This window comes from Macaca thibetana, chromosome 9, assembly GCF_024542745.1.
Source record: "Macaca thibetana thibetana isolate TM-01 chromosome 9, ASM2454274v1, whole genome shotgun sequence".
NCBI classification, from domain to species: Eukaryota; Metazoa; Chordata; class Mammalia; order Primates; family Cercopithecidae; genus Macaca; species Macaca thibetana.
The window spans coordinates 104808692-104880780 of NC_065586.1; the positions used below are offsets into that span (position 1 = coordinate 104808692).

A 72089-nucleotide genomic window follows, 5' to 3' on the forward strand; every position below is an offset into this window, starting at 1 on the left:
TATACATGTGCCATGGTGGTTTGCTGCACCCATCAACCCATCATCTACATTAGGTATTTCTCCTAATGCTATTCCTCTCCTTGTCCCTCACTGCCCGACAGGCTCTGGTGTGTGATGTTTCCCCCATGTGTCCATGTATTCTTATTGTTCAACTCCCACTTATGAGTGAGAACATGCAGTATTTGGTTTTCTGTTCCTGTGTTAGTTGGCTGAGAATGATGGTTTCCAGCTTCATCCATGTCTCTGCAAAGGACATGAACTCATCCTTTTTATGGCTGCATAGTATTCTTGGTGTATATGTGTCACATTTTCTTTATCCAGTCTGTCATTGATGAGCATTTGGGTTGGTTCCAAGTCTTTGCTATTGTGAATAGTGCTGCAATAAACATACATGTGCATGTGCCTTTATTCTAGAATGATATGCAATTCTTTGGGTATATACCCAGTAATGGGATTGCTGGGTCAAATGGTATTTCTGGTTCTAGGTCCTTGAGGAATAGTCACACTGTCTTCCACAATGGTTGAACTAATTTACACTCCCACCAACAGTGTAAAAGCATTCCTACTTCTCCACATCCTCTCCAGCATCTGATGTTTCCTGACTTTTTAATGATCACCATTCTAACTGGCGTGAGATGGTATCTCATTGTGGTTTTGATTTGCACTTCTATGATGACCAGTGATGATGAGTTTTCCATATGTTTGTTGGCTGAATAAATGTCTTCTTTTGAGAAGTGTCTGTCCATATCCTTCACCCACATGGTGATGGGGTTGTTTGTTTGTTTGCTTTGTAAATTTATTTAAGTTCCTTGTAGATTCTTAGATTCTCGATATTAGCCCTTTGTCAGGTGGATAGATTACAAAAATTTTCTCCCATTCTGTAGGTTGCCTGTTCACTCTGATGATAGTTTCTTTTGCTGTGCAGAAGCTCTTTATTTTAATTACATCCAATTTGTCAATTTTGGCTTTTGTTGCCATTCCTTTTGGTGTTTTAGTCATCAAGCCTTTGCTCATGCCTATGTGCTGAATGGTATTGCCTAGGTTTTCCTGTAGGTTGTTTATTGTTTTAGGTCTTATGTTTAAGTCTTTCATCCATCTTGAGTTAATTTTATATAAGGTATAAGGAACCAGTCCAGCTTCTGCTTTCTGCACATGGCTAACCAGTTTTCCCAACACCATTTATTAAATAGGGAATCCTTTCCCCATTGCTTGTTTTTGTCAGGTTTGTCAAAGATCAGATGGGTGTAGATGTGTGGTGATATTTCTGAGGCCTCTGTTCTGTTCCATTGGTCTACATATCTGTTTTAGTACCAGTACTATGCTGTTTTGACTATTGTAGCCTTATAGTATAGTTTGAAGTCAGGTGGCATGATGTCTCCAGCTTTGTTCTTTTTGCTTAGGATTGTCTTGGCTATGTGGGCTCTTTTTTGATTCCATATGAATTTTGAAGTAGTTTTTTCTAACTCTGTGAAGAAAGTCAATGGTAGCTTGATGGGGATAGCACTGAATGTATAAATTACTTTGGGCAGTATGGCCATTTTCACAATATTGATTCTTCCTATCCCTGAACATGGAATTGTTTTTCCATTTGTTTGTGCACTCTCCTATTTCCTTGAGCAGAGGTTTGTAGTTCTCCTTGAAGAGGTCCTTCACATCCCTTTTAGGTTGTATTCTTAGGCATTTTATCCTCTTTGTAGCAAATGTGGATGGGAGTTCACTCATTATTAGGCTCTCTGTCTATTTTTGGTATATAGGAATGCTTGTGATTTTTTCACATTGATTTTGTATCCTGAGACTTTGCTGAAGTTGCTTATCAGCTTAAGGAGATTTTGAGACCTCATTCTGTCAATATCTGAACCCTGGAGAGAATTTTTTCCTTCATATTCTTATTGAAGGGTGCAGCATCTATTTTAAAAGTACGAAGTTTACAGTACAGTATGAGGTTAGAAAACTCCCCTTTTCTTCTCAACTGCTTAAAATTATTTACTTTGTTTGCCAGAATATCCACGTTCTATCCTTATCACCTTCCCCCAGAATCTCTAAGTTTCCCTGACCTCCAATGGCTTCCTCTCAGGATTAAGTTTCACAGTCCCACATTCTAATGCCTTAAGTTAATGAATTGAATATTTGAACTTCCACTTTTTCTCAACAACTCAGACTTTCCTGTTCCTCCTAAACAAACCTGATAACCCGCAGTTTGAAAACTGACCTTTGCTAAATTCAAGTTTTTTAATCTCCAACTTCTCTACTTTACAGAGGGCACTACTCTTCTTTCATATCACAGATAAAACCCCCCGCTCAGTAGAATAAATAACTCACCCTTCCCAACAGAAGAGACCTGGTAAAAACTTTAAGCAATAACAATGGATGTCTGACAGATGCTTGTTTAGTTTCTGCAAATGAGAGGCTGTTTCCCTGGAAGACAGTTCAGTTGCCATAAATGGAATTTTAAACATAGCTAATTTTAAAAGATTTTAAAATATTATGTCATCTTTAATAGGAGACATACCACACTTGCAAGCTGAAAGTCATTTTACCCATGCTTCAGATACACACAATCCAAGTGAAAGGCAACAGGCATTGACCTGGTCCCTGTTCATGTGACTCTTTATGTGAAGGGTGTATGACAGCAAGACAGAGCTGGACAGGAAGGTTTCATACGTGGAAAGTAAGATGACCTCTCAGGTATTCTTTCAGTCTCTGAATCTAGGGGATGTGCATTTCTTACTCACAATTGTAGTGCAGATCAATCTCATAGCCCATTCAAATCTCTGACTGAGCAAACAAGTTTTATGATCTTCTTGAAATGTCTTTCCAGAGGTCATAAAACACCACCAAGCAACACCAAGTAGCACCAAATCAGGCTTATTTATGTACCTCAGCTAACATTCTGGTTGCAATACTACTCTTTGTTTCCTGTTACCAAGACATTGCCCCATACTTAATTTCTGTAACAGAATTCTTGCATGACAACATAGCCTCCCAGAGAGAACATAGTTCTCATATGTGTTCTCATCTGTCTCTCAGGAACTGAAGTCCCATCCCTGAAGTCCATTCTCTGTCAGTGGTTTCTATCATCCCTCCCCACATTCAGCTGACTGATGAACTGCCCAGGACAGTATTCAATAGCAGAATCTTTGAAGTCAGACCTGCATTCAAATCTTGTCTCTCCAACTTGTTGCTGTGCAATCTCAGATAATTTTTTTTACCTCTACTAGCCTCATTTGTAAAATAAGAAAACTTGTTTAATTTTGCAAGGATTAAAGTTAATCATATTGTAAAATGTCAGGATACTGATATATTTGTTCATTCTCTGTTTTTTTTCAAAATATTTGTGGAGCACCTATTATGTTTCAGGAATGGTTCTAGATACTAAAGGACATAGTACAAGCTCAATAAACAGATCATCAGCATTATACTCATTGTCCTCATTACCATCACATCACCACAAACACCATCAACATTTTTGTTCATTTTTTTAAAATTAATTATTCCATTCAACATTATTTAAAAGCTTTAGGCCAGCATTCACACTTAAGGAAGAGGAAGTCACTGTCTCTACATTTCAGGAACTTATAACTTTGAGGAAGAGACAAGCTGCTGTGAGAAACATAGAAATGAACCATCCTCTGGAATCCCCTCAAAGAGTAGCAAACAGCATAATTGCAAGGTCAGCAAGCAGCCTCCAGCCTTTCAGCTCCTTCAGAGCCCTCTCTAGCTGCTAAGAGTTACTTGACACTTCCCTGATAAGGAAAGTGTCCGATGACCAGGCAAGGTGGGATATAAATGCCAAGCCATTTGACCCAACATGGGATAACTCTTCTCAGCAATATTTGCTCAAAAAAATCCTTGCCAAATGGAAAGAGATGTAAGAACCTGACTCGTAGCTTAATTTTTTCCTGTTATCAATTTGGCTGTCTCTCTTTTCATAGTTATCATTCTTTAAAAATACCTGGCACCCCAAAGTCCATCTCAGCATGTGCCTCTGAAGAACATGTGTTCTGAAGAACACAACCTCAATACTAATTCAACTTGTTGCCAGAGAAAACAGGCAAAAACAATAGGATTTCACTGTAGATTAATCCCTACTCTGGCAATCAAAGGCACCACTGGGAGTAGATGAAGCACAGACAGCTCATGCAACAAAGTGGAAGATAAATTGTTACAATTTTTATGAATGGTGACTTGATGTATTGAACTGGTATACTGAAGAAAGAGGTCACACTGGTGTACTCAGTGTCTCAGATATTTGAGATGTATGGAGGAAATGGTAGATATAATGAATTTGGATGACTCTTGCTAAGCAATATTAATGGTCTACAGAAAGATAATGAATAACCAAGTAACTAACAGCCAGAGGACTTCTTTGGTTGGATTTAAAGAAGCTCTCATCTCCTGTATTGCATGGGCAAAGAAAGAAAAGACCAAGATCAGGCCGTAATTTCATGGCTGAACTTAAATGACACTAAAATTCAACCAGAACAAGTTGGTATACTGCATTCAGGGGTTTGGTTGGAAACACTTGGGACCCAGATACATACGATGGGAATACGTGGGTAGGTGACCTTAAAGAGTTGGATTTTGCAGATTCTTCTGAATACTTCTGAACATGCAGAAATGGTGCACTTTTCTTTTCAAAAAGCTAGCATTCCTACTTTTCTGGAAGACAATGCAGAGGCCTCCCACAAGACATCTTGTGTCCCATCAGGACCCACTGCCACCTCTAGTACTATAATTAGAGTAATAAAATCAAGATGTTGACCAGCATTAAGATGAATTTAAGAAATCAGGATCAAGTCTCATTTTATCCTAACTACTGCTCCAGGGCTCTGAAACCACAGGGCCAGTGTCTTTTTTTTTTTTTCTTTTCAATTTTTAATTTTAGAGACAGAGTCTTGGTCACTCTGTCACCCAGTCTAGAGTACAGTGGTGCCATCATGGCTCACTGTAGCCTCAATCTCCTGGGCTCAAGTCATCATCCTGCCTCACCCTCCTGAGTAGCTGGGACCACAGGTGCATGCCACCATGCTCGGCTATTTTTTTATTTTTATTTTTTTTGTAGAGATGAAGTCTAACTATGTTGCACAGGCTGGCTCTGGGATTGCAGGTGTGAACCATTGCACTCAGACCAGTGTCTTCTTATACAGTTAGTCCTAGCCAGGGGAGTTTGGTGGGGGCAGGGGGGTGTTGCATGTGTAACTGGATTGCTCTAAATAATCCAACAGCAAAAGAAAGGTAGGCATGACGGACCAAAGTCACAGCATACTCCAGCAGGGGACACACTGAACTGAATAAAAGAGCTAAGTGTGCCCTGGCATGTTCTTATACCAGAGGAGTACACTGTGTATTATGAGGGGGCTTGATCAAGGAGGCTGAAACATAAATTTAAATAAGGAAGCATATATTAAATTGGGAACACCTCTCCTAGATTTAAGATTTAACATCCTGGAAAGGCCCCCAGTAAGTAATACATACTCACTAACAGAATGGCTTTAAGAAGCATAGAAAATACAACAGCCCAGGCAGAGTAAAGTTGAAATGTTACACTTTTTGTGTCAGTTAGAGAAGGAAGGAAATCAAAGGCTTGGGAAAGTGGGTAGGGTGAAATGGATAAACTATTTCTAATAGCTTAGGTTCTAGGGTAAAGGCCAGACTATATACTATTTACCAAGACCATAAGAAATGGAGTGAGAGGGACCCTGGCATACTTGAAGAGTTTAGTGGAGGTTCCCCTCTGTATGCCAGGAAAGACAATGATGTAGGTTGCTGCAAAACTCATCTCTGTGATAGCAACAGGGATGATAAGATGCCAGTATAGTAAAATGAAGGTGATGCCACTTAACCATGAAAACCCAGAGAGTCACAACTATCATATGGACCACCAAATTTGGGTTGGAAGCCAATGGAATCTAACCTAGAGAAAGTTATGGAGATGCTTAATAAAACATGACATTCCTTGGGCAAAATAGTTTGGCAGTTGACAAGAGTACTCTTCAGTTTTACCAGCAGCAGAAGACACGAATAGACAAGGAAGAGGCCGAGAGTGGTTACCCCAGTGAACGATCTTAACTTTTTTTTTAGGTTTCAAACCCAAAACATCATCGACTAAGAGATGGCTGAATTTTCAGAAGGAAAAATCTTTCAATAGTCTGTGAAGTGTACAGATTAATGACTTCTCCAGACCTTCCACAAAGGCATTTACTCTTGGGCATTTACTCTGGTGACCATATACAGGCACATGGGAATACCTAGATATTTCAGGACCATTGGATATAGGGTTAACATTATTACCCAGATAACTAAAGCATTATTACCCCCTTGACACCTACACTCCATCTAATAAATGAAGTACGGGGCAAGGTCTGGCTTAGTCTACTGATTCCAGGGACTCACCCAGTTATCATTTCCCTGATATCATACATACACAAACCTGTCTCCAGTCTAGAATGTACGGCAACTTACCAACCCTAGCTCTGAAAAGCACCTTTCAAATCTGTGAGATAAAGTCAACTTTATGCCCAGGAAAGCAATAAAAGAATAGTCTGGATCTAAAAAGGCAAAACATGAATTAGAGTCTCAGATATCTACTTTGTTGAGAAGCAGGCTGAAAACATGAGAATAAAGCAGAAACAAGATAAATATTGAGATGTGAAGGTATTTCATAATAGTCTATAAATTTATACATTTTTGTTGTTTGTACATTTTTGATGAATTTGCAGTTTTAGAGCTTTTAAATTTGAGATAGAATTTTTTATCTTTTAGCCATAGTAATGTCTTATATATTATTACAGTGATTTTACACTTTCATTAATCCATGCATCATAAAGAATTTTATACCTATTCAAATCATTTTGCTTATTCCATAAAGCAAAACTGCTCTTTACTGCTGATTCCAAAGATAGACTTACGGTCAGTATGTACAGGAGCTATTGAAGTTAAAAAGCAGGATTTATACATGGAGCTGCTGTGGTTATCATCTCCTCTTTGGTATAATTACAATTACTGATATGGGTAGCGGAATGCTTCTGGATGTCTTAGTAGCCCTTGACTTTGCACAAGGATAGAAAAACCTGATATTGGGAGCCAACCATGTCCCCATTAGGTCACACTGGTTTTCTCATCAAGCCACGGGGAACCTGTGAAGTTGATCACTTCACCTCTTATCCCTTGACTTTTAGGCACAATTATTCCCTAAGCAGCCAAACGATGTTTGAAATCAGCAGATCAAGGTACAGAGGAGGAATTTTAGGTCCTTTTAGGTATGGTCCAGTATGATCTTTCTGTCCCCTATAAAGAACACTTGAATGTATGGACAGAATGCTCCAGAGAAACAGAAGAGACAATTAAAACACTATATTAGTAAGTATGCAAATTCCTAAGATAAATGAGCTTCCATGAAACTTTCACATCTGATGTTATTTTCTGAGTATAGTAGTATAAGAAATAAATGATCCTGTTAAGTTAGAAGACTGGCCAGAATTTAAAGCAATAAGACCCAGAAGACCAAAACATATTGCATAATGAGAAGTGTGAACATGTAGTTCCATCCTCAAATAAAGCTTTTGGGACTGTAGAATTTCAGTTGTTCTATGAAATGGTGTGAGTCCTAACACCAAGGACCCACAGTCAAAGACGTGAGAGGAGAAAGCAAAAGGAAGTTAGATTATTTATAACATGGATAGGAAACATAGGGCACAAATGCCACTGCTATTATCTCTTACAAATGGCAGAAATCATAAATTTATCATAAAACTCTTTCTGAATACTAAGAAAGCTATATTTTTTAATTATACTTTAAGTTCTGGGATATATGTGCAGAACGTACAGATTTGTTACATAGGTATATATGTGTCATGGTGGTTTGCTGCACCTGTCAACTCATCATCTAGGTTTTAAGCCCCACATGCATTAGGTATTTGTCCTAATGCTCTCCCTCCCCTTGCCCTCCATCCTACGACAGGCCCCGGTGTGTGATATACCCCTCCCTGTGTTCACGTGTTCTCATTGTTCAACTCCCACTTATGAGTGACAACATGAGGTGTTTGGTTTTCTGTTCCTGTGTTAGTTTGCTGAAAATGATGGTTTCCAACTTCATCTATGTCCCTGCAATAGATGTTAACTCATTCTTGTTTATGGTTGCATGGTATTTCATGGTGTATATGTGCCATATTTTCTTTATCCAGTCTATCATTGATGGGCATTTGGGTTGCTTCCAAGTCTTTGCTATTGTAAATACTGCTGCAATAAACATACATGTGCCTGTGTCTTTACAGAATGATTTATAATTCTTTGGGTATATATCCATTGATGAAGAAAATTTTCTGTGAAACTGCTCTCAAACTTCCACAATCTTATTTGTCATCTCTGATGACCTATGGACATAATCAGTGTTATGTCAAGTTCCTTAAATGTAATATACTCCAATCTTTTGGGACACTATGAATAGGCAGAAAAGGGTCACTGGATAAAAGACATAGAATATTTCTGTCTCTCCATTGTTAGAGTACTTCTTGTCTAACCCCTCATTCATAACTTTGTTTTGTCAGGTACTACATTGAGTGTTTATCTTTTCCTGTAGTGATATTATCTTAGCTGAAAATGCATTTTATAATTTATAAAAACTCTTTCACATTAATTATTACTTCTAATGTTTATGACAATGCTATGATATAAATAATGCAGGTATTTTTTCCCCACTCTAAGAAGTAAAATGTCTGGCTGAAATATGTTAAGAGTGGTTTCACATTCTTATTTTTACTAACTAAACCAACCAAGATGAAAAGTTAAAACTTCAATAATAATAGTTGGTTTTTATTGAGTTTATATATAGGAAACTCTGCCTCCGATTAATAGTTTTAAAAGTTAGCTAATACTAGAACTTTGTAAACCATGAGAACAAATGATCTCTAAAGTTTCTTCCAAAAACAGTACCTATAGATCTTGTGGCTAAGTCTAAAAAGGGTCTTTCTAACTTTCCTAAGGGTTTAAATCTGCCTTTTAAGAGCTGCCTGGTCTAATCTTTCAGTTCTGCCTTCAGCATTACAATATACCAAAACTCTAATAGTAGAGTAACCAGAAAATTACACCATAACATAACATGGAAGAGGAGATTAGTTCTTGATCCTCCAAGCATTTGTTTTGGCACTTAAACAAAATTATTTGATGTTTTTAAAGTGGTCTTAAGTAGAATGGCTACAAATGCTATTAAGCATCAGAAAATTACCAGGCTTTACTAAATCTGCAGGAACGATGTTCAACCTTAACATCTTCTCATGAATTTTGTGTCATAAAAATGTGTCATTGGTGGTTACAATGATAGTAAATAATTTTAGAAAGAAACTGGTCAAACGTAATGCATTTTTTCTCTGCCCTATGCACCATAGTTTCTTCTAGAAACAATGAACACAAAATTCTTGACTGAATAAAATATGTAAATATTTTTTCTTTCTTCTTACCTATACACTTATTTATGCATTCATGTATTTATTTTCGTGATAGGGTCTTGCTGTGTCACCCAGTCTGATACAGGGGCATGATCATAGTTTACTACTACATTCTTGAACTCCTGAGCTCAAGCAATCCTCCTGCCTAAGTCAGCTTTCTCAGTAGCTGGGACCGTAGGCACAAGCTACCAAACTTGGCTAAGTTTTACATTGTTTTTGTTGTTGTTGTTGCTGCTGCTTGTTTGGTTTTTTTTTCATAGAGACTGTCTCACTATTCTGCCCAGGCTATTCTAAAACTTATGGTCTTGAGCAATTCTGCCTTGACCTTGCAAAGTTTTGGAATGACAGGTGTGAGCTGCCACCACACCAGATCAAATATCTTCTTTGAAGGAAGAAAAATATTCTAGAAGGCAAAAAAATAAATTATTAAATCTAATAGAAGAATGACCAAGGGGCAATGTACAACAAAGTCTTTCTGTGGTTAAGTGTTCAGGTCTTCCTGCAATGGACACAGAATTATTATAATATAGATGCATGTTGTGAAACACTTCATGTCTCTCGTGTGTGTGTGTGTATATGTGTGTGTGTGTGTGTACATATATATATATATCGTGGTTAAGTCTAAAAAGGGTCTTTCTAACTTTCCTAAGGGTGTAAATCTGCTTTTTAAGAGCTGCCTGGTTTAATCTTTCAGTTCTGCCTTCAGCATTACAATATACCTAAACTCCAACAGTAGAGTAACCAGAAAATTACACCATAATATAACATGGAAGAGGATATATATATATATATATATATATCAAGTCACTTCCTCCACAAGTGAAGCATTTTTAGAAATCACAGTATTTTAGCTTATTTATTGATTTAACTTGTGAAATGATCTCATCACTTCCAAAGTGCAAAATAAAAATGGTGTTACTATGGCACTGTAAAAAGAGTCCTGGGCTGAGTGGGGAGACTATGGGAATGAGGTAGGAATCCTTAAGAGGTGGAGATAAATAAAACAAGTAAAACAGAGAAAACAAAACTTCAATGAACTTCAGGCAAAAAAGATTGTTTGAATACTCTTTTTTGTGTTTCCTCAGGCATTTCTGGGCTGTGTTATTCTCTAATGTCACAGAACACTTAAACATGGTTCTTTCACCTGCTATTGAAGGTCCAATGTCAATTTGATGAGAAGTCTAGAGCTGAATTATAGGACTCTTTCAAAACAATTTTTCTTTTTCATGAGTGAAGGCATAGAAGGCACATTTAACAGTATGCAGATAACTTCCAGCAGAGGAAGAACAAATTTTAACACTCAGATCATACTTAGGGCATCCAGCTAAAAGGGAGCATGAATACCAATACTTAAAAAAAACAAGTTGAATAAATTTATTATTGCTACATTGAAAGACTTAAGATTTAAATTTAAAAAAAAAAACCCAAATTCATAAGTGTAAGATAGTGAACTTACAAATTTAAAATTTAAAAGCAATTCACTTTGTAGAAAACCCTGAAGGGATCATTAATCTCTGACTGATTATGAAATTGTAGTCCAACCAGAAGAATAATAAGAAAAAAATAGTTTTATATGATTTTGACATCTTTATCCTCATTATTCTCAGTTACATCATTCTTCTGTATCAAGTATGGCGCTATACTCTTAATATAAAATATGTCATTTAGCCCACACAACTAATTTTATGATGTTAATATTACTATCCTCATTTTGTAGTCAGGATTCAAATGTAGGTCAGCTGATGCTAAAGTCCCTGCTATTAATTCTGTATTACACTGTTGCCCCACAATGTCTATCAAAGGACCATGCTCTGGGAATTTCAAATAACCTCATAGCAAAAAAAATATATATGACGACCAGCATAGTACAACAAAAGTAATAAAGCAGGTTAAAAATTGGTGCATGCACAAAAAGTTTAATATTTTTTAAACTGAATTCTTTTGAAAGGTGAATGATGCATCTAGAGAAGTTTACGTGTGAAGACTATAATAAGTAGTCATTATATAGACATAGAGCCGTCTGTGGCTTGATATGCTCTGGGAATCTGAAAAGGGATGATAGTTCTTGGCGGTAGAAAGGCAAATTTTGTCTGAGTATAAAGAAGAAGGAATAACTTCAGAAACTGTAAAATATAATTTGTAGCTTTGCAAAAGCGTAAACTCTCTATAACTGGCAGTGCTTGAGAAAACTCATGAAAATGCCAGTTAAGATTCTCAGAGGAAATGACAAAACAACCAACTTCGATATAATCTATTCATCTAGTCCTCTTTCAACCCATCACATCAAGGCTCTAGATAATGATGAACTGCTTTATCAGTGTACAAAAAGTCAGAAAACAATCATTTGAGGCTGTATCAATTATTGCTGAATGACTTGATCACTATCAGCTTCTTTTTCTGTAACTATATTTATACATTTTTATTTAGCTAATCTTTAAATAAATGTTTCCAATATAGTAGTTAATACAGTAGGTTAGCTTTAATGATTTAGCCATGCCTTTCCTCACATAACAGATTATTACTTTAATAATGTAAATGGGCATTTTTAATAATCTCTCATTTATATTTTATTTTTGTGGAATTTTATTGAAAATTTCTAGAATGAAATTTGCACAAGTGACTTTATTACAAAATACCAATTTTAGCCATTAGAGGCTGAATCCACATCCAGTTTCCCCAAATTTACCACTAACACTAGATAATTTATTTAATTCCCCTAAAGAAACCTAATAGGAGTATGTCCACATCAGTTTAGTTCTTCTCCCCTTCACTGTCCAAGTTAGCATTGTTTCCTGAATCCTCAGTCATGGTTTACATCACCAGATACCTAGTTTCCATCATCAGAATTCTTGGATTTGCCCTGAAACTCATCTTCTCTTTTACTATCCTCCCCCAACACAACTAATCAATAATCAATATTAAATATCAAATAATCAGTCATTAAATCCTGTTGGTTGTACCACAGCACTGTCTCCTGAATTTAGACACGCCTCGCTTAGGCACTGTAATTTCCCTAAATCAGGTCCTCGTGGTCTCTTTCACTCTTACAGTAGTTTGCCCTCTCCTTCCTACTTCCTCCTTTAGTCCATCAAATCAGTTTAGAAAATGTTGTCTCGGGCGGCTGCGGCAGCAAGGGCGGTGGTGGCGGCGGCGACAGCTGCAGTGACATGTCCAGCATGAATCCCGAATATGATTATTTATTCAAGTTACTTCTGATTGGCGACTCTGGGGTTGGAAAGTCTTGCCTTCTTCTTAGGTTTGCAGATGATACATATACAGAAAGCTACATCAGCACAATTGGTGTGGATTTCAAAATAAGAACTATAGAGTTAGACGGGAAAACAATCAAGCTTCAAATATGGGACACAGCAGGCCAGGAAAGATTTTGAACAATCACCTCCAGTTATTACAGAGGAGCCCATGGCATCATAGTTGTGTATGATGTGACAGATCAGGAGTCCTTCAATAGTGTTAAACAGTGGCTGCAGGAAATAGATCGTTATGCCAGTGAAAATGTCAACAAATTGTTGGTAGGGAACAAATGTGATCTGACCACAAAGAAAGTAGTAGACTACACAACAGCAAAGGAATTTGCTGATTCCCTTGGAATTCCGTTTTTGGAAACCAGTGCTAAGAATGCAATGAATGTAGAACAGTCTTTCATGACGATGGCAGCTGAGATTAAAAAGCGAATGGGTCCCGGAGCAACAGCTGGTGGTGCTGAGAAGTCCAATGTTAAAATTCAGAGCACTCCAGTCAAGCAGTCAGGTGGAGGTTGCTGCTAAAATCTGCCTCCGTCCTTTTCTCACAGCAATGAATTTGCAATCTGAACCCAAGTGAAAAAACAAAATTGCCTGAATTGTACTGTATGTAGCTGCACTACAACAGATTCTTACCGTCTCCACAAAGGTCAGAGATTGTAAATGGTCAATACTGACTTTTTTTTTTATTCCCTTGACTCAAGACAGCTAACTTCATTTTCAGAACTGTTTTAAACCTTTGTGTGCTGGTTTATAAAATAATGTGTGTAATCCTTGTTGCTTTCCTGATACCAGACTGTTTCCCGTGGTTGGTTAGAATATATTTTGTTTTGATGTTTATATTGGCATATTTAGATGTCAGGTTTAGTCTTCTGAAGATGAAGTTCAGCCATTTTGTATCAAACAGCACAAGCAGTGTCTGTCACTTTCCATGCATAAAGTTTAGTGAGATGTTATATGTAAGATCTGATTTGCTAGTTCTTCCTTGTAGAGTTATAAATGGAAAGATTACACTATCTGATTAATAGTTTCTTCATACTCTGCATATAATTTGTGGCTGCAGAATATTGTAATTTGTTGCACACTATGTAACAAAACAACTGAAGATATGTTTAATAAATATTGTACTTATTGGAAGTAATATCAAACAGTATGGTGATAAGTATTGTTTTAATTCTTATGGTTAAAGGGAAATAGAGCCTTGCATTATATTCAACACAGCCATTTGTGTGTGCACAATGCAAACTAAGGTATTCTAGACCTATCTTAGAGCAGCATCCAGTATTTGCTTTCTAGATAATATGCCCAATAACATGACCTAGAGAGGCTTCTGTGCTGTGTAGGGATTTAACCAACTTCAGTGGTTCAGGGAGCTCAAACTATATGGAAAACAAGTTAGAATATATGCTATCTAGCCCATTATCTGTGATCCTTCTCTAAAACCATTTGAAATGGCTTCATTAATCAACATTTCACAAATGCATCTGTGGTAGAGGTAGAAAGCAGCACCTTTCCTAATTGGCAAATGATCAGACTAATGTGTGCTAATGTTTTTCTTCCATGCTTTCAGTCAGATTCAACTATTTTATCCTCCACAGTTGCTTAACTTGGTGTTGGAGGAGGGTTTAAGCATTAAAATAGGAAGCAGGAAATTTGATTTCTCTAATTTTAGAAATTATATCCCTAAAAATTAAAACATGAATACTGGGTGGTAATGATAATTGAGGGAAATGTATTTATTTTGGTGACATTTTGCATGTGTGAAGATTTTCTGAAATAGGACCTTCAAGATCCTAGGGGTCTTTTTTTGTTTTTTAATTGTGAGGAATAAAAAATCTGCCCACACTGGCATTTTAAGGTGACTGAGGTCAAAGGTTGTTTCCTTAGGTTGAAATAGCAGCCAAAACATTCTTCACACAGGGGCTTGGGATATGGCTGCTGGCAACATATTTTGTTGTGGGCTCCTTAATTTAATGATAAAATTTAAGCTAAACACAAGCCAAAAATTAATAGGTTTTTAAATTTTTATTTTTCACTAAACAGGCAATTGAAATACATGGTACAAAAATAAGTGGTAAGATAATTGTAAAATGAAATGGACAGAATAAATATTCAATTTTCCATCTATGAAAATTTCACAATAAAAATCATAGTTTACTTTGTATTAAAAAAAAAAAAAAAAGAAAATGTTGTCTCCAGATCTGTCTTTCTAAAAATAGCAACCCCTTAAACCTACAGGCTTCCTACACACATTATATTAGGCATACAAACTCAATTATCACATTTCCCCCACTGCCAGTGAAGCCTGTTCCTCTTCCCTATGACTGCTGTGTTTCCAATTGCTATGGTCTGAATGTTGGTGTCCCCCCAAAATTTATAAACTGGAACCTAACACCCAATTGGATGGTATTAGGAGGTGGGGCTTTTGAGAAGTTAATAATTTATGAGGGTCCCACCCTCATGAATGGGATTTAGTGCCCTTATAAAAGAGGCTTGAGAGAGCTCCCTTTCCTCCCCTGCCACGTGAGAACACACAGAGGCATCATCTTTGAAGAAGGCCCTCACTCGACTGCATTGCTGACACCTTGATCTTGGACTTTCCAGCCTCTAGAACTGTAAGCAATAAATTACCGCTGTTTATAAATCACTCAGGCTGATTTTTTTTTATAGCAGCCAAAGCTAACCAAGACATCACCCAAAGATACCTGCTGGGCAGCTACTTAAAATGCTAATCTTTAAACTATTTTTAAAATGTACTATGAAGGATAAATTTGTACTCACTAGTACAAATTTTGCATTGGGGAAAATATTGAATTGATTTGAAGAAACATTTTGGTATACCACTTGAAGTTGGAATTAGACTTCTAAAAGTCAAGAATGAATCAAAACAAACCAATTTTTTTTAAGGTGAGTGTGATTGGTTTCCTGAAAAGTTTTGTTCTCTTCAGAGGGGATATTAGTGTAGAAGTGAACTGATCAGAATAATCAGAGGCAGAGTAGCCTCCCAGGTGTCCTCTTTAGTGATCACTACTCCATTTCATAAGCCATTCAATTCTAATTAAGTATATATAAATGCATACACACAGAAACAAACAATACTGGTTTAAATAACCTCCTTCTTATGATCCTGTCCTTTCACCTATCTGCCTAGGTCTGGCCCTTCTCACTTTTGCTCTGAAAGTTTCCCTGTACCCTGGATATGCTGGGACTCACATTGCTGTGCCTTTACCCACATTGTTTTATGTGTCGTGAATGACCATCCATTCTCTCACTCCCTCTCCTCCACTCCTGAGAATATTTTCATTGTCAGTAACTAACTGAGCTTAAAGAGTATCAGCTTTCCTTTAAGGCCCCAGGCACTGAATTCCTCTTTGTTTTGTATCCCCCATGTATTTGTTCACATCACTTTATTTTTATTTCCTATCATTGTTAATGTTATATATATTTTTTCACACGTATATTTTCAATAATAATCTTTGAGTTACTCCAGGGCAAGAATTCTTCACTTATTTTCATTTTCTTAGTGCTTATCCAGTCTCTCCACATTAGCTGAGTGATCAGATAAAGGTTTTTGAATTAATTGAATTAGTTTCTGTTACCTTTTAAAGGTTACAGAGGAGGTTCTAGCCTTGAGTGAGTCACTGACCCATTCACTAACTTAAAAAGCAATGAGAATGGCAGGGCATGCCCATATACATTGGAGCACTATGTGAAAAATAAAATAAGTTAATAAACAATGATACATTATAGTAAAGCACTGTACCAACTTATGTTATCTTAAACATCATTCATCATATAAGATGATTTGTTAAATTGAGTGGAATGAATCAGTAGTAGATCAAGACCTGTGCAAAAAAAAAAAAAAAAAAAAAAAAAATCACATTAATGTGAAAGTCCAAGGTGTTTACTGATCCACATTTCCTGACCAGAGAGTAATTGGTGAAGACTGCATCATGAAACATCTCCTCTTCTAAGGAAATCTACAGACGTTTAGCATTCCAAGTCAGCAAGCATGTAAGTCCAGAATAGCAAAGCAATTGTCCAGTGCCTTAGCAGTCTCTATAATACTTGTGGACATGGAAAGAAATCTGTGACATGTATACTCATACTGCTGAGAATGGACAACAGCATGGAAATAAAATTAAAATGTCATTGAGACAGGCCTTGGCAGGATTCTTCAATTATAGTGCTCTCTTTATATGGAATACAAAAGGCAACCATTATAAGGTCCTAAATGATACACTCTCCACCTGCAAATGTAAGGTGGTTACTGTATCACCACACTCTATTCCTCAAAGAAACAATAACAAAATTAAACAAATGAGTCTAGGAACTTGTTTCAGCTAACACCTGTTTCACTAAATATTCTAAATAGAGACCCCTGGTAGTAAATACCTATTGACTTTGTCAAACATACATTATTTTGTAAAATATCTTTGATTTTCCGAACCCATCCATCCACCAATCTCAGTTCATATGGCTTGGCATAGTTTCTCAGTAAGTAACTAATGGTGTAGTGATAGTGGTGCTCTGGCATTACAGCATAATACTGCACTTCTGATGAAAACTCGGCTCCCACACATATTGTTGCTCTGATATGTCTGTGAAGCATGGCTTATCATTTTCATTTCCTAATAAGTTATCTGTCCTTTCATAGAGCATACTTATAGTTGCTTTAAATTTAGTACTTTCTGGTCTTTGCCAAAATCCATGATTCACAAATATAAATAAGAACATCAGAACAAAAAACTAAGATATGGGTGCATGTGTGCATATGCACATGTGTATATTTAGAAACTGGAAAAACTAAAATGAAGATAGCCTTTTTGGGACAAAATAGCTATTAGAAATATTAAAAATACATAAGAAAATAATCTGTTCATTAAAAATACTAAAAGTACATAATTGTTATAAATATACCCATAAGAATTACTACCTATCCCATTACCCAGTGAAATTCCTCCATAATGCCAAAGATAATACAATTAATACTAGTGCCCAGAGAGGCAGGAGGCACATCTCTAATTCTTACCACCACTGAGTGTTCCAAATAAAATACTGCTTCAAAACTCAAACCCTCACTATATTATCTAATGTAAAGGGAACCGTGTCAGTCACAGACCAAGACAAAATTTCAAGAAACATAGCGCCACTGCAAGCTTAGAACTGACATCACCAGTGTTGTTTCAGAACACTGTAATCAAGTTTACTTCATTTTCCTTCTGTGTAAAAGATGTGGTCAAAAAAGTATATATGCACTGAGGCTTGGTGTTCCTAAGAAGAAATACTTCAGTAGGCAACTGTCTTTAAATGAATATAATTAGCTCAATTTAAGAAATTGACCATTGTTTTGAAACACTGCATACAAAAGCTATTTGTATAAACTGCAAAGAGAAGTCTCTCACTCTCCCTCTTTTAAACACACACATAGAGGCAGAAGGAAGGAAGGAAGGAAGGAAGGAAGGAAGGAAGGAAGGAAGGAAGGAAGGAAGGAAGGAAGGAAGGAAGGAAGGAAGGAGGGAGGGAGGGAGGGAGGGAGGGAGGGAGGGAGGGAGGGAGGAAGGGAGGGAAGAGAGAAAAAAGAAAAGAAAAGAAAGGAAAGAAGGAGAGAGAGAAAGAAAGAGAAAGAAGGAAGGGAAGGGAAGGAGGGAAATGTTTCAAGCTATTGTAGATTGATTTTTAAAATGTCTCCAATTTTTTATGCCTCCCTGTATACAAATTCTTTGCAATATGACCTTGTAGCTCCTCCCATTAAGAGCTGGAATTAATTGTACCACACTTTAATCCTGGTGGGCTTTATTTGCTTTGGCCCATAAATTGAGGTGTAAGTGACATTGTGTCTATTCTAACCAAGGCTGCAAAAGGAATATTAGTCAGTTCTCACTGTATAACATACCACTCACAACCCAATATCTTAAAATAATTAGCATTTTTTTGTTGCTTGGAAATCTACAGATTAGTTGAGTGGTTCTGTCAATTTGGGTCATGCGTGGCTGATCTTGGCAGGGCCTGTTCATCATCCAGCAGGCGAACCCATATCTTTTCACATGGTGGTTCCAATTTCAAAGAGAGTCAGGAGAAGTATGACAGGCCTCTTAATCTTTAGACATGGAACCAGCACATTTATTCTTTCTGTTTTCCAACACAATTCAAAGAGTCAGCGCGCATTCAAGGGACTGGGAAACAGATTCTACTTCTTGATGGAAGGAGCTACAAATTCACATTTTAAAGGTGGTAAATATGTATAAATAGATAACTGAGGTCATTTTAATAATTAATCTAACACAACAGACTCTGAACACTCTGTTAACCCTTTTGAAATCCTACTTCCATCATAAGAACAACCCCAGTCAGGTGCCAGCCAACTTTCAAAGTTGTGAGTAAGACCATCCTGGAGCAACCGACCTCAAGATGACTAGTCAGCTGACAAAAGATGCAGGAAGAAAACAAGGAAAGCTCAAAACCACTCATCGAAGCCAGCTCAAATTGCTGCGCACAGAATACTAGGCTAAACAGAATTAAAAGTCAACCAAATCTTGGGGAGGTATATAAAGTAGCAGCATTAAGGTGTCAACAAGTCACTGGTACGTGGCTTTTGTTTGATAGATGTGCCTGCTTTTATGATTAATCAGCAAGGATGGTGCAAAGTGGACATAAAACACAATATTAGTCTCATGCTGCTAACCATCTTGCTAGTAAGACAAAGGCCCAGGCATCATCTACCATTTCTGGTGCTATGTTTAATACGTGCTTATGTCTGCATATATTAAACTGCTTTCTAGGAAGCTCATAACATTCTTCATGTGTTAATATCTTTTTTAAAAAATGTACTGCCTTCAAATATTTAACTAAATGTAGCATTTCTGCATACTGAATTCAGCCATCTGATAATGTTATGCATGATCCAAACCATGTTATTTTTATTTGCTCATTTCTATAATCATTCATTAAACCACAATCCCATTGTGGGCTCCAACTATATGTAAATTGTGTGGAAGATTTTAGAAATATAGTAGTCATGTATATATAAGAATTGGCTTCAAGAGCCTTCCAGAACTGAGAGATAGATAGATAGATAGATAGATAGATAGATAAAGAAATAGAGAAGCAAATAGATAATTGCATACTATGTGGTCTGCCTTGGAATGAGCTTATAGGAAAGTTTTTTGTGTCTAATATATGGAGAAATTAATACTGTCTTGGTGCAGTTGTGGTCAGCAACATCCTCCAAGGGCCAATTTTATAAAAATGGTCAAAATGCAGAAGGTTATGGGGGGGAGAAAACATTTAGGATTTTGTTAAAAATATCAATTCTAGGACTCTAAAAATAGACTTCATGTATCAGAATCTCTGTGGCCAGAGTCGAGTGACCTACATTTTAAAGAGTATCCCAGGTGATTCTCCTGCCCAGTGAAGTCTGAGAACCACTGCAGCAGATTAATTGACATATGTTTGGAGACATGGATAACCAGTATTGCTAAGTTCGATTCTTACTTCCTCTTTAATGTATTTAATACACTGACATTAATTTTTAAAAATGCAATTCAGTGGGAGAGATTTCCGAGATAGCATTAAAATGTAAATCCTTGACAGACTCATTATTTTAACTATGATTAGTAACAAATTACTTGCAGCCCACTCCATAACTGAAGAAAACACAGGAGGCTGAATTAAGAGTTCCTGTGTGAAATCCTGGCTCTGCCCCTTACCATCTGGGTAGCCTGAAATAAAAAATCTAGTTTTCCTCTGTCTTAGTTACCTTTTTATGTGAAACAGGGATTTTAGCGAGCTATCTACATTATGGGTATCTGTGAGGACAGAATAAGTTATTATATGTAAATTACTTGGTATATAAATTAATATATGTAAAGAATTTGGCACATAATAAGGGCAAAAAAAAAGTGTTAGGTATTATCTGTAATCTCAGTCTCTCAATCCCTTCTCTCTCTAGACCTAGCCTAATGTCACTACCTTACGCTTTCTTGCACATCATCTCTCTGTTGTCTTTTCTGATGTTTTCCTGGACAGGCCCATGGAACAGAAGTGTCTAATCTCCACAGGAGGGCTGCGCTGAGAAGAGATTTATTTCTACTGAAAGCATGACTTTCATCCAGGGTCACATGATCCTTAGGAGAACCAGCCACTCTGCCCTTACCATAGAAATCTAGAAACCTGATATTTCTTTTCACCTCTTAACAATGAGCAAATAATTCCTCTCCCTCCCTCTTCAGCAGCACAACCCTTAGTTCTTCAAAATGAAGTTATTTGGATGTGAGGATTTGCTGAGAGTACGAATATTAGGCAGCTGGCATTTACTCTCAGATCTTTTATCTTCAGAGGTGCTGTGTGAAAATCAGAATGCCTTGTGACTGGGCATGATGGCTCATGTTTGTAATCCCAGCACTTTGGGAGGTCAAGGTAGGAGAATCATTTGAGCCCAGGGGTTCAAGACCAGCCCTGACAACATAGTGAGATCTCATCTATACCAAAAATTTAAAAAAAAAAAAAAAAAAAGAGCCAGGCATGATTGTGCACGCCTGTAGTCCCAGCTACTGTGAAGTCTGAGGCGGGAGTGTGGCTTGAGCCGGGGAGATCAAGGCTGCGGTGAGCCATGATTGTGCCACTGCACTTCAACCTGAACAGAGCAAGATCCTGTCTCAAAAAAAAAAAAAAAGATTGTTAGAATGCCTCTTCCTCCACTCTCCTCTGTGTGTCCTGCTTATATGTATGTGATGAAATGCGTCTCCAAGGTCATCGTTAAGAACTACTCGAAAGCCTCTCTCTGCTCTTAAAACTTGCTTATTACATCATGTCATGTAATCTTCTAATAATATAATTTGAGTCTCATTTCATAGCCCACTTCTCTAAAATTTAGTAAAATTCCAGTGCAATTAATATACATATTGAATATTTTAAATCCTAAAAAAATTTTAGATGGATTTTTAAAAGTTACTTACTTTAGAAATTAAGCCTCTTTGGTTAGTGAGAACAACTTTTATGGCTATGTTTAAAAGTGATGCATTTATGTATTTGTATCAAGTTGTGTATCTTATCAGTGAGTTATAATATTTTTAAATATATTGTAGGTATAAGTACTTTATCACATATATGTCTTGCAAATATTTTCTCCTAGCCTGTGTCTTTTTATTAAGAGCATTTTTTAAAGCAAAAGTGTTTATAAGGTCTTAAAATTGCTGATAAAGTATTATTTAATTTTTTTTTCAATGATTTTTGCCTATGTCCTACCTAAGAAATCTTGGCCTAAACTCAGTTACAAATATTTTCTCCTATGCGTTTTTTTTTTCTGAAAATTTAAAAACTTTAATTTTTGTATTTAGATCAATTATCCATTTCAAATTAAAATGTGCAAAATATCTGACCAGATACTTCACTAATAATATGCAAATGAAAAATAAGCAAAGAAAAAGATACATAATGTTAGCCATTAGGGAAATTACATGAAAACTATGATGATATGATATTGTACCCGTAGTTAAACAGCTGAAGTTCAAGAGACTGACAATATTAAGTGTCAATTAAAAAGAAAAAACAGAGTAAATGAAACTTTCATACATTAATGATGGGAAATCAAAATACTATACTAATAATCACCTTGGAAAATAGTTTTGCAGTTTTTTATAAAGTTGATCACAAACTTATTGCATGATCTAGCAATTCTGCTCCTAGGTAATTACATAAGAAAAACAAATAACAACAACAACAACAAAAAGCTATGTTCACATAGAGACTTATGAATGAATGGTAACAGTAGCTTTATCTGTAATGACCCCAAACTGCAAAGAACCCAAGTATCCTTCAACTTGATAAATAAAAAATAATGATGGATTTATACAGACACACTGCTCAGCAATAAAAATAACTATTGTTACATGAAATAACGTAGATAACCTCAAATGCAATATGCTAAGTAAGAAGAATCAGACACAAAAGACTTCCTACTGTATGATTCCACTTATATGAACTTCCAGAAGAGATAAAGCTATAGTGACAGAAAACAGCTATGACATTTTTCACAGGTAAGGGCAGAGGGAGAGCATTGACTGTGACAGGGATAAGGGTATTTTTTGTAGTGATGGTATTATTTTTTTATTGTGGTAATAGTTACATAATCATATTTATTGTCAAAATGCATTAAAGTATACACAAAACTGGTGAATTTCAGTGTATGTAAATTAGACTTTGATAAGCCAATTTTACAATGCAGTTAAATAATTGTCATTAAATAGGAAAACAGTGACTTACAAAGTCTCATTTGCCCTTGCCTAAGAATAAATGAATTAAATGTCTTCCATGTATGCAGAAATTTTATGGCATTATATTGTGCTAGAGGAACCATATCAAACCTTTCAGCTCAGTGTAAACACTGATGGTTTTAATTGCCTCCCTTATTATTGCAGATCACAAGGAAACCAACAGCATAGTTATTTGCAATTTTTAAGGTATTTAAAACCATTTCACCTGTCCTCTAGTTTCAAAGACTTTTTAAATGGCTACAGTACTTTTCTCTGGAGGAGTCTGAGATAACTGGAATTAGTTGTTCTTTAATAAAATGTTCAAGGATCAGTTCAAGTAAACCTGTCCTGAGAAATATTATATTTTTTAATAAATTAAAATATCAGAGTATTATAATCTTTATTAACATTATTATTGTCAGTAGTTTCTCTGCTTCTTAAAGCACCTAAAATTTTTTTGGAAACAAGGTGAAAGAAATGAGAGCAAGAGAAATACATCGGGGATTTCCAAAATATGTAAAATGTTTTCTCAGAATATGTAAAATATTCTATGGGGCTACAAAATAACCAGGTGTTCATAATATGTTTTGGAGATTAAATACTGACAAAATAAAATGACATTATGTATTCAAGAGCTTGTAGTCCCTCAGCTGCCAGGAATTTAAATATTAAAACATGACATGACTCATCACACAACCCGTAGCATTTAAAAAGTTTGGTTAGAAAGAGCAAGCTATCAAGAGCTCAAAGGGGCAGCTACCAAGAAACTTACAGCGCCTGCTTTTCACTGCCATGTGTATAGCAGTGATCAAGTGTGAGAAACTGACTACAAGGTTTCAGGAAAGGGAGAGAGAAGGACTGGGATAGTCAGAGACCTTCTTAGGAAACATGGCTTAAGCTGGTCTTTGTTGAATGAACAGGATGTTGGTGCGTGAAAGGGAGAACAGAGAGTGCTTGAAATAAGACAGTATATGCTGAGTATATCACAGGGTGGAGACCAGTTAGTGATGTATTCAGTGACAATTGCCAGCATACCAAGCAGTGTCTCCAGATCATTAAACCAGGAAAAATGGCTTGAATGAAAATATAAATGATTTTTAATGAACATAATGAAAATTTTTAAAAAAAATTTACCATTGACTCCTGACTGAAAATGATGGCTTTCAAAAGAACATTTACAAGCAGATTTTTCAGGACTGAATGACATTCAAGTCCAGATTTAAAGCATCCACTGACCATTTGTCAAAACGAATAAAAGGGATACAAACCAAGGCACTTATTTGTGGAATTTCCAACTGCTTGGGCTGAAGTAAAGATCCACATGCATTGAGACAGCGAAAACAATATGGGAATCAGAAAGTCATCAGTATTTTCTCCAAGCAGCACCGAATGATAAAGACAATAGAAACACGTCTATGAAATTTTAGGCAGGGCAACTGATTTCAGCTTAGTTGAAAGAACTCTTCTTGTGGATTGGTTTGTTTTTGTTTGTTTGTTTTTTTTGTTGTTGTTGTTGCTTCCAAAGCATCTTTTTCAAGAAACTACTACTGAGGAAGGAACCCCACAGAAAATGGGGTAAACTAGCTGACTAAAAGAGAAAGAGAATCCAACATCTAAAACATAATAGATATGTAACAGATCCAAAAAGAAATTGACAGAGATTTCACTGTTTGGATGGAAAACAGAAACTTTAAAAGAGAGATCTCAGAGAAAATAAAAATTAATCATTTTCAAAATTATTTGAGCCATTTGGGGAAAAATACTGATAGTCATATAATAGTAATGATAGAAATAATTTATAATGGATATGCTAAAACTATACAACTGACAACAAACAAATATGAACATAGTTTATTATATTGATAGTATTATTGGCTGGTTATTTAAATAATTTGTATTAAATCTATTGGCAAAATAGGAGAAAAATAGGAACTAGAGATGCAGTATTATGTGATAGTAATATTAATAAACCCCCATCTATCATAACAGGATATCAACAGGCATACATTTATAAAGCAAGAACACCAAGATACAGCATTATAGATGTATGTCAATAATTAAAAACATGTTTCTTCTGGGAATTTGAATTTGGGAATTTGAAATGGTGAAAAGCATCAGCCTATTTTATTATAAATATTTTAGTTTGAATTTAAACGTTGATCTTTAAAATCTTTAAAGTTATCATCATTTTGAATTTCTTAACATTTTTCTAATGACAAAGTAAGAGACATCATCAAATCTTTACAGAAAATTAAATAACCGCCTTTCTAGAACTGGAAAAATGAACTACCAATGTTTCCTGTGCTCTGTTCTAGGATTTTCATGTTACAAAATGTATGAAATGTATTGGCAGACCTAAGGAGTAGGTGCTCCTAGGAGGACTGGATTGCTTTGTGGTGCCATAACACGCCAAGTATTTCAGCAAACTTGGTAGAAGAGTATTTCCTTAGGGAAAGTAAACTTGACATACTTTTACTACTAGCCACTCTATTATATTTGAATGTTGTTTTAAACATCCTAGACCTATATGACTCTCATATGGAATGCTGACTTCTGAGCCACCTTTCACGAGGCTGAGATATAGTATAGTGTACTTAGGGCAATAAAAATGTCTCTAGATCACCTGTTCGTTGAATTGCTCAAAGACATTAAAATTGCTTCATATGTAAAAGAAAAATCTGTTGGGACATGTTGACTGGTTTCTAATATTTCTGCATGTCTATCCTAACATTTTGTGTCCTGAAAAAATAGAATTGGGGCCAGCTGGTTAGAAGTCACAGAGAGGTTGATCTCAGTTTTACAGAGTCAAAAAAAAAAAAAAAAAAAAAAACAACAAAAAAAGAGATTATCTACAATTTTAATTGCGGGATGATGGAAGTCTGAGTTCTCTGTTCCTATAGCTGCTCAAGGAAGGCCAAAAGTTCTCATATGTCATCCAGTACCGCAACTGAGCTGTTTCAGCCTGTAGGAAATTTAAATATTCTTGCATTTATATAATTTAATTCCAGAGTGTTAGAGCTGTAAGGGCCTTTTAACACCGTGCAGTCAAACTTCTTGATTTAACAGATGATGAAACTAAGGATCGGAGGTATTGGTGGGATTCAGTGGGGTTACTGGATGAATGAGGATGGACTGAGAAACCAAGCCTCTTTGAATTCAATCCTATCTTCTTTCTACTTTTCATTGCTGCTATAATGTGAATCTAATCTAAAAAAAAAAGAGAAAGTCACTCAGATGCAGATACCAAAACTATTTAATAGAATGACAAACACAGAGATTAACAGTGTGTAGCAAGAGGCTAGTCCTGAAGGAGGGCACAAAACAGAACTATGGCTCTGCAATTTCTATTTTCTCTCTGACTTCCTTTGAATGGAAACGCTAAGACTGGATTCTAGGCCAGGTGTTAGAAAGCTTTTATCTGGAATGTTGCAAAGAATAAAAATTGTGTGCCTTCCAGACCACAGATACTCTCCGTCACATATTACTTGTTTTGTTTTTCTATTTGTTTGTTTATCACTCTTTAAAAATGGGGAAAAATCCTTTTTAGTTTGAAAGCTACACAAAAATAGGCTACTGGCTAGATTAAGCCACAGAGAGCAGTTTCCTGAGCACTGGTCTGGTCTGTTAGTAAGAGGGAGTAGGACACTAAATGTCCTTTGAGAGACAGAATGTTGTGGACAAGAAAGTATGCTCAAGACAGTAGTAGGTAGGTAACGTTTATTGTCTTCAGGAAATAAGTTAAGGGTATCTAGGCTGTTAAAAAGTCCTCTCAAATTTGTTAGAAAAAATATATAACAATAATAATAGCCAAAGAAGAGAGACAACCATCAGCTATCTATGGGCCGTGTGTGGTCACTGAGACTTGATGAGCTTTATGCAGAAAAAGAACTGTTAGTTGCTTGATGTGAAATCAATTAGTGCCATAACACAAAAATTAGAAAGTAATTATAATCAAATCTAACAATAGACTTTATGGGCAAAAATGAGATGAAGAAAATAAGATGCATAATTCAGTAATGGAAATGTTGTTTACTGAATAACTAATCAAAAACATTAAAAAATAATGGGGTTTTAGAAAATCTCTATCCTGTCACATTTCACAGCAGGGAGAAGGATAGGACTCCTGTGTGAAGCCATTAAGTAGGTAACTTTTCCTCATGGCAAAGTGAAAAACAAAGAAACACAGGAATTAAAATCACACTTGTCCTTCCCCTCAAGTATTTTTGCAATGCTCCTAAACATGGAGCTCTCTGTGGGCATGATCTGGAGAGAGATGATGAGAGAGAGAGAGACAGACATACATACCTATGTACATACATACATACACACTCAGATGATGACTGTTGAGCTAGAGAGATACACAGATAAATAGATTTGTACTGTGAAGTCCACTACTTCATATACATTAATTAATCCCCATGAAGAAAGTTATACAGTAGGTATTATATTCCTCATTTTGGAGACGGGAAATTGAGGCTCGCAGAGGATAGGTACTTCTCTATGTTCTCAGGCAACAAGTGGTGCGGTAAGGATTAGAATTTTGGTAACTCTAATGCCAAAGTTTTTACTTTTTTACCATCTCCTGCTTCCTCTCTTGTAACCACCTTCTACCTCTGCTAATTACAAGAGATTCCCAGGCTCTACATTCTCTGAGGCAAGTATAGTAGACGGTTGGTTGCTTTAAGTTAACCAGTAGACTCCACGGTTTGTGGAGTCACAAACAGGCTCTGCTAATATGCTGCCTCTGGGGAAATGAAGTCCTGGAGAGACAGGGTGCCTTAGAGCTGCAGCATGAGGCAATGTCATGGAGCCAGTAGAGTGTTGGTGAGAGAGCTGATAGATGGATAAAAGGAATCAGCAAAGGAAATCAAGGATGCCTGTACCCTCACTTTCTGAATCAGCTTAATATGACCCACAGGAATAATCGTTCCCTGCCCCAGCTCTTAACCTCTGACTCTGCTGATTAATAATATTAATGATGATAATAACAACGATAACTTCTTCCACCAAAACTTTTTATTCTAACAGCCTTTAGCTATTTAAACGTTCGCATAGGATATTCTATGATCTTTCACACTTTTATATTGTCTTTTATGGCATTCAATCTTGTATTAAAATAGCAGAATTCTTTTCCCTCTGTATCTTGTACATAAAAGAAATCTGAAACATAAAAGGATCTAACCAGTAGGAGAAAACATACTCTTCTTACTGTCTCAGAACCACCGGATGCTTATTAATATTTAAATTTTAGACAGTAGAACAACAATAGGAGTCCATTCTTAATCAAGCTCAGAAACCCCAACAGAGAACACAGGAAGAGAAGTTGGAAGGTAGTAGAGGTGCATAGTGAAAGGGTCAAAGGATGGAATTTAAATGTAGCAAGGACAGCAGGAATGTGTTCTAGTCAATTCAAAGACTGAATTCATTCCTGACGTTGTTTCACAGTGAGAGGCATAACCAGTAACCACAGATAACCTGCAACTTCAATGCTGAGGTCAATCTGTCACAGGAAGACAGTCTCATGAGCAGGAGCAAATCCCCTTTTTATGGGATCCAGACTTTTGATCAACCTGAATTCACTGAAGGGGTACACGTGGGCATGTGTGTTTTCTGACCAATGTGAGCATACATAAAGGACAAGGACTTAGAAACACACACCTGAAAATTAGACATAGAGCGGAGAGAAAATAGCCTAACAGATAAACAGATCTTAAAATTGCAAACAATTAAATCTACTTATGTATGTCAAATTACTAGACTTGACCTTTAAATTTAACTTGGAATCATAAATACAAGCAGGCTTGAGAGAAAATGTCATTTTGATGGAACCCAGGTATTTAAAATTTTTTCATATAAGTTATAAGCTAGAAATGGGAGACGCTTTGACAAGTAAATACATTTTTTTCAGAGGAGTTGAGTTTGTTAATACATTTTTGTAATTAAAACTTTGGGAAAGAAACATTTCTTAAATTTACTTGGAAGGATGGCCACAAGAAAAGAGAGAAAAACTGTCTCCAAAGGCATCACTGAGCAGCTGCAATAACCCAAACCTAAAGTGTTCCAAGACTTCTAGGGTCAAGGTAACACACGCACGCTCATTTAAACATTTAAAAAATAATTTTCCAATACAAAGTCCTTCCATTTTCCACAAATATCAATAAGGAGATTCTTCGTTTCTTTGTTCTCCAGCTTTTCTTGTGAATTGGCTCCTGAGTGCTTCACTACTCCTTCATATAAAAGACATAACCAAGTATAAAGAATCCTGCCACCTCCCTTACAATAATCAACTCTAATTCTCAAAGGCTGATAAAGAAAGGAGCATCCTCCTAGCATGAGGCACATGGAATCACAAAGATTTCTTGAAGATAAGGTGAAGCTCATGGGGCAGGAATCTGTTTAAACTATCCAATTCTCTCCAAACAATACTTAAGAAAGTTCATGGGCCTCTTCTACAATCAGTAAGAAGGTTTGGAATTGACTATTGTGTTGGCTCATCTTAATATTTAATATAATTGCTGACATGTTTTATTCTGGTTGTTCATTTTACTTGTCCCTAATCTTTTAAATATCCAGTTCTTGAGAATGGCTAGGATCTCATATATGTTAGTATAGTTATATGTACTTTTCATTTTTTAAAGTTTAATTTGCCCTTTAAAGATAATTATTCTTGCTTCTAATTGCCCTTTAAAGATAATTATTCTTGCTTCTAATATATTTTTATTCTCAATCAAACTCAGAAGCCAAAGTAATATGCCAATATCATTTGGACTGTGATCCAAACTTGCATTCGAGTGTACTGCAGAGAGAAAAGCCAAGGCTCTCAGGGGTAAATATTGATTCTTTGGAGGGCACCCAAGACACCAAAATAAAGTTCTGAGAGGAATTATGCAAGAGACAGGATAGTTACTCTGATCAAATAAGAATTTGAATGAGTGCCCTTGATTGGAACCTCAAAGGACACACCCCTCCGCTGTGGGAAAGTTTCCCCTCCCCAGGGCAGAGGTCACAGGCTCCTCCTTAACTCGGGTCTCAGTGCTCACTGCCTGGAACTGCTATTTATTTCTTCCACACATACTGCTTTTCCCTGGCTAGGTTAGATGCCCCTCATGGACAGGCTGTTTCTGTAACTCCCATTTCTAGCCTGCACGATGCCTTAGATGTCATTGAAAAGCAATACTGCTTTGTTGTGAAAATTTATGCAGATGAAATGAATTGTAGCTCCTGCAACTTCTGTTGACTCGCTTAGAAAAAAAATAGAATGATGACTTGAGAATTATAAGAGAATAGAATATGTTACATTTCTAAAATGCTTTTTATGTATTTGATGTAAAAATATTCAAACTTACATGAGAAGTAAAACTTATTTGCACTACAAGCAACATAACAACCATCATATTCTGAGGAAAGGTAATTTCATTCATCAACCTGGCTGCTCACAACAGAACTCAGACATCCTGTTTTCTGTCACAAGTATTAATAATTTTATAAAAAGGAAACTGGTTAATAATATAACAAATCTGTGCAGATGCGTTTCATTGTTTTTCCAGGAGGGCAGCATTGCTGACTTACTTGAGAGTCAAGTTTAACCTTATTTTTTTTTATGTACTTACTGTTGTTCCAAAACATGATCAATTTATTTTCTGCAAGTCATGGAGCATTGCTGCTGAAACAAGATTGATTCTGAATCTCTCCAAAGTAACTGCTTCTTTTATTTTTATTTTTATTTTTATTTTTTATCCATGTTAATGAAACCACAGTGTCTTGGCAAAATTCAATTTAAGATACTTTTTCCACCTGGAATGTTTTAGACGTTTAAAACTTTAGACATTTCTGGAACATGAGTTAGAAGAATATTTTTTTCTATAGTATTATTTTAAAATAATATTCTAAAAATATATTATTTGAATGATATTCTAAAGGGATTATTTTTTAAGGAGAGAGAAGAATTACTCTATTTTCATACAAATCCTCCACAGGGAAAAAGACAATAATGACTGTTCTTGAGGGATTTGTGGTCGTTTTTGCTCACAAACAATCTAAAGTGGAACATGCTATTAGAATACTTTCAGTACTGTGTGGTAAAAATTAGTATTTACTGAATAAAATGAAAGGTTTATTTTACTAGTCAGGGTTATGAAATAAAGCATCCTTAGAAACTGCATTTCAAAATAAAATCCCATGAAATGGATATTATGCCTTTGCACAATTATCTTTTAATCTTAGTAAATATTTAACTTGCCACAGAATAGTAGCAAAATATACTGTCATAACCATTTGTTAGAGTTTCTATCAATTTATTAATCACCTACTTTATGCTAGGGAATATAATAGGTTCTATTTATTCTACAATTATGTCTACTTTTACAAGTTACTATACAACTATTCTTTTCAAGCAAAAGCAACTATTTCTCTCATCTCAAATCACGTGAATGATATTTTTAAAAAATTATTTAAGATTAAAAAGTTTGTACTGCTTTGGATGATTCCTTCGGGCACAGTATATTTACTTAGTATTCATATGTATTTAAAACTTTTTAAATATCCATGATACTATACAGTATGGATGTCGTATTATTGTTACAGTTATTAAATAAGCATTATTTAACAAAATATTGATAGGATCAGTATTCTGAGGGATTGCTTATGTTTACATAATTTGTTTCTGAACATATCTCCATTCAGTTACTGAAAATTTAGCGTCAGATAGATGTTTTAAATATAAACCAGTGATGAGCTAATCTTTTCTTTTTGAGAGTCAAATGACATTAATGTATTACAGGATTTAGTTGTAGAAGAATATTAAAACTTAGGCTTCTGTTCTCATTAATACCTCTACTAAGAATTCATTTTTCTTTTGTCCTACTCCCATTATCTTTAGTTGGAACAGTGTTAAAATCTTTCTCTTACAGTGTGTGCGTGTGTGTATGTGTGTCATGCAAGTGTGTGACTGTGTATTGAGCAGTGTACAGTAATTGAGAGTATGGGTATGAAATACAACAGATTTGTGTTTTGATTCAATTCCAGAGTTTGAGGGTTGACAATTTATTTTTTATTTTTATTTTTTTTTTGGAGATGGAGTTTTGCTCTTGTCACCCAGGCTGGAGTGCAATGGTGCGGATCTTGGCTCACTGCAACCTTTGCCTCCCAAGTTCGAGTGATTCTCTTGCTTCAGCCTCCTGAGTAGCTGGGATTGCAGTTGCCCATCACTACTTCCAGCTAATTTTGTATTTTTAGTAGAGACAATGTTTCATCATGTTAGCCAGGCTGGTCTAGAACTCCTGACCTCAGGTGATCCACCAGCCTCAGCCTCCCAAAATGCTGAGATTATAGGCATGAGCCACAGCCAAATTATTTTTGTCAACTGTAAAATGGGATGATATAAGCTATAGTGTTGTAATATGTTAAATCCATGTCACATAACTTCAATAAACAGGAGTTATTTATTTTATATTAACAAATGTTTTCCTAACTCGTTGATTTTTGTAACAAGAGATTTTATTTAATCACAGTAAATATCTAATAAGTATTTCTTAAACTGAATACCTTGGATCACTTTTCTAGGTGAAAAAACAATCATTAGCAACTGAAATCGTTAATCACTCAATCACTGATGACTGTACAAAACATCTGCTATTAAAACACCACATTTTCTGTAATATATTTAAATCCATGATTGTTTGATAAATCTTCCAGGAGAAAACATTTAAAAAGTTACATAATCTCAGCACCTAGATTTTATTTTTCCTTGATAATACAAGAATGAAAATATCTCTATTGTAAAAGAGATCAGTTCTGTAAAAACCCAGATTAGCAAAAAAAATATGAAGATGAGTTTCATGCCTTGTTTCAGAAAAACGTACAAAGACACGCAATTCACTCAATGTTTATGCCTTTAAAGTTAATGTCTAAAGCAATCTGACTTTACAAATTAAGTGAGAATAGCTTTTGAAACAATGTGCTTATTTTAACCAAAGTCTAATGTACTGAAAAAGGTGATTAGCTGCCATTGAAAACAATAGTCCAGACAAAAGGATTTAGTGACATCTGTGTAAAACAATTCATTGACTATATTCCAGTGTTCTCATCAGTTCATTTTTTAAAAATACATTTTATTAGCTAAAAAAATGCTTACTGATCTCAAAAATAGTATTTTAAACAGTGGTCATAGGTGCTCTGGTGGCCCACAGAAAGGATACAGCGAAACTATAGAACTTAGAGGCAAATTTGGAGAAAATATGCACTTTTGTGAAATAATAATAATTTCCTAACACTAACAACATATAATCAACATGCAATTCATGTAGATTTATATTTCCCAAAGAGCAACTCGGGCTGTGCATAAAATTATTTAGATAAAGATATTATATAACAATAAATATTTTGTTAAACTGTAAAGGCATAATCTTAAAGTCATGTTTAGCACCCTTTAAAGAGAAAAATGACCTGTCATATTCCAGACCATCACTGACAACTACAATTGTATTATATAAGAAATCAAGAAAAAGATATATAAACCAAAATATGTCCACAATTTCAATATGTGATTAAGGTCACTTTCATTATTTCTCTAGATGCTTGTGTGCTGGTTTATGACCACCTGGAAGAGAAAATGTTTCTTCCTAGGCTTATTCATGTCTGAATTTTCCATATGTTGTCTGGCTGGCAATCCATAGCATAGGCACAGTAGCATATCAGGGTGGAAATAAAGCATGAGTGTTGCTAGCCTTAGTCCTTAAATGCTGTTTTGTCACAGGACATGCTCTTATTCCTGAATTCTGGGATACTGGAGTTTCTTTTCTATTTTCTCCTGTGGCTCAAGACTTCTTTTCTTTTATCTTAATTTATGCTTTTATATTTTACTATTATTTTTACACAGTTGCACAATAACCAAAATCCTGTTATTTTTACACAGTTGCACAATAACCAAAATCCTGATTTATCTTTCACAATTTAAGCAATGTATTTTATATATAGTATAGATTTTATTTCATTTTTTTCTGTTTTTTGGCTTTGGTTTTATTTTTACAATTCTCTCCAATCCCAGAAATTAAGGAGTCTATATCTTTATCTTGAGTGTCTCTGATATCGCACATGGGATTTGATCATAAACTAAAACCAAAAAAATGTTAAGTCAAATAGAGGGGGTGAAAACACGATGCAAAGAATATGTAGGACTTCAGTATTTTGCCTAGAATCACTTATCTCTACTTAAAAATGTATACAAATAAAGTAGCATATTAGTGCATTACCTTTCTCATATAACAGGGCATAGACATGGCCAGGATTAGTTAAATTGGCAGCTAGGTTGCATCATCAGGAACTGAGATGCTTTTATCTTTCTATTTATCATCGTCAACAAATTAACCTTTGCTCTCAGACTTAGTCACTCTGCTCACACCATGGCTGCATTACTCTAGCTATCAAGTTTTTACACAAATATGTCAAAATGTGGGAAAGAAAATATTTCCTTGTGCCTGTCTTTCTGAAAAATCCCTGTGTGGTCTTCCTCTCAGGTCCCATTGGCCTGGATAAAGTTATTGCTTATTATCCTGCTGTAAACTGAACTATATCCTTTCCAAAATCCGTATGTTGAAGCTCTAAGCCACGTGACTATGTTTGGAGATAGAGCATTTAGGAGGCAATTGAGGTTAAACGAGATAATAAGGGTGAGGCCTGATCTAATCAGATCGGTGGCCTTCTAAGATGAGGAAGAGAGGGAGATCACTCTCTCTGTAAGCATGCACCAAGGAAAGACCATACGAGCACACAGGGAAAGAGGCACTCATTGTGTACAACTTACGAGGCAAGCCCTCACCAGCCATCAATCCTGTTGGCATCTTAATATTGGACTTCCAGGATCCAAAATTGTGAAAAGTTAAATTTATGTTGTTTAAGCCACCCAGTCTATGGTATTTTCTTATAGCAACCTGTGTAGACTAAGAGAAATCTTAACTTCACAAAAAGCTGAGGAAGCCTAAAAACTCTCTGGCATTTTCAGCTTTTATATGGAAGTTGGTCTCTGTCAACAAACAAAAAGTAGAGTTTACAAACTATTCATAATTTAAAAAAAAAAAAAAAACAGAGAAAGAGACAACAGACCCAGAAAATGCTTCAGATTACAGTATTTTTTTTTTGTGTGTGTGTGTGTGTGTGTGTGTGTGTATTAATCCTTATTATTCCAGAAGTCAATTGGGAGGATAGTGAACACATGCCTGAGAGGAGAAGGGTGTAGCAAGCCTTGGATGTCTTCAGCGTAGCTTCAAAATGGGGAGCCTGAACTTGGTATTTATTAGAAAGAGAAAACCCCATTTCATTATTCTGCAACCCATTTTAATTCTAGGGCTCTTCATTCCCCTTAATGACCAACCTGGTATAATTGGGAAGTGCAAACTCAGAAATACCTCTGAGAAGGTACCTTCCTGATTCAACTTGAAGCTGTCAATACCCTGTGACCCTCTGCCCATGAACTTTCTACAATTCAGACTGTTAGGTTCAGTGGTGTTTTAAGTTCCTGATCCCAGTATTAGACACGACAAATATCCAAAATCCCAGAGAATTTTCCCATCAATAAAAAAATTCAGAACAGTCTAAAACAAATACAAAGAGGAAACAAAGGTTTCCTCAAACCAAAGGAACAGGTGGTTCATTTTAAAACACAAGAAAATGTCAGGCCGGGCATGGTGGCTCACTCCTGTAATCCCAGCACTTTGGGAGGCTGAGGCGGGTGGATCACAAGGTCAGGAAATCGAAACCATCCTGGCTAACATGGTGAAACCCCATCTATGTATATGTATATGTATATGTATATGTATATGTATATGTATATGTATATATGTGTGTATATACATATATAAGTATATATTTACTTTTATATACGTATATATATACACGATATTTTACTTGTATATATGTATATATACACACACACATATATATGTATATATGTATATGTGTATGTGTGTGTGTGTGTGTGTGTGTGTGCGTTTGTACAAAAAAATTAGCCGGGCGTGGTGACAGGCGCCTGTAGTCCCAGCTACTTAGGAGGCTGAGGCAGGAGGATGGCATGAACCCGGGAGGCGGAGCTTGCAGTGAGCCAAGATCGTACCACTGCACTCCAGCCTGGGTGACAGAGCAACACTCTGTCTCAAAAAAATAAATAAATAAAAACCCAGAAGAAAATGTCAAGGAGAAGGTAGTAACAAAGTTTTACCCAGGGCTTTAAATTACTTACCTCTTTCCTGAAGAGCCTGCAATATTCTTTAAGTTTTATTCAATAAATGGTAATGTTCATTCTTATTCTTCTCCTTTTTTTCCCATTTAAATCCATTATAGCTTGATTGCCCCTCTATGCTGGGGTCTGCAACACAATCTTTGTAATTTTCTCTACATTCTACTCTGGCTGAGGAGTGGTGCTGGATGGTGAACCCTATGTGGGCAGTTTAAGGTTTTTTAGCTCAAGAGAAAACACTGCGGCCAGGCTTGAACCAATATCCTATCAGCTGTGCCAATTCACTTTTGCTTTGAGGTCGATTTGAACTGAGAGTCATTTTCTTGCATATATTAAATATTTTAAAATGGATGTAGGTCAGAGAACACTTTCTTGCTAGACATTAGTAATGGTTGGTAAGAAATTGAAAGAAATAATTTCATTAACCCAAAAGTTTAAGTTCTAAAAGCAATTCTAGACAAATATACAAAATCACATGCAAAAAGATACTCATTTCAATGTTGCTCATAAAACATAAAAGTATAAGCTAGATATGCATCAAAAATAAATTACGATATATCTATGCAATGAAATACAATACCAGTGCAAAAAAAGGCAATAGAATTCCATTTAGTGGTACACAGATATTAATAGTAATTTGAGTGCTCAACATGTGCAGATATTGTAATATTCCTAATAAAAACTAGTACACATGAAAATACTGAGAAATAGTAAAATTACATTACTTCCTCAAGGTCACAGAGCTTAAACTTGACTGAAAGAAAGTTTGAACCTAGTTCTGTATAACTTCAGATACAGATCTATTAATTCCTTCATAAGACCACAAGAGCTTCTAGATCTTCAAAACATTCCTCACTAATGTAAAAACAACTAAAACAACTTTAACTAGTTTGCAATTGTTGATCAAAGCTGGGTTTTTTTGTAAGTATCATACTTTTTACCCTGTCATAATATTATTCAGAGTTGGGATGAGATACTGGGGAAATATGGTCCTGGAAATTGGCATAAAAAGGACCAAGGACCAATAAAATATAAACAATTTGGAACCATAAATCTAGAAAGAAAATAAAGAGAACATTGCTATTGGTTAATGAGATATGCACAAAACACACAACATAATACGAGGGTAGAGGAAAGAAGATAGTTTTTGAGTGCAGTGGAAAGAGAAATATGCTTCTCCTCTGTGTACAGAGACAGGTGTTTCTCTTGAAGTCAGTGGCATTATAGACATGGCCAATGTGCACCCTGGATTTTCCAAGAAAGTTCCCATTATATGTAATTTTATTATTTTCAATAAGAGTGGCTCAATGAAAATTACAACTAAGTATCTGTTTCTAATGGTTGAAAAGTTTTTAAATGCAGATAATTTTACAGTCAGAAAAAAAATCTTTTATCAGAACCATTATTTCACCTTGGATTTTGGAAAATACAGGAAGTATAATCAGAAAAATTTGCTTTAGCAACCTATTTATTAGGATGATAAAAGTAATATATATGACTGGGTTGTTTCTAAATTTTCCAGCCTCTGTAGCTAAATTTTCCAAGGGCTTTATGAACAAGAATACCCTGCTAATAATAGCAATAATAGCAATGATGATGAAGCTAATTAAAAAAACTATAACAAGAATGTGTATGAATTGAAGCTTTCCTTTTTGCAAAGCTCTGTGATAAGCACTTCTTAGGTATTTTCTCAAGCAGGTAGTGCACATATATCTTAGAGATTGTATACATTTTTTGCCATTTTACAAAACAATAATCCTATTTGGAGATACTACATAACTTGCACAAAGTAACAGCTATTAAAGGCTAAACAGAGACTCTTCCTCTCCAGTTCGTTTGATTCCATATCCCTTGATCCCCATGTCTCTAGAAGAACAGGATGTGCGTTATATAAATATATAATAGTAATCAGGAACAAATCCAGAGGAAGAAAAGCCAGCCTTTACTTGTTACTCTAGAGTTGAGGGTCTCCTTTTGAAAGAAAACGTGCACTGGGATGTAGTATGGGGATATGACCAGCACCTAAGCAAAAACTCTATCCCCCCGGGTGTGGTGGCGCACAACTGTAAACCCAGCATTTTGGAAGGCCGAGGCAGGTAGATCACAATGTCAGGAGTTCAAGACAAGCCTGATCAACATGGTGAAACCCCATCTCTAAAAATACAAAAATTAGCTGGTTGTGGTGGCATGCGCGCCTGTAATCCCAGCTACTCAGGAGGCTGAGGCAGGAGAATTGCTTGAATCCGGGAGGTGGAAGTTGAAGTGAGCTGAGATCATACCACTGCACTCCACCCTGGGTGACAGAGCGAGACTCCGTCTCAAACAAACCAACAAACAAACAAACAAAAAACTTGATGCCCCTTGCCCCTTCAGCAAGATGCACTCTGCACCATATTTATCTCTTCAATAAAATAAAAAGGGTAACAGTTGACTGTTTCTTAGGAGCAAATGCAACATTAGGGGTGCGTAATTTAAACAACAGTTCATATGCATAATAAAAGTCAATAAATTATTGATAATACTGTTCTTATATTGCAGCCTCTTGCATGACCTATATTTTCTCCTTTATCTGAGCTTGAATAAAATGGTGCTTGACCTTATAACTTGAGGAATGATAATCCTTGAAAGGAACAAGTCATCTTTCATTATATGAGCTTGAAAAATCATAGTGCCAGATGGTCCACACTTACATTGAGTCTCTGCTATATACAAAACACTGGCCCTGGCATTGGAGCCTCATGAATGAAAGACAAACAGTTTCCTTAACTTTGTGAACATTTCAGCATTCTGCGTGGTGTGGTATGTTTCACAGCAGGAGGGAATTGAAAGAATGTGAGACACAAGACCTATTTCTGGGGCTTAGGTTTCAGAAGACAAAATAATCACACATGAAACAGAGAGGGCCTGGTGCTAAGCCATTGACTTTAAACACAACATTCAGAGAAAATTAGAATGTAGGAGAAAACCTCTAGGAGGAATCTCTAGAAGAGGAAAATCCAAAGAAATGTGAAATGTAATGATACTCAGCCTAAAAATATTTTAATGTTTAAATTTAGTATACACTTTTTTTCAGACACACAAAAGTATATGATGACCATTATATGCTTGCCTCTCAGCTGAGTGTTATCAATAGCACGTGAGGCTGCCTTTGAATATATTTCTGCAGGATCATGTGATTCTTATAGATGTATAAGGCTGGACACCTGTGTAATGCGCTAGAAATAAACGCTTTTAATAATGTTGTAAACAAGATTACTTACTTGCATGATATGCATAAACAGATATGCTCTGCTGCTGCAACACAGCCCCATGTAGGGTACACGCATACCTGATTTATAACCTCTGATATAGCTCTACTGTTTAGAACCAAGGGGAATTTACCTGTATTTTGCTATGTGCTAAACACCCTCTCACATATTAGCTTATGTAATTCTCACAGGTATTTTATTTTTTCCAACTTTCAGATAAGAAAACGGTACCTCCTGTGAGATGCTGTCCAGGGTCACATGACTAAGCAGAAGAGCTGGCTTTCTACTCAGTCCTTCTGACTGCAAATTGACTTCAGCGTTTCTGGTCCAGTGCTGATGCTTTTCAGAGATGTGATAACATTTAGGTTCTGTGATAATCCTACATGGGTTTCAAATACTGGTTTTAACAAATGCTGTGTGTATTACTTTGAGCAAATTACTTGAATTCCTTAGGTTTAACTTGTCTAATTTTCAAAGTAGAAGGAATAATGAAAACTCTGTATTAAGAATATTCTAAATATTTCATGGAGCCACTTATTAAAAGTAATTAGCATTATCCCTGACACATAGTAAATGCTTAATAATGATAGTTAGGATTGCTATTTCTTTTGTGAAGGTGATTTTAAAGCTCCATAGCAAAATGCAGAAGGCTGACACTTGGAATTTCTATGTAAATGAGTTGGCTTTGGGAGGCAAATATAGTAGATGTTGGTTATGACCAACTGTCAGAGAGCACCTGCTGCCTGCATGGAGCTGGGTTGACTTTTTCTCTCTGATTAAATAGCCAAGAACCCTGAAGACCGAGGTCTCCTCTTTATTCCACAATGACTGCATTAAAGTCCTTCTGTTTCCTCTAGGGACTAGTCAGTTCAACCTTATAATGACTTTCAAAATGCTGGAGAAAGCTTTGGCTTTCTGGAAAAAATTATACTGAAGAGTAAATGCATAGAATTAAAAGATATCATCTTCATCAATAAATACTAAGTTAAAGCTGAAGGCTTCCTTTACTACCACCCTGCAACCTAACCCTCTGCCATATTTTCCCTCCCCCAACAAGAGGAACCAGAATCTGAACTAGAAACAATCACTTTTCAGTTAATAAAACTTAAATTTGAATTTATTTTTGTTTTTAAAAGTGGTTGCAAAATTTTGTTAATGATTGCAATAAATCTATAGATTAATTTGGATAGAATGGATACCTTAACAATATTGAGTCTTCAAAGAGCATGGTAAAGTGTTATCTCAAAATATTTCTAATTTATAAATGCTATTTTTAAAAAAATTTCATTTTCAAAATATTCATTGTCAGCAATTAGTTTCTGTATACTGATCTTGCAGTGTAATTTTGTCAAACACAGTTATTAATTCTGATAATGTTTCTTTCAGCTTTTAATTTTCCATAGGTTCATATTCTATGTAGAAAATTATGTCACCCATAGAGGTTTTTTTCTATCTCTTTTTCTCATGAATTGTGATCTCTTTCCTCTTCTTTTCCCATTTTAATGCACTAACCAGTACAATGTTGAATGAAAGTGGTAGAACCAGACATGTCTGCCTTATTTTTGGTACTATGGAAACAGATTTTTTCTTTATTAAATGTGATGGTAGCAGGAGAATGCTTTTACAAACACCCTTTATTAGGTTTAAGTGTGTTGAGTTAGGTTTTTATTAATTTAAATCACAAATGATTGAATTTTGACAAATGCATATTATTTACTGAAAGAACTACTTTAACTGATCACCTTTTTTTTTCCTTTTCAGTATATTAATTTGGTATATCACATTTGACTTTCTGACATAAATTCCATTTGATCATAATTGTTATATACTTCTGAATTCAAATTACTACAAATGATTTTGTTAAGGACTTTTACACCTATGCCTATAATAAACATTGTTGTATGGTTTTCTTTATTATTTATTTTCCTTTTTTGGTATTAGGTTAATGTTGGCTTCATAAAGTGAATCTGGAAATATTTATTCTCCAGCTTCTACATTGCAGAAGAGTTATAAATATCTGACATCATTTCTTCCTTAAACATTTAATGGAATTACCCAGCAGGTTCATTTAGGCCTACAGTTATTTCTATGAGGAGGATATTAACTGCTAATTCAATTATTTTAAATAAACATAGAAAAATTCAAATTATGTTTTCTTTAGTAGGATTCATTAGTTTGGACCTTTTAAGCATTTTTTATATTGTATCTAATTTTTTAAAGTTATTGGCATCTATGTTTTAAATTATATTGTTATTATTTTTGTATGTGTATTGAAACTCCAGTGATGTCAGCTTTTTCATCCTTGATATCAATAATCTGTCTTTTTTTTCTTTATTGATAAGGTTAAATGTTTTCCAATTTATTTCTTTTTAAGGAAGCCGCTTTTGTCTTTTGTTTTTGTTTCTTTTTATCTGTCTTTATAATTTTGTTACTTTTGATTAGTTTGCATTTAATTCATTTTTTATTTTCAGATGTCTTATAGTGGAAGCTTAGGTAATTGTTTTATGACCATTCATTTTTTTTTCCAGGATAAGTAACTAAGATGATAGATTTCCCTGTAAGAACTGCTGTAGTTGCATCCCAAATGTTTGTTTTCTTTTTTCTCATTCTTTTCTCATCTTGTGATTATTTTTTCTTCTTGCTTTATAGAAGTACTTTGTTTAACTCTCAAGTAGTTGGAAATTTTTCAGATATTTTCATTTCTTTCTATTTTTAATGTAATTTGATTGTGGTAAGAGAAGATACTTTGTATTGTTTCAATTTTATTAAATCCGTTTTTTGTTTGTTTTGTTTTTGTTTGTTTTGTTTTTATGGCCCAGAATAGTCTACCCTGGTAAATGTCCCATGTGAGCTTAAATGGAGTGTATAGTCTTCTATTTCTGGGTGAAATGCTTGATGAATGTCAGTTATGTCTAGTTGGTTGATATGGTTTGGATGTGTCCCCACCCAAATCTCATCTTGAATTATAACTCCCGTAATTGCCATGTGTCATGGGAGGAACCCTGTGGGAGGTGATTGAATTATGGGGGCAGGTCTTTCTCATGCTGTTCTCATGCTGTGATAGTGAATAAGTCATGCGATCTGATGTCCTTAAAAAAAAATGGGAGTTTGCCTGCGCAAGTTCTGTCTTTGCCTGCCATCATCTACATAAGATGTGAGTTGCTCCTCTTTGCTTTCTGCCATGTTTGTGAAGACTCCCCAGCCAAGTGGAACTCTGAGTCCAATTAAGCCTCTTCCTTTTGTAAATTGCCAAGTCTTGGGTATGTCTTTATCAGCAGCACGAAAACGGACTAATATATTTGTTGACAGGATTGTTTAAGTCTTTGTGTTCTAATTTTCTAATTTTACTAATATTTAGAAAATATAAATATCAGTAACTATTATTGTGGGTTAGACTATTTTTATTTCAATTCTATTAGCTTTGGAATATATAATTTGAATATGTAATTTGTTAAGTGCTTATACAATTAGGTACCTTTGTGTTTGACTATGTGCATGTATTTGTGTGTGTCTGTCCACTTCATCATCAGCAAACTCATGGGAATCTTCTGAATTGAAGCCTGGATGAGAATGAAGTATGACTGCCTACCAGAATTGTAACAAAAGTCAACTTTATAAGTTCTCTTAGACTCAGATGGGCCATCTTCAAAATTAGAAAGCGTTCTATCTCAGATCACGGTTTCAGGACATGAATTTAATTTTTAAAAATCTATGAAGCAGCCAGGTGGGGTGGCTCACACCTGTAATCCCAGCACTTTAGAATACTGAGGTGGGCGGATCACCTGAGGTCGGGAGTTTGAGACCAGCCTGACCAATATGGAGAAACCCCATCTCTACTAAAAATACAATATTAGCCAAGCATTGTGGCACATACCTGTAATCTCAGCTACTTGGGAGGCTGAGGCAGGAGAATCGGTTGAACCCGGGAGGCAGAGGTTGTGGTGAGCAAAAATCGCTCTATTGCACTCCAGCCTGAGCAACAAGAGCAAAACTCCGTCTCAATAAATAAACAAATAATAAATAATCTATGAAGCACTTACCATATTGTTTAGAAACATAAAAGATAATCATTAATGGCTATTCTCTGTTAATAGGTTTTATAGTTACCTTGGTGAAGAGTAGGATTAATTACAGAATTGTATAAAATTATTACTAAACTTGAGGCATAATTTCTTTCCTATGGCTCCTACCTAATTCTCCAGTTTCCTCTTATAAAGTACTTCTCCATCAGGCAACTAAGCTTAAGACACAATAATGTTCACTTTGTTCTCATAGGACATCATGAAATTTTCAATTCTATGTAATCCTTCAAATCCCAGCAAACTGTAAAGTCCTTGGTAAAGCCTTTGCTAATTCTCCTAGAGTAGGGGAGATTATGACTACATTTATCTGTAATCCACATAACATTCTGTATGCTCATTTTTTGCCTTTCTACTTTAACATTAGAGGTTATTTATTTACATGACTCCATCAACCTGCAAACACTGATATGGCAGAAAAGGCAGAGTTTGTTTGTTTCATCTTTGTATCTCCAGCAAGCAGAATTTATTAATTAACTATAATAAAGCTTAATGTACATGCATGCTCTGTAATTCAGTCACAAACATTTACTGTTCATCTGTGTTAACCAATCTTTGTCCTTGGTATTGAGATGGGAATAAAATATAAAATGCACTAAAGAAGAGTGGAAAAATTAAGACTCAGAATCTCTAAGTGCTGGATATGTAATCATGGATTCTAGTGTCTTCATTTCTAAAGTAAAATCATTAAGAAATCCTACCACACAGAATTTTTTAAAACATAAATTAAATTGTGGCTATCAAAGTCTATAATTTTTGGTTGTCTTAAAGATATAGCTTTATAATTTTATGGAATTCCTAAGGTTTACATTGAATTTAGTTGAGATTTATGACCCACAGAAACCCAGGAAAATGCAATATCTATAACCTGATATTAATATAAGACACTATACAATGTATCTAAAGAATAAGCCATTAGTTTGTTCTCTAACAAAAAAGATAAGAATAATGGAGTTGAAGTCATCAGAGGAGTCGACATAGGGGAGATATAACTAAAACAGGTAAGATTTAAACGTATGAAGTGAAGACTAGTTATGTATTTGTGAGTTTCCAGATACTGCAGCACAATGTGAATTTGCAGTGCATCTGGCAGACAGTTTCCAAAGGTGACTGCTGGTTCAATTTGTTTGCAATGACGGGAAGCAAAAACAGCTAAAGGTATAAAATGGCAGCAAATCCTTCTTCATAACAGGATAGTTGACAAATGTTATTCTATAACCAGAAATATGACCAGACAATGTCTTGGATAAGAAGGTGGAGATCACAAGAGGTGGTGACTGCAGAACTGAAGTCTTGGAATGGACCCAAGAGTGTCATTTCCCACTGCACGCGCCCCCGCCCCACCACCCATTGAAACCTAATTATTCACATTAACAACAATGAGCCTCCCTGCCACCTACTCTTTTACTTAAAGGCAGTTTCTGATTTTTGATTGTGTTGATTTCCCAGGGTGCAAGTCAATAATTCTGTTTCTCTCTTTTCTCTCAAGTATTCCTACGCATTCTGAACAATGTTAGATTTGCTGAATAATTTAGCCAGATTTCTGCATGTGCATTTAAAGAAAGGTTTCTTTACAGAACTGTCAGTGTTAAAATGATTTTTTTTACTACCAAATAATATATGAATAAAGTAGGAATCAGAGCCAAGTACCATAACCAGGAGCTGAGTAAGAGTCTTTGAGGTGGTTTTAGTAACAATTAAGCCTTCTCCTTTCTTCTCCAACGCCTGACTCATAAACAATATCCTTCTAAATCCCTCCAAATCACTTTTCTCCAGTAACAGACTTCAAGTTGTCTTTCAATTTCTATTCTAATGGCATTGTATTCAACTTTTTGTGTGTGTGGAAAACACATAATCTGTACACCTAGCAAACATGTTCAGAACTCATTAGATTTTGCTTTAAGTCATAGTAATGTTCTTTTTTGCAGAGACATTGCACTTGACAATCACTCACCCAGATAACGGGATGCAATGAATAAATATGTGCTTTACAAAGTCTGCAATGTCCAGAAGACAAATAGTAAAATAAAACCTTATTTGAAAATAATTCTGATCATTTATCATGAGAACGTGTATTTATCTTCGTGACTCTGTTCATTGAAATTGGAATTTAACAAACTTTGTTTCTCAAGAAGCCAAGGACATTGGATATAGATATTTGGAAATAGCTCATTTTTTAATATTAAGAAAAGGCTGGTCCAGCCACTTTCTGTGCAGAGATAACTGGAAAGGCTCACCTTATTCTGGAATCTGATGTCTTCAATAATTAATAAAATGTTGGGTAAGAATTGTCCAGAACCACAGAAAAGCTCACTGAGAAGAATCCTTGGCTCCTCCAATTTAGATTGAAAATTACTTGATTTCTCCTTCTTTAACACTCTTCTATAAAAGGAAAATGATTTGTTATTTACCAGACTTTTGTGAGCAGACATTATACTTTTCAGTCAATGGTAGAAACAATACTTGTTAGATTTTGCCATTAGGAAAGTTCTCTACTAAACCTGTTATATGGGTTATTTCATTTCATGCTTCAGCAACCCCACTTATGTGTCCAAAATTATTTCCTACATCCCTCAGTCTCCCCACTTTACACATACTGGCTTTAAGTTTCTGCCAGCTAACATGATCTACTTACATATGATCTTTGCACATCCTGTTTCCTAGGACTGGATGGAGTTCCTTCTCCCTCCCTTCTCTCATCATTGCTCATTACCTAACACATTATTTTCATTTCAATATAATTTTATTTTTTATTAATACATAATAGATATACAGATTTTCAGGGTACATATGATAATAGAATACATTCATATACTTTACAAAGATCAAATCAGTGTACTTGGGATATCCATTACTTTAAATATTATTCTTTTCTTTATTCTGGAAACATAATGACTATTCTAAGTATTTTGATTGAAATATACAATAGATCATTATAAACTATTGCCATCTCACTGATCTATCAAACATTAAGTCTTCTTCTTTCAAATTGTATTAACATATTTCTACCCTGAAAAATATTAAATTTGCCTATTATACATCTTGTTATACATAGAAACTTAGGGCCTCCTTTTTGGAGCTTTTATCACATTTTTCATTGCTTTCAAATTTCATCTTCTCTATATATATCTGATTCCAAGTTCAAGTACTTAGTAGCTGCTAAAATTCAGGTTATCTAAAATTTTTCAAGGACAAAATCATAGACAAAAGGACATCCATGTGGACAGTTAATCAAGGCCGCAATAGTCAAGGAAAATAATGAGTAGAATGTTATAGTTATATGTTTGAATAGTATAGTCAAATAACCAAGGAAGACATTTCCTAAACTGCACTTCCATTTCTGTAAATCTCTGTCAATATGGGACACAAGTGTATTAGTCAGTTCTCACACTGCTGTAAAGAAATAACTAAGACTGAGTAATTTATAAATAAGAGAGGTTTAATTGGCTCACAGTTCTACAGGCTATACAGGAAATATGGCAGCATCTACTTCTAGGGAGGCCTTGGGGAGATTTTACTCATGTTGGAAGGTAAATGGGGAGTAAGTGTCTTACATGGTAGGGGCAGGAGAGAGGAGGGGGAGGTGGTGGTATAAACTTTTAAACAACCAGATCTCGCAGTAACTCACTTACTCACTATCATGGGAACAGCACCGAGAGTGCTAAACCATTCATGAATGATCCATCCTCGTGACCCAGCCCCATGATCCAATCACCTCCCATGAGGCCCCACCTCCAACATTGGGGATTACAATTTGACTTGAGATTTGGGTGGGGACACAGATGCAAACTATATCACTAGTATATCAAACAAGTTCCTAACACTGTACTAGAGAAATCGTAGGTGTTTGATAGGTATATTCTACTTGATTGATATACTCAGTATCTATCCCACTCTACTCTCATAAGGAGTCTCTGGAAAAATTAGAGATCCCCTTCTTCTAATCCAATGTGTGAAGGTTTAAAAGATCAAGTTGGTGTAGCTATATCCCCTCAGTCTTTTTGGCACTGCGAGTTGTAGGGAAAGTCTAGAATGGAGGTAATAACTTTATTATATATCTGCATCCCAGATGGTAGCTTACAATATTTATTTGTTGCTGGGAATATACAAACAGATTTATGAGTGTGTCTGTATTATTAGAAAGACTATGTGAAATGCAAATCTTCTTAAGTACCAATAACCCTTTGAAAAACAAAATGTCACCATTTTTTGGACCATCTTTTCTTATATTTGACTTCAACTACACACAGGCCTTACTCTGGGGTTGAAAAAACCTTTTCCCTTATAGGGGTTCCATTTAGGGTATTTGAGTCATGTGAGAATGTGTTTTGCTACGGTAAATTTCAATTTTTTTTCTCTAATAAGAAAATATAATGTATTTATTTATTACAACAATAAACACAGCTGTAAAATGAACCATAAAAAATAGATGACATGAAAATTCCTGTAACTAATGTGTCAGCTACAATTGAGAAATAAATTAAATGATCCATCTGCTTCCTACCATTGATTTCACCATTTTCTTCAGCATTTGGGTATTTAAAACCAAGACAGCATTATTTATACTAATTATTCACTAACAAAAATGCCACATCTATATTGATTGGCTCTGTAGTATAATTTTGCCAATCTTTAACATACTGTTGCTTTTTTCAATACACTCAAATCTAATGAGCATATGAACTCCTTGTCTCATTAATATCATTTTGTCTTTATATTATACCATTAAGTTTTATCTGTGCTGATTACTTACAGGCTTTTGTGTAATGAGTGGAAAAGTGATCTATTCCTGTGGTTGTGATTTCAAACAAAAGAAGAAAATAAATAAATAATAAGGATATGTATGTTAAATGTGTGTTAAATCATGCAATATAACCTTTTGGCTAATTTGGTTTAGTGGCGAGAGTCGAAATAACCAACAGTCATTGAAATAAATTAACTATAATTATTTCACATATTTCCCCTCATATTTTTAAGCATCTCACAATGAGATAGGGAACACAGCAAGAATTTGTTTTCATTTTTTCAAATATATATGTGTGTATGTGTGTTATTATATTTTAACCCTTGCTTATTGCTGAATTCATTTTTTTTCTTGAATTCACACATATATTCATGACTTAGCCTAGCAAACTATTTGCAACATTTTAGAGAGGCAATGATAATACAAATCTGCCTCTGTAAGTGCTTTTTCTTCCAATGTTTTATTTTAACTACATAAGAAATTCATGTAGAAATTCAGAGATAATAATAGAAACATAGGTAAGAACAATAAAATATAATTCATCAGATATAATGGCCCCTTACACCTTCTGTGTCTGCTCCATTTTTCATTGCTGCATAATGAAACACTGCAAAATCTTGAAACCTAAGACAATAAGAATGTTTATTTCACTCATAGACCAGCAATGTGGGTGGCAATGTGGATTCAGTTCTTCTTTATTCCATTGGCATCAGCTGTAGTGGTTTGATTTTTAGAAGCTGGAATCATCAGAAGATGCACTTGCTCATGTCTGACATGTCTCTGGGACCTCAGGTTAAGGAGTGGCTGAAAAAAACTACACACATCCTTTCTATGGGGCTGTTTGACTTCTTTGTAGCAGAATCAGTGTGTTCCAAAAACAAACATCTCAATGAGATTTGGCATAAACTATATTGGCCTTTCTAAAAAGTATTTTCTATTTTGACATAATTTAAAACTACAGAACAGTTGCAAAATCAATATGAAGACTCTGAATACCCTTCACCCAGCTTCCCCTAATGCTAATAATTTACATATTACATGTTTTTCCATGAATGCCTTTTCTGCTCATGATTTTGTGATCTTGAGAGTCAGCAGTATGTGCTGGACACATCTGTGTGTTTCTGCTCTGGAGTGCAGGACTTGCTGGTCTTATTTGGCTCACTCTTGTGATTGTTGGCAGCTGCTGGTTAATCTAACAAGTCTCAGCTGTGTTATCTCCTCTCTACTCCACATGTTTTCTTATTCCCCAGCAGGTCAGCCTGGACTTGTTCTCAAGAGAAGAGCAGAGAAATTCCAAGAAAGTGACCTAAAGTAAACCACGCTTCTTCAGACCTAGGCTCAGAATTCATACAATGTTGTTCTGCTGTCAATCAGTCATATGGCCATCCTAGATTTAAGGGTGGAGACAAAGACACCATCTCTGATATTTCTCATAGCAAGCTTAATAAACTTCAATTCATAAAGTCAAATATTGGCACTAATAAATCTGTTCTTTATCCTTTATTAACTGGGGTTCTCAGAGCCAAAACAGGAACCACTAACTTTCTCATGTTAGTACACATAATGCAGTTTCGGTGAAACATGATAGCTACCCCAGAGAGCCCAAAACTGAAATTCTACCTTTTTTTGAAATTTTAATCTGGTTCTAGCATCTTCCCCTTGACTTTACCAGCAGTCTTGCTTCGACTACTCTGTCCCCTGTCTCCAGACACTTGTCCTGCTTAACCCACTTAGAGGCTTAACACAGTCCTCATTCCCTGACAGATCTCTGGTGTCACCTGAAATGCCAAACTCCAGATGCTAGGCTTTGATAGACTGTATTTATAAATTTTCTTTTCCTCTGCCATTTTTTTTTTCTTCTCCTTTCTTGTCCTTGCTGCAATATCTTCTGCCAATGAGTGGAGGCAGAATAAAACTGAGATTCCAGAATCTCATTAGCTTCAGAGGGGAAAAATATTGCAATCTATGTTTTAATATGATCCAATGTGACAATATCTATCATCTATTTATCTATATATCTATCTTTCCATGTGCATAGGCATAAAATACAAATATGTATAAATATATTCATATACTTCCCTAGGCTTCAAAAAGCAAAAAAAAAAAAAAAAAGAAAAAGAGAAAGAAAAAACAAATTAAGAACCCCTTGAATTAAGATTTATGAGAAAACAGCAAACATATTTAAAAATTGGGACATGTTAACTTTATAAAACAAAATTTTTCAATTAAGTTCCAAAGAAAAGAGCAGCCATCACTTCTCTGAGAATATTAGTTTCCAGATCCACATCTTCCTTTCTGTGCTTCTTCCGATATGCCTGTCTAGCTTGCCAGTCATATCTACTTGGAGACTGGATGGGACCCGGAAGATAGTCCAAAATTGGACTCTTTATCTTCACCCTAAAATGCATTCCTCATTCTTTATTTCATTGTTTTTTGTTGCTGTTGTTGTTAAAGGTGCCAATATCTACTTTGCTATCAAAATCCATAGAATACTCTTTGTTTTTTCTTTGGTTTACAATTTCCTAGTCCTAATTAACAGTAGAAATAAAATTATTCTGAACGTCTCAAGTCCCTGACAATCATACCCTTTCTTCCTAATGCAAGCCTTCATTACCTCTTCCTCTGTGGCATTGTAGTCACCTGACTGGCATTTCTGCCTGCAAGTCACTTCTCCTTACGAGAGAGAGAGAAAGAGAGAGAGACAGAAAGAGAGAGGGAGAGAGAGAGAGGGAGAGAGAGAGAGGGAGAGAGAGAGAGAGAGTTGTGTGGGGGAGGGGCAGGGAGGAGGGATTTTGATGCTAGCTGGGCTATCTTAATTTTACTTACTATTTAGGAGAACTTAGGATGTTATTTACTGTAGTATCTCTGAGTCTCATTTTCCCTTTCAGCAATACAAGCATAATCAAACCACACAGGTGATACACTGTGAGTCCACAGCATTCTATACCCTATGTACATTCAATTTTCATATATCATAGCTCTAAACACACTACTCCCTGATGCTAACCCCTCTCAATGGTCTTCATTGCCCTCAGAATAAAGAACAAGCTTCTCAGCTTTGACAGATGGAGCTCACTGAGAACTCCCATTAGCTCCTCATATATTCCTAACCCTGCTTTTATAGTTACGTCTTCATTTGTCCTGGAATGCCCTGTAACAGGGTGGTTAGAAGCTGGGCTTTGTAGTCAGACTACAGGACTTTATATCCCTGTTCTATTACCTGTCAGCTGTAGGCCCTTGGACAAGTGGCTTAACCCCAGTATGACTTCATTTACTTACTCATAAAATGGGATAATAGCTAATTCATAAGATTATTACAAAGGTTAAAAAAGTATTAAAGCCCTTAGAACAATACCTGGAGACATATTAAAGCCCTAAGAATAACCTGAAGACATAGTAAGATTTCAATAAATATCAACTATTATTACAGAGTTTTTACTCTTAACGTCCTTCAAATATCAGCTAAAGTTCATCCTTCAGGAAGACTTTTCTGGTGCACTCGATCACATATACAATTCTATTCCTAGCTCATATTCCACCTAGATGCAGTTGTTGATATTTAGTTTCTGGTATATATTATAATTAAATGCATACAATATTCCTACTAAAACATCTAGTCCTTAAGAGGAAAAATATCTCTTTCATCTAATACATCACTGCTAAACACAAAGTAGAAATTCAAGAAACACACAATGAGTTAGTTGATTTCCACCTGCCTACCAATAAAAATCACACTGAAAGATAGAGTACAATTAATTTAGAGCATTCAAAACTTCTTAACTGGTTTCATAAGGACTACAGAAAATGCCAGCTTCAGAAAATAAAATGTTTCCACTTTATTTCCAGAAAATAAAACATTTCCACTTTATTTCCAGAAAATAAAACACAAAGTGTACAGCAACTGTAAACATTAAATATGTTTAATTAGCCTATCTTCATTAGAGGTCAGAATTAATTCTGCTATGAAATTTCATTTATAGTACATAAAAAATAAACCATGAAAAATGAGAAATTTAAGGCTAAAGATTGGCATGTCTTGTTATATGTCACGTTTAAGCAAAACACAGTAGCTCTTAGAAGCTCAAACTCTCACTATAAATTAAAGTATTATATATCAAAAATATGTTCCTGCCCATTTTGTTATCTGCTTTCTGACTTAAAAAAACATCTGCAGGGAACTAATGCCACACAATGGGGAAATAACAGTCTCTCCAATAACCAGTGCTGTGAAAATTTTATGTCTTCTTGCAAAAGAATAAAGTTGGACCCTTTATGCCATATACAAAAATTAACTAATAATGAGTTAAACGACTAAAAATAAGACCCAAAATCATAACTGGAAAACAGCACATTGGGAAAAAAGCTTTATGAAATTGGGTTTGTGAATAATATTTTGGAGGCAATATAAAAACAAACACAGACAAATGGGAATGCATCAAACTCCAAAAATTCTGCACATCAAAGTAAACAATCAGTGGAGTGAAAAGGAAACCTACAGAATGAAAGAAAACATTTGCTAATCGTAAATCTAATAAGGGGCTTATATCCAGAATATATAAATATCTCCTACAACTCAACAATGAAATGACCCAATTTTAAAAATGCTTATGATTTATAACCCTTTGGGTATATACCCAGTAATGGGATGCACACCAACATGGCACATGTATACATATGTAACAAACTTGCACATTGTGCACATGTACCTTAGAACATAAAGTATAATAAAAACGATGCTTATGAAAATACATCCTAACATCACTAAGCACTGGAGAAATTAAAATCATAACCACTATGATATATCACTTTCACCCACTAGGATGCACACAATTAGAAAAAAACACATTGTCAAGTATTTGCAAGGATGTTGAGAAATTGGGTCACCTGTGTATTGCTCATGAAAATGTAAAATGGTGCAACCACTATGGAAAACAGTATGGTAGTGACTCAAAAAATTAAAAACAGAATTACCATACAATCTAGCAATCTTGCTTCTGAGTCATATCCAAAGAAATTCAAATCAGGATCTTGAAGAGATATCACAACCATGTGCATTGAAGCATCATTCACAGTAGCAAAGATGTGGAAGAAACCCAAATGTCCAGGGATGGAAGAATGCATAGAGAAAATGTTATATAAATATATGTACATACACACACACTTATATATACACACACACACACATATACACACACAATATATATACACACACATATACATGTACATATATACACACATATATGCACACACATATATGTACACACACACATATATATATACATACACACACAATGGAGTATTATTCAGCCATAAAGAAGAATATTTTGCCTTTTGTAGCAACGCGTATAAATCTGGACAACCTTGTGCTAAATAAAATAACTCAGTCACAAGACAAATACTATATGATTTCACTCATGGAAACAGAAAATAGAATGGTGGTTTCCAGGGACCAGGAGAAAAGAGAAATTAAGAGTTAGTGTTCAGTGGGTGTAGAGTTTCAGTTTTAGGAGATCAAAAATTCGAGAGCTCTGTTGCACAACAATGTGCAGATAATTAACATCACTGAATTGTACATTCAAAATGATTACAACAGTAAATTTTATGTAACATGTATCTTACCATAATTATTATTTTTTAGCTGTTCAGAATCCACAAAAATTAATTAACATGTTAGGATGATATTTTGGAAGAAGTCATGAATAGCTTCTGCTTTTTAATTGAAGAGATATTTCGCATTCATTTTTTCCAAAACTCAGAATTCTAAGTGCAGCTCTACTGCCATTTCCTGAGACCAGACCTACCAGTAATTAAAAGCAGAATTTAACATAATGTATTAATAAGATAAATGAAGGTCATTCATGTTTTTTTCTTCCCTCCCACATTTCTTTTTCATCTATTTCTAGAGATGTTCATCTCCTACATACATATTACCTAGGTCATTGGATCTGCTAACTAACCTTTATGCTGAATATGCCTGCAACATCCCTGGTAGTGCTGAGATAAAAACAGAGTAAGCTGGCAAGATATACCTTATCAGGCTGGGCAGATCAGTTCTCAGCTCTCTGGGGAGGCCAAAACTCCTTGAGGGAAGAAGCTATATTTTCAATATTATGCTGACTTCAAGGGCATCAAAAGGGGCCAGTAGACTATCTACAGACTTTGAATATGTGAAATTATTCACCAGGTGACAATGTTCTTCATATGTTTAGGCCAAACAAAACTGCTTTCATTCCAAACAAAGGTGTTCTTTCTGCATAAGTGAATTGACCTCTTGGAAAAGCCCTTATTCTCTGGGTACCCAGGAGGATACTTTTGGCTGCAAGGAACAGAAATCCTAACATAATTGACCTAAATGATAAATACATTTATTGTCTTGCATAATAAGAACTGTAGAAGTAGGATATTCCTGGTTCATTAAATAAACAACTTAATGACATGATCATGGCTTAGGTTTCTCCTAACTTTCTTCTCTGCCAGTCTCTCTGTGTTCACTCCTTCCATGGCCAAATAATGTCTATTGGAGTTCCATCTGGCATATACTGCTAAGCAGCATTGTGCCAAATAATGATTCTGTATCTTTTCATGGGTCACTTTTTAAGGTAAAAACAAGCCAAAAATACCTTCTCTCTGAAGTCCCACTGGCAGATATCTCCTAACATTTCACTGGCAATCACGTCACAACATTTATTGGAAATGGAAATTGGATGACCTTGTCTTATAGGCAATCCATAGTGTTTTCCACGTTCTGCTACTAACCAGTTGTACAACTTAAGTATCTTTTCTCTCTAGGAGTCAACCCTTCCCTCCCTTCCCCTCCCCTCTCCTCTCCTCTCCTCTCTTTCTTTCTTCTTTCTTTTTTCCTTTTGAGTTACTTACCTACATTTAACTATACGAACTCTGGGAAAATCTAATTCAACCAGCCTTTTTTATATATTTGGTGAGTAGACTCCTACACTTGTAAGATTCTACACTAGCACTGTAAGAGTTTCAAAGATTATTGAGATATGGTTTTTGCCCTTAAAGATCTTAAGGGATTAGATAGACATTCTCCCATGCCATTGGATTCAATCTGAAAAGACATAAATCCATAGCTACTGACAAGTGACTTGACACCTGGGGGACTCTGAGACTAAAACAGTTGAGATTAGAGTTAGGAGATAATATGGAAAGACACTGAGTACTGAGGATACAACTTGAGCCTTAGATTGATCGCTTTAAAGCTAGGAAATTCTGGACTTTTCTATAATTTAGACCAGTACAGTTTCTTCTAATTTAAAGGATCAAAGTGATATAGTGAACAAATGCACGAAGCTGAAGAAGGCCTGAGTGTTTCAGAAACAGCCAGAAAAAATGTAAAAATTATCTTGGAAAAAAAGGAAAAGAAGAATAAAAATATTCTGCAATATAGGGTACTTGTCAACAACCAGCACATTTGTGAGTTGACATTTTTCTCCAGTGCCAGCCCATATCATATATTTCCATGAAAATCAATCTAAAAGCTAATAGAAAGTAGGGCCAAGTTGATGAAATGTCATTTTCTCTGACTGCTCGATTTCCTTTCACCCTCCTAAAGTTGACTCCCTGACTGTGTTAGGGAGTTAATTGACACAGATGGTTTTTGTTAAATGCAGAATTTCCTGCACATACAGCTTAAGTTGTATCATGGAGGTTGCTATAAGCCAGGCTGAGATGAGACATGGTGATGATGATGATGATGACAACAAAGATGATGGTGGTAATGAAGATGTCAACAATGGTAACATCTACAATTTATTGAATGTATGTTTCCCATATTCCAAACACTATTCTAAAGATATTATAAACATAATTTCTGCATACCACCACTACCATTTTGTCGAGTATTGCTAAAGCTCCAGAAATACAAGTTACTTTCTTATAGAACTATAGCTTGTAAGTGACAGAGCCAAAACCAGATAAAAATTTGTCTAACTTCAAGATGTGGCATTTCATCTAATATACTATAGTTACTCTACATCTTGTCTTAGGGGTTCATATTGGGTTGAACCCCTGGCATGTACCTAATAAATGTATGATGACCATGGCAATGGAATGCTGCCCGTCCTTCTCTTACTGTCAGGGAGATTAATATCTCCTTGCTTATTGGGAGGGAGTTTAACGGGGTTAGCTGGATATCCAGTTCAGTCTAGATCAGGACTTCTTAATCTTGTCATTATTGACACGGGGGACCAGATAATTTTGTTTGTCGTGAGGCCCATCCTGCAAATTATAAAATGTTTAGTAGTATCCTTGGCCTGTACTACTCTCTAGATGCCAGCAGCACCCCCTGCAGGTGTGACAACCAAAAATGTCTCCAGATATCCATCAGATACAAAATCTACATCTGGCTGTAAACGAGTGGTCTAGAGTCTTGTAAAAGAGATTACTTGTCTTAATTCATTTTGTGCTGCTATAACAGAATACCTGAGACTGCATAATTTTTAATTAACAGAAATTTATTGGCTTGTGCTCTGGAGGTTGGAAGTCTAAGGTCAAGGCATTGGCAGTTTTGGTGTCTGATGAGGACATTCTCCTCTTCCAAGAAGGATGTGCCTAGTACTCTGCACCCTCTGGAGGGAGGAAGGCTGGATCCTCACAGAGCAGAAGGTGGAAGGACTGAGAAAGGTATAACGGGGCAAAATTTGACCTCTTATAATTGCATTAATCCCATCCCTGAAGGTGGAGCTTTCATGGCCCCATCACCTCTTAAAGGTTCTTGCTCTTAATACAGTTACAATGGCAATCAAATTTCAAGATCAGTTATGAAGAGGACAAACATTCAAACAGTAATATCACTGATAAAACAGGGACTGAACTTTCTCTCTGTGATTGGAATTATCATATAATACATTGTTCTGAAATATGCTGTGTTTTTCTTTATTAAAAACACAACTCCTACTGATTAAAAGAGAAAGACAAAGGCCAGACAAGGTAAGCCTCTCCAGGAACCAGACTAAGTCAAGTTAAGGACCCAAACACTCTAGATTGGGCTGTGAATAAAAACCAGCTCCTGAAGGGAAGTTTGGATCTGGGCCATATTTAAGAGTCAGTAGGAGGGGTTAGAAAATAGAGCCTGGCAGACTACTGACCTGGTCATCAAGTCTCATCATTGCATCATTTTAGGCAACTCTGTACTGCATAGCAAGCTGCCCAGCTCAGTTTCAAGCATGGAAATAAACTGGCATTTGCTGAAGCCCAGTTAGGGACTAGGCATATTTATACTTCATCTCGTTTACTATGTTTACTGACCGTGTATACAATATGCCCTTGAGTTAGTTATTATTATTCCCATTTTAGCAAATACAGACTTGATATATAGAGATGTTAATAGTTTCTCCCAAATTGCCAAACTAGTAAGAGGAGAAACAGAATTAGAATTCTCCACTGTCTAAAGTCAGGCCCATTAAATCAAGCCCTCTCACAATTCAGAAGAAAAAAAGCTGATGGGACAGAGTACTCCAATAACTAGTAATTCAATTATTTCCATGAACAGGTAAGACAATTTTGTGGTTCTTATTCATTTAAAGTATGTATAGAAACATTGCATTTTTCCTTAGAGAGCATGCAACACTTTGAAGTGAGCCAAAATATTATTCTCTCCAAAGGAAATATGTAAGCCAGTTTACATAAGTCAATTTCTAGCTCGTAGGTCTCAGAAGTATCATAAAGAGCATAAGTAAATATAAATATGTACACATATTCTCACAGCAATTGTTAAACCATTATCAAACTACATGGATAAGAAGACTAAGAAACTGAAAGCCAAGAGAAGGAGTCTAGGAAGAGGCTGGGTAGGAAGCACCAGGAATCTATCTCCCCGTTAGATAACAATTAAGCTTGTAGAATCTGCCTTATATGATTATGTTGGAACTCTGGAGTCTATTAAAGCCTTGAAGCTTCCAAGAGAAGCCTTCAACACTCAGTTGTGGTTAACTTTGGTCAATTTCAGCTCTAGGCTCAACAGCAGCTACTACTTCCCCATGCACAGCCCCATGGCAGGCAGCGGTGCACATGCTCCTGAAGCAGCTTCCATGCATCTCGTAGGAACTGCGGTGTCGGACAGCAATAAAGACCCTGTCCTCTAAATTTTGGGGATCTGTGTTCTGAGCTCTGATTGCTGTTTCTAATCACTGAGCCTAGAGCAAGAGGTGAGCAGCTATTATTATTTCATCGCCCCCCCGTTATAACAAACCCAATTCCCTTCAGTTGAAGTGACATTGAGGAGACTGAAAGGTCCACTGTCCTTTTTTTTTTTTTTTTTCATCACTTTCCTTTTTCTCTTTTTCTTCTTTGTAGAGCCAAACTAGACGAGGACATTGAAAAGCAACTGTATACCTTGGAACATTTTAAAAATTACTGTGCATACCCAGGCAAAGTCTCAGGCTCAGAAAACACCTGAAGAGAATTTAAGTTTACACCTCAGGTTGATCAACAGCACAGAGACAGCCTACAGAAATTGAAAACAAGTCCTGGAGAAAGAGAAGAATCTGATTTTCAGAGCTGCCACCTTATTAGATTCAGATGTACAGTTTACAACAACAACAAAACTATAGGGCATACAATTTAATTGGAAAGTGTGGCTCATTCACAGGGAAACAAAACACACACACACACACGAGAAACTATCCCTGAGAAAGACTTCGTGGTAGATCTACCTAATAAAAAAAGACTTTAAAACAGCTCTCTTAAAGATTCTCAAAGAACTAAAGGAGGGAGTCGCTTCCAAGACAGCTATATAGGGAAAGCTCTGGTCTACAGCTCCCAGCAAGACTGAGGCAGAAGACAGATAATTTCTGCATTTCCAACTGAGGTACCTAGTTCATTTCACTGGGACTGGTTGGACAGTGGGTACAGTCCATGGAGGGCAAGCAGAAGCAGGGTGTGCCATCACATCACCTGGGAAGTACAAGGGGTCGGGGGATTTCTCTTTCCTAGCCAAGGGAAGCTGTGAGTGGCTATACCTGGAGGAATGGTATACTCCTGCCCAAATACTGCACTTTTCCCAAGGTCTTCACAACCGGTAGACCAGGAGATTCCCTCCCATGCCTGACTCAGTGGGTCCATGCTCACAGAGCCTTGTTCACTGCTGGGACAGCAGTCTGAGATTGACCTGGGATGCTGGAGCTTTGTGGGGGGAGGGGTGTCCACTATTGCTGAGGCTTGAGTAGGCGGTACTATGCTCACAGTGTAAACAAAGAGGCAGGGAAGCTCGAACTGGGTGGAGCCCACTGCAACTCAGCAAGGTCTACTGCCTCTCTAGATTCCACCTCTGAGGGCAGGGCATATCTGAACAAAAGGCAGTAGACAGCTTCTTCAGACTTCAACATCCCTACCTGACAGCTCTGAAGATAGCAGCGGTTTCCCAGCACAGTGTTGGAGCTCTGATAATGGACAGACTGCCTCCTCAAGTGGGTCCCTGACCCCCATGTAGCCTGACTGGGAGACAGCTCTCAGTAGGGGCCGACAGACACCTCATACAGGTGTGTGTTCCTCTGGGACAAAGCTTCCAGAGGAAGGATCAGGCAGCAATATTTGCTGTTCTGCAGCCTCTGCTGGTGATACCCAAGCAAACAGGATCTGGAGAGGACCTCCAGAAAACTCCAACAGACCCACAGCTGAGGGGGACTATCTGTTAGAAGGAAAACTAACAAACAGAAAAGAATCGCATCAACATTCACAAAAAGGGCATCCATACCAAAACCCCATCTGTAGGTCAGGAACATAAAAGACCAAAGGTAGATAAAGCCACAAAGATGGGGAGAAACCAGAGCAGAAAAGCTGAAAATTCCAAAAACCAGAACATCTCTTCTGCTCCAACGGAACATAACTCCTCACCAGCACGGGAACAAAACTGGACAGAGAATGAGTTTGACAAGTTGACAGAAGTAGGCTTCAGAAGGTCAGTAATAAATAATTTCTCTGAGCTAAAGGAGCACATTCTAACCCATCGCAAGGAAGCTAAAAACGTTGAAAAAGGTCAGATAAATGGCTAACTAGAATACCAGTGTAGAGAAGAGCTTAAATGATCTGATGGAGCTGAAAATCACAGTACGAGAGTATCGTGAAGCATACACAAACTTCAATAGCTGATTTGGTCAAGTGGAAGAAAGGATATCAGTGAATAAAGATCAAATTAGCGAAATAAAGAGACAAAATTAGAAAAAAAAAAAGAGTGAAAATAAATGAACGAAGCCTCCAAGAAATATGGGACTATGTGAAAAGATCAAATCTATGTTTGATTGGTGTACCTGAAAGTGATGGAGAGAATGGAACCAAGTTAGAAAACACTCTTCAGGATATCATCCAGGAGAACTTCCCAACCTAGCAAGGCAGGCCAACATTCACATTCAGTAAATACAGAAAACACTGCAAAAATATTCCTCGAGAAGAGCAACCCCAAGACACATAATTGTCAGATTCACCAAGGTTGAAATGAAGGAAATAATGTTAGGGGCAGTCAGAGAGAAAGGTCAGGTTACCCACAAAGGGAAGCCCATCAGAATAGCAGCAGATCTCTCGGCAGAAACCCTACAAGCCAGAAGAGAGTGAAGGCCAAAATTCAACATCATTAAAGAAAATAATTTTCAACCCAGAATTTCATATCCAGCCAAACTAAGCTTCAAAAGTGAAGGAGAAACAAAATTCTTTACAGACAAGCAAATGCTGAGAGATTTTGTCACCACCAGGCCTGTCTTACAAGAGCTCCTGAAGGAAGTACTAAACATGGAAAGGAACAAATGGTACCAGCCACTGCAAAAACATGCCAAAGTGTAAAGACCATCCAAGCTATAAAGAAACTGCCTCAATTAATGGGCAAAATAGCCAGTTAACGTCATAATGACAGGATCAAATTCACACATAACAATATTAACCTTAAACGTAAATGGACTAAATGCCCCAATTAAAAGACACAGACTGGCAAATTGGATAAAGAGTCAAGACCCATCAGTTTGTTGTATTCAGGAGACCCATCTCACATGCAAAACCACATATAGGATCGAAATAAAGGGATGGAGGAAGATCTATCAAGCAAATGGAAAGCAAAAAAAAAAAAAAAAAAAAAAAAAAAAAAAAGCAGGGGTTGCAAAGATAAAACAGACTTTAAACCAACAAAGATCAAAAGAGACAAAGAAAGCCATTACATAATGGTAAAGGGATCAATTCATCAAGAAGAGCTAACTATCTTAAATATATATGCACCCAATACAGGAGCACACAGATTCATAAAGCAAGTCCTTAGAGACCTACAAAGAGACTTAGATTCCCACACAATAATAATGGGAGATTTGAATACCCCACTGTCAATATTAGACAGATCAATGAGACAGAAAATTAACAAAGATATCCAGGACTTGAACTCAGCTCTGGACCAAGTGGGCGTAACAGACAACTACAGAACTCTCCACCCCAAATCAACAGAATATACATTCTCCTCAGCAACACATCATACTTATTCTAAAATTGACCACATAATTGGAAGTAAAACACTCCTCAACAAATGTAAAAAAACAGAAATCACAACAAACTATCTCTCAGATCACAGTGCAATCAAATTAGAACTCAGGATTAAGAAACTCAATCAAAACTGCACAACTACCTGGAAACTGGACAATCTGCTCCTGAATGACTACTGGGTAAATAACAAAATGAAGGCGGAAATAAAGATGTTATTTGAAACCAATGAGAACAAAGCTACAACATACCAGAATCTCTGAGACACATTTAAAGCAGTGTGTAGAGGAAATTTATAGCAATAAATGCCCAAAGGAGAAAGCAGGAAAGATCTAAAATCGACACACTAACATCACAATTCAAAGAACTAGAGAAGCAAGAGCAAACAAATTCTAAAGCTAGCAGAAGGCAAGAAATAAATAAGATCAGAGCAGAACTGAAGGAGATAGAGACACAAAAAAACCTTCAAAAAAATCAATGAATCCAGGAGCTTGTTTTTTGAAAAGATCAACAAAATTGATAGACCGCTAGCAAGACTAACAAAGAAGAAAAGAGAGAAGAATCAAATAGACGCAATAAAAAATGATAAAGGGAATATTCCCACATATCACACTGAAATACAAACTACCATCAGAAAATACTATAAACACCTCTACACAAATAAACCAGAAAATCTAGAAGAAACGGACAAATTCCTGGACACATAACACCCTCCCAGGACTAAACCAGGAAGAAGTTGAATCTCTGAATAGACCAATAACAGGTTCTGAAGTTGAGGTAATAATTAACAGCCTACCAACCAAAAAAAGTCCAGGACCAGATGGATTCAGAGCCAAATTCTAGCAGAGGTACAAAGAGGAGCTGCTACCATTCCTTCTGAAACTATTCCAATCAATAGAAAAAGAGGGAATCCTCCCTAACTCATTTTATGAGGCCAGCATCATCCTGATACCAAAGCCGGGCAGAGACACCAGAGAAAAAGAGAATTGTAGGCCAATATTCCTGATAAACACTGAGGCGAAAATCCTCAATAAAATACTGGCAAACCAAATCCAGCAGCACATCAAAAAGCTTATCCACCACGGTCAAGTTGGCTTCATCCCTGAGATGCAAGGCTGGTTCAACATATGCAAATCAATAAACATAATCTATCACATAAACAGAACCAATGACAAAAACCACATGATTGTCTCAATAGATGCAGAAATGACCTTTGACAAAATTCAACAGCCCTTCATGCTAAAAACTCAACAAATGAGATATTTTTGGAACCTATCTCAAAATAATAAGAGCTAATTATGTCAAAGCCACAGCCAATATCATATTGAATGGGCAAAAACTGGAAGCATTCTGTTTGAAAACCGGTACAAGTCAAGGCTGTCCTCTCTCACCTCTCCTATTCAACATAGTATTGGATGTTCTGGCTAGGGCAATCAGGCAAAAGAAAGAAATAAAAGGTATTCGATTAGGAAAAGAGGAAGTCAAATTGTCTCTCTTTGCAGATGACATCATTGAAAATTTAGAAAACCCTATTGTCTCAGCCCAAAATCTTCTTAAGCTGATAAGCAAATTCAATGTCTCAGGATACAAAATAGATGTGCAAAAATCACAAGCATTCCTATGCACCATTAACAAACTAACAGAGAGCCAAACCATGAGTGAACTCCCATACACAATTACTACAAAGGGGATAAAATACCTAGGAATCCAACTTACAGGGGGTGTGAAGGATCTCTTCAAGGAGAACTACAAACCACTGCTCAACGTAATATAAGAGGACACAAACAAATGGAAGAGCATTCCATGCTCATGGACAGGAAGGATCAATATTGTGAAAATGGCCATACTGCCCAAAGTAATTTATAGATTGAATACTATACCCATCAAGCTACCACTGACTTTCCTCACAGAATTGGAAAACAAAAAGAGCCCACATAGCCAAGACAATCCCAAGCCAAAAGAACAAAGCGGGGGGCATGACACTACCTAACTTCAAACTATAACTATAAGGCTACAGTAACCAAAACAGCATGGTACTGGTACCAAAACAGACGTATAACCAATGGAACAGAACAGAGCCCTCAGAAATAACACTACACATCTACAACCATCTGATCTTTGACAAACCTGACAAAAACAAGAAATGGGGAAAGGATTCCCTATTTAATAAATGGTGCTGGGAAAACTGGCTCGCCATAAGTAGAAAGCTGAAACTGGATCCCTTCCTTACACCTTACACAAAAATTAACTCAAGATGGATTAAAGACTTAAATGTAAGACCTAAAACTGTAAAAACCCTAGAAGAAAACCTAGGCAAGACCATTGAAGACATAGGCATGGGCAAAGACTTTATGACTAAACCACCAAATACAATGGAAACAAAAGCCAAAATAGACAAAAGGGATGCAATTAAACTAAACATCTTCTGCACAGCAAAAGAAACTACCATCAGAGTGAACAGGCAACCTACAGAATGGGAAAAAAATTTTGCAATCTATCCGTCTGACAAAGTGCTAATATCCAGAATCTACAGAGAACTTAAACAAATTTACAAGAAAAAAACAACCCCATCAAAAAGTGGGCAAAGGATATACACAGACACTTCTCAAAAGAAGACATTGATGCAACCAACAAGAATATGAAAAAAAAGCTCATCACCACTGGTCGTCAGAGAAATGCAAATCAAAACCAGAATGAGACACCATCTCATGCCAGTTAGAATGGTAATCGTTAAAAAGTCAGGAAAGAACAGATGCTGGAGAGGATGTGGAGAAATAGGAACGCTTTTGCACTGTTGGTAGGAGTGTAAATTAGTTCAACCATTGTGGAAGACTGTGTGGCAATTCCTCAAGGATCTATATAACTAGAAATACCATTTGACCCAGCGATCCCATTACTGGGTGTGTACCCAAAGGATTATAAATTATGCTACTATGAAGACACATGCACATGTATGTTTATTGCAGCACTATTCGCAATAGCAAAGACTTGGAACCAACCCAAAATGTCCATCGATAATAGACTGGATAAAGAAAATGTGGCACATATATACCATGGAATACTCTGCAGCCATAAAATGGATGGGTTCATGTCCTTTGCAGGGACATGGATGCAGTTGGAAACCATCATTCTCAGCAGACTATTACAAGAACAGAAAACCAAACACCTCATGTTCTCAGTCATAGGTGGGAATTAAACAATGAGAACACTTGGACACTGGAAGGGAACATCACACACCGGAGCCTGTTGTGGGGTAGAGGGATGGGGGAGGGATAGCATTAGGAGAGATACGTGATGTAAATGATGAGTTGATGGGCACAGCAAACCAACATGGCACACGTATACCTATGTAACAAACCTGCGTGTTGTGCACATGTACCCTAGAAATTAAAGTATAATTAAAAATGAATAAATAAATAAAGAACTAAAGGAAGATATTGAGAAAGTCAAAATAAAAATGTATGAATGAAATGAAATATCAATAAGGTAATATCAAACATAAAGAAACTCTGAAGCTTAAAATCACAATAATGGAAATGAAAATTTTACTAAAATATTTAACTGCATATTTGAGCACACAAAAGTAAGGATTAGCAAAATTTACTATAGGACAAATGAAATGGTAAAGTCTGGGGAACAAAATGAAAAAAGATTTTAAAAAGTGAACGGAGCCTAGGGGACCTGTTATAAAGGACACCATACACATGTAAGAGTCCCAGAACAAGAAGATAAAAATAAACAGGAAGAAAGGATATTTGAGGAAATAACAGCTGATAATCTTTAAAATTTGATGAGACATAAATATAATCATCCAAGAAGCTCAAAAACACCAAGTGGGATAAACTTTTGAAGGACCACATTGAGACACTGTAGTAAAACTGTTGCAAGACAAAAAGAGAATCTTTAAACCAGCAAGAGAAAAGCAACTTGTAACATGGAAGGGATGTTTAATATGATCATGAGCAGATTTTTTTTCATGAGAAACTAACACATTTTAAAAGATAAAAACTGGAGGTCAGGCCGGGCGCGGTGGCTCACGCCTGTAATCCCAGCACTTTGGGAGGCCGAGGCGGGCGGATCACAAGGTCAGGAGATCGAGACCACGGTGAAACCCCGTCTCTACTAAAAATACAAAAAATTAGCCGGGCGCGGTTGTGGGCGCCTGTAGTCCCAGCTACTCGGGAGGCTGAGGCAGGAGAATGGCGTGAACCCAGGAGGCGGAGCTTGCAGTGAGCCGAGATCGCGCCACTGCACTCCAGCCTGGGCGACAGAGCGAGACTCCGTCTCAAAAAAAAAAAAAAAACAAAAAAAACTGGAGGTCAGAGGCAGTGGGATGATATATTTAAAATCCTAAAAGATAAAAAAAAAAAAAAACAAATATACAAAAAACCCTGTTATCCAAGAATTCAGTATCTAGCAAAAACTGTCCTGCAAAAGTGAGAGATAATAAAGACATTTCCAGATAGACTAAAGCTAAGGATATTTATTACCTTAGAACCACCCTATAAGAAATGCAAAACAGAGACCTGTAGGTAGAAATGAAAGAACATTGAACAGTACCTTGAAGCTGCTTGAAGAAATAAAGATCACAGTAAAGGTAAATACATGGGCAATATAAAAACCAGTTTTATTATAGCTTCTGTTTGTAACTCATGTTATTTTATACATGATTTAAGACACTAATGCATTCAAAAACACCAAATATTACTTCATGTTTTCAGACACCAAATGTATAATAATGTAAATTTGTGACACGAATAACTGGAAGGGATAAGGATAGAGTCGTAAAGAAACAGAGATTTTGTATGTCATTGAAGTTAAGATAGTATAACTTGAGTGTTATAACTTTAGGACGTTAAATAAAATCCATATGGTAATGCTAAAGTAAATGAGTATAGAATATACACAAAAGGAAACAGAAGGGAATTAAAATATTTTACTATAGAAAATCAATTAAACAAAAAAAGTAATGTAAGAAGTGAGGAACAAAAAGAAGCTATAAGACATATAGAAAACGTACAGCAAAATGACAGAATTAAGTCACTATCAGTAATTACTTTAATGTAAATATATTAAATTTTCCAGTCAAAAGACAGAGACAAGCAGAATGCATTTAAAAAGATCCAAGTAAATACTGTCTATAAAATACTGACTTTATATTCAAAGAAACAACAGGTTGAAAATTAAAGGATGGGAAAAAATGTTCCATGCAAATACAAACCGAAAGATAAAAGGGGTGGACATACCAATATCAGATAAAACAGACTTTAATTTAAAAAGACAAAGATATACATTATATATTAATACAAACTCAATACAGCAGAAGATACGATAACCATAAATATTTACATACCTAATAAAAGGTAATCAAAATATATAAAGCAAAATTGAGCAGAATTGAAGGAAGAAATAGATCGTTGTACAATAAGAGCTGGAGACTTCAATATCCTGCTTTCAACAATAGATAAAACAACCAGATAGAAGACAAATAAGAAAACAGAGGAATTGAACAACACAATAAACCAACTAGCTCTAAGAAACATACAGAACAGTCTACTCAACAACAGAATACATTCTTTTCAAATGCACATAGGGCATTGTCCAAGATAGATGCTGTTAGGCCAGAAAATTAATTTTCAGTAGATTTATAAAGAGATATCACGCGAAGTATCTTTTCTGGCCACACTGGATGAAGTTAGAAATCAATAACAGAAGGAGCACCGAAAAATTTGAATACTTGTGGAAATTAAACAACATATTCTTAATCAATGAATCAAATAATAAATTACAAGGAAAATAAAAAATACAGGCCAACGAAAATAGAAATACACCCTACCAAAAAAAGTTAAACACAGTAAAAGCAGTGCTAATGGTAAATTTATAAATGCTTTCAATGCTTGCATTCAGAAAAAAAAAAAACAGGTCTCAAATCATATTCAAGCTTTTTGATTTAGGAAACTAGAAAAAGAAGGATAAGCTAAACAAATAAACAACAACTAGTGGAAAGAAGGAAATACTAAGATCAAGGCACAGATAGAGAAGATAAGACCAATACATAACATCAACAAAATCAAACATAGGTTCACAGAAAGATTTTTAAAATTGACAAATGGACAAAACAGAAAAATCAAATTACTAAACTCAGAAATGAAAGTAGAAACAATACTGTCAGTTCTGCAAGAATAAAAATGATTACAAAGGTGTACTAAGAATAAGTGTATTCCAATAAATTGATTAACCTGTATGAAATTTTAAAATTCTAAATATATAAACTATACCAAGACAAAATCATAAAGATAGGGAAAATATGAATAGGCCTAAAATGAGGAAAGAGATTAAACCAGTAATCAAAAATCTGCAGAAAGATAAAACCCCTGGACCAGATGGCTTTACTGGTAAATTCTATCAAACATTCAAAGAAAAGTTAACACCAATCCATCTCAAACTTTTCCAATATAATTGAAAAAGAGGAAACACTTTTTAATTCATGCTATGTGGCCAACATTCCCATGACAGCAAACCCAAGCAAGGAAATGAGAGAAGAAAACTACAGACTGATATACTCTATTAGCATTGATGCAAAATCATCAACAAAATACCAGCAAACCAAATTTAGCAGTATGAATAAAGGATTATATACCATGGCAAAGTGGAATTTGTTCCTGAAATGCAAGGATATTTCAAAATATAAAAATGACCAGTGCAATATACCACATTAACAGGATAAAGGGAAAGAAAAACCTTATGATTAATTCAATTGATGCAAAAGAAAAGAATTTGACAAAATTCAACACCATTTCTGTAGCAAAGTAGCAGAATAAAAAGTCAACACACAAAATTGAACTGATTTACATATGCATTATCTCACCTATTTATCATTTTTTGTGGTGAGAACACTTAAAATCTACTGTTTTAGTAATTTTCAAGAATATAATACATTGTTAAATATAATAATGTACATTTCCCCTGAATATTTTTACCCACCAATAAATTGTCATTAACTTAAAAAAATTAAAAAATAATAAAACAAGCAACGTGACAAAATGAACCTGCATTTGATTTTTACATACATTTACATTTCAATGGGGGTTTCCATTACAGAAATTATCACTGAAAAGTGGGAAGGACTTATTTCTAGAATATATATCATCCCTAAAATTGATCCAAAAATCTTTATGAACAACTAATGTGTTGTCCTTATTTTTGTCATTTTGTTGATGAACCACCGTCAAAGGTTAAGCTGGTACACAGACCTGAATTCACGAACATTGTTCCCCAAGATATCAGCTAAATGGAAGATTTCAAGTTTCCTCCTTCACTTGCTTTACAAAACTTCTAAAACAAGAGCATAAACTTGTTATGTGTTTTCAGGATGACATTCACATTTCATTTTGCTAATGGCCTTCAAATGTATATACAAAATATCTTAATTTAATCCCCTGTCATTCTACTGTATCCTTTTTTAAAAAATATTTTCTCCAAACTATACTTTTAATGTTGCATTGGCTGGAAATGACCCTTATCTTAGAACTTGGAAATGACCCTTATCTTAAAAAGGGTTCTTAACAGAATCAAAGGGTAAACTTCAAGGATCTGAAAATCCCTGGAGGCTATTTGTGAATTTTTAAGAATAGGCATATATGCTGTGGCTCTAGAACACAAATTGTTTAGAGACTACTACTCTAGTTTTAGTCAAGAACTCACTGGGTGACCTTGAGCAAGTCACTTGACTGTTATATCAGATGAAAATATTAAATAATGTAATATATGAGTAATGCCCCTTTAAAGTGATGACTACTACATGAAGTTAAATGCTATGTAAAGCCAAGTAGTTATTATGTCTCTTTATCTTATTTCTATAAAAAGAGGACTTATAAGGTTTACTGTTCATGAGGACCATTTGGGGCAACTTCCATTGTACCTATGTTATTTAAAGGCCAGACTTTTTTACTTTAACTATTTTCCTTGTCTACTGATCTTGCAGTATTCTATACCCATCGCTTTCTGTAAACTCTTATCTGTAATGTGTTCCGAAGGCCCCCAAATTTAGGTTCAGAATATATAAATAGCAATAAACATTGCATTTCTGTTGATTGTGGTATGGATGGGAGCTCAAATGAAAAGGTGCCTACCTGCAGTTGTCCAATTGACATGCCATAATTGCTTCCAGGCAGATTAAGCAACTGCAATAGTGATTGTTCTTCAATCACTGAATCTCTTCTGAGTGGAAAGGTAATGCTATGTACTTGCTCTGAGGATGTTTTTGAATTTCAAAATACAACTCCAGAAAAAAATCCAACTAGTGTGACTTTGTCTCACAAATAAGAAGTTCTCCTAGAGGGATAACAGGTACCAAAGACACAGCCATCATTACTCTCTCAGCTTTGCTGATTAGCTTTGCACACCTGTACACATGCATTGGAGCAATGCTTAGCTTTCACATGACACTTAGGAGCAACACTTAGGAACATTTAGTAATAAGAATTCTATGGACTATGACCCTGATTCCCTGGCAAGTTCTCCATGAAAACTTCATAATTTGGCATCATTTAGGAAGAACCATTTATTAAATTATGCTCCCCAGTGAAGCTTATGCTATTAGCCTGAACAATGTGCATTGTCTGAAATCCAGGTAATGGGGTTGTAGTCAAGATGAAGGTTCTCTAGAAAGAATAAAGGAAAAGGCTTTTGGATTTAATCTGAATATAACAATGGGTGTCCCTTCCCCCATGGCCGTACCAGAGAGCACATAGCACTCTCTCTTCACCATTGATCAAGAAATTATGACTCCTCAGAGATGCTTTGATGTGGGAATTGCACTAACAACTGGATAAGGAGGTACTGCACGTGCAAGCAAAACATGCATTCTAATTTAGTGAAATTCTAGAAGATAAGATTAGACATAGACATAGTGTGTTAACTATCCAAACCTCACGGATGGTTTAATCCTTACTACATGCCTATGCTGTGTAGTCATTTGAGTAATGCAAGAACACCTACAGTGATAGAGAAATCATTACTTCCATATGGCTGGGAAGCTCTAGTCATTATTTATTATGTAAACATTTATTAAAAGGGTAATTTTTGACAGACATTCTGCTAGAAAGTGAACCACATACACACAGACATACACTTAGAGAGTTCATAGACAAACCAGTAACTACAATAGCACATTCTTCCTTATTTTTGAACTGAATTATCTTTGCCTAAAACTTGACTCCCTATTCCTATATTAAATTCTTAAGGGCACACATAATATGTCTCACAATCTTCCACAGGCCAAATCCTTCAGATATCATGGTTTCACCATGTTTCTCTTCTGCAGGCTAACAATTCATCCATTTCCATTCTCTCGTTAATTGATTTGTTAATTCGCTCAACAAGCACGTTTTAATTAGATATTATGTATCAGAGATAAAGCAGAAAACATGTAGACATGGTCCCCGTTTCATTAAGCAGACGATCTGTTGTTTTTGAATCTTTCATTTATTTTTCATGAAAACATTTTCCTACAAATCTCTGTCCACTTACTACTTGAAATAACATCTAGTGTATGAAGAAGTATGTGACATAGGCACTGCCTTTACAGAAGTTAAAGTCTTGTAGAGCCAATATACATAGTATAGTATAGCATAGTATAGTATAGTATAGTATAGTACAGTATAGTGTAGTACAGTATAGTATAATATAGTATAGTATAATATACTTCCCATATCTTTGTTTTTATCATGAATTGCCAAGATAATTAGTTATGTGGCAATATTTTTATTGGTATATTTCCATATACCATATCTTATGAAGATATAGATATCTAAGATATGTGATTACTATCGCAGCATGTATAATTAACAGAAAATGTACATTGAAGACATATCAGATTTATTAATTCAGAGGCTGTGTACATTCTAAGAACTCCTATAATTTGTAAGTCAGCAAAGCCCATTTACCAGACCAAACCCACAAAAACTGATGCTTTATTCCTGTCTTGTAATGATTTTTGAGAACTTGAGACTTACAAATTACGCATGCTACAATGGTAATAACATATCTATATGTGTTTGTCACTGTCCTAGAAATAATTTCCCTGACCATCCAATATGAAATTGCATACACAGTGAGCCTCTCTTACACTGTCACGGTTTTGTTTTCTACAGAGCATTTTCCACTATCTTAAATTGTTTTTATAATCTATTTATTTACTTGTTTATGTCTTTATTGCCTCTACTGTAGACCCACCCATGCTCCTAACTAGAACATCAGCGTATAAAGACAGGTCACGTACTGGTATTATTTGTCATTATATCTCCAGCTGGCATAAAATCAACAGGAAAAACACTACACATACACATGCATGCATGCACCTT

At 35.8% G+C, this 72089-nt stretch overlaps 1 protein-coding gene across 1 annotated transcript; it reads left to right on the plus strand.

Moving 5' to 3' along the window:
• The first annotated feature begins 12565 nt into the window (after positions 1 to 12565).
• Positions 12566 to 14867, plus strand: LOC126962309 (ras-related protein Rab-1A-like). Its single transcript, XM_050803156.1, is given in 1 exon segment — positions 12566 to 14867. A coding segment is annotated over 1 exon segment (618 nt). The 5' UTR covers positions 12566 to 12610; the 3' UTR covers positions 13229 to 14867.
• The last annotated feature ends 57222 nt before the right edge of the window (positions 14868 to 72089 follow it).